We start from the raw sequence: 51,918 nt of genomic DNA, 5'->3' as shown, positions 1-51,918 counted from the left end.
CGCGTGGCTCCCAAAGAGCCGTGCTGCGCAAGCGCGAGGAGCAGTGACGTCACACGGCGCATAGCTGGCTCGCCGGAACCGCCGCCGCCGCGCGCGCCTGGCCGGTCTGCGCATTTCAGAAGAGTGATGTCATAGCCGCGGCAGACGCACTGGAGCCGTCGCGTGCCCAGCTGTGCGCCCCCGTTGCGCAGTAGCCAAGTCTGACGCTGCACCGGAGCCGCTTGATAGCGCCTCTCATTTTGTGCGCATAAGCTCACGCTACGTATATCCTGGCATGGTCGAGCTAAGCCACCGTGATTTTTTTCTTATGTTGTTGGCCATTTTTCTTATGTTGTTGGCATTCGTGGCGGAGGGTATTCTGTCGGACCACTGAATGAGACCACTGAACGACGACCAAAACAATAAAAACAAAATGGATCCATGATTTCTGCAACGGACAGGTTATTGCCATTTTAGATTCGATTGTTCCCCTCTCCCCAGCATTGGCCTCTTCAAAGCCCGCTTAAGCTTGGTATCCCAGTAATACAGTCAGCAATGGCGGCTGTAATCTTGTGCGTGTTCAAAGCAGCAATGAATTCCAAAGCGAGTGACGCTTGCACAATCTCTTTCCCCGCCGTCCCTACTCTGCCGGTCACCTGACCTAAAATTCCGTGGAGAAATTCGGTTAAGTTTTTACTCCCTTTAAAGTTAACCGGTTTCGAGGAAACGGACCCTGAAGGTTGGGTGCTAGAGGGTTGAATCGTCCTGTATCTTGCCAATCATCCAGTTTGAGGCTGCAACGGCACCGACTATTATTTATGCCACTGGCATCCAATTAAAAGAAAGACTACAGAATGAACCTGGGAGGATTCGGGGTGGATGCGTTGCGGCTGTTTCCTTGGGTCATTTTTTGAAAGTCCCTCGATAAAATTCACGCTTACAATTACCGCCAACCATTGTTGGATAAACGAGCCACGAGCGGGTGCTCGGCCGCCATTCGCTTCCAAGGGCCGCTCACTTCAGTGCTGTGCAGCCATTTGCTTCCAAGAGCAGCTTGAGACATTTGCCTCGTGCACCGGCGCATTTGACGCTACTTGCAAGACCAAGGGGCTTCGCATTTTCAGCGCAAAGGCCGCACCTAGTGGTGGGCGTAGGAACTTCATTTAGAGGAATGGCGCGAGCTGATTGCGCGTCTTGCGCGGGTTCTAATGTGCCCGCTCAATGACCAGTTTTTTTTTTTTTCTTTTTTTTTTTTTTAAATTTATGTTTTAATGTTGTACAAAACTTACAGGAGGACGCTAAAGAAGCACTGACAGGTCAGAATTTTTTTTTTTTTTTTTTTTTTTCTATCCGAAACGATTGAAAACGATGCCTGAACATTACCCTCAAATTTCGAAACTTGGGGACTCGGTATTTGTGAAGTAAAAAAAAAAAAAAGAAAAACAATTTTTAAAAGCCTAATTTTAAGTTCCCGCGCGTTCCGCGCCAGTGCAGTGACGTCAACGATTGAGTCGTCCTGCAACTCGTGTTTCTCTCACGCCTCTGTGTCGTGTTCGCCCGTGTTACAGTGGACTAGAGGGTTCTAGTGGCGCGAGGGGACGCCTGGGGGAGGCCCTTCAAGTGTAGAAAACCTGCGGCGGCGCTGTAGTCGACCGCTCTTGAAACTTGAAAGCGTCTCTTCGCATCGTAGCCGTCGTAGCCCTGCTGGCTCTGCGTCCGTTCTCTCTTCGACTGGTGCTCATGTGCGCGGAATGTTTAATCACTGGTGCGTTGCTTTTACACTTCGTCTCAATTGAACATGGAGTAACTGGAAAGACTACAAAAGCGAGCGCTTAGCTTTGGAAGGTACTCGCCGGTTTAGAGTTTCAGTTTGAGCTGCGCACGAGTGCGGGATGAGCCGGTCGGGGTCGAAGTGTTGAAGGATTAAGGAATGACGATACCACCAGCTTCTAGGTTTGCAATAACGGCTCTAAATTTATTTTCGCGTATGGCGGGCCTGGTTCGCCGTTGCGCTGGCCTTTGCCGCCACTACCAAATGCTCCAAAACTGTGATTTTGGAAAATTGTGGATCGAGTGATACTACTAAAAAATAAGCAGTGTGCAGCTGTTTTTCTCCCATTTAGTTCGTAAAATCCTCCTCAAAATTTGTGCCAAACAGGTCGTGAAACTCTCAGAGGAGTCAGCGAGAGCGATTGCGTTCATTGCGCTTATAGATGTGGGAAAATACGTCATTACATTAACATATGTTGCTGCAACCAGAAATTATCACAAGGCATTGTTTGCACAAACCAGTAACATATTGGCTGGCACAGGTACTAACAAGTAATTGACAACTAGATATGTAAACATCGATTTCTTTTGAAATAACAATGAGATATGCAAAGCAGTTTAGATCAATCCAAATTTATAATTTAGTAGGTGCCCTTCCTTCAAATTTTAGCAGGCCTTGTTATCATGAAACGTGTGTGAAGAAAGGCGCATTTTATTCAAACAAATCGAATCACGGTCATTTGATACAACTTGTGAACTCTCACACACGACTCTGTTTTAAATGCTGTTTTGCCTTTCTTCGCGTGAAGTCGCGAGACCTGTTCAGTCCCTTGACATAAAAGTGCATCCTTGTCACAAGATAAAACCCAACCAAATTTGCAGTTAGGACCTTGCAGTGTTTGTCACAACCAATGCCACTCAAGTCTTTCCTGTTAACAACAGCCAACACATCCATGATGCTGTCGTGATGAAGCTTTGTGGTGCTGAAACAGCCCGTAAAGATATCTTCAATATCACTAACAAACTTAAACAGTCTCACTGAAGGGTAAAGGAGGCCACCGAAATCACAAGATTTGGTGAACACTGCGGCATTCAAGTTCATTCCTTCTGAAGCAGGGAGGAGGAGCTGGTCCATACAGATGCGGCACTTCGTTTTCAAGATGCACTTTCTTGCCGCATAGCCAGCCACATAGTAGGTTAGTCTTGCATCACTCCTTTGCATGTTGTAGGGATGCCCTGGAGTGGACGTACTGCCGCTGTCAAGAGCAGCTTGCGCTTCTCCGAAATCTCCCTTGTTGATAAGTTTGTCAACCAGGTGCTGCTGCTTGTAAGATCCTGCCGTCTGGTCCTTGACACTCAGCAGTGAACTGATCACATCCTCGTGGACATTTGACCCAGTGACACTCTTCGCGAGATTGTGGTAACTAAGGCAGTTAACTGTGGTAAGGAACTGCTGCGGGGTGGGATGCGCATTGCAGCCTGACGATTGTCTTACAATGCCAAAGAGATTCTCTATCTTGTCTTGGCTCAAGCGAGATGTCATTATATATGAATATCCCAACTCCGAATGAACGTAACTGAGGAGATCCAAAGTACTTGCAATCGTGACTCTCAACCCTTCTGCTGTTGAATCGCTCAAAAAGTGCTTCTTCTCTGCCTGGTTCTCCCATTTCGTCAAAAAGTCCAGGAAGTCCGCAAGCTCTTGCACTTGAGATGAGTCAGCCCTTAAAGCTTCAGCTGGGAAGCGTGACGTCATGAGAGTGATGAGGGAGTTCATCATCCTGCAGAGCAACAAGTGTAAACACTTTATCAATTGATAGAGCCGGCACGAATAGCAGAGCAACAGTTTTTAAGACAAGCATCTTCATCGGAACAAAACCTTCTATGTCCATAAACTGAAAGAGGGCACCTCACAACATGCATATTTTTTAATAGAAGCTTTAAGACAATATATAATGTCTCTGACTGAGAGGACTACAAAACTAACTGTGAGTTGCTGAATCCCTTTTGCCATTCCAGTGAGTGGAATACTTGTTATATATCATAAATACAAACCTAAAGAACTTCAGTGTTGCGTCGATGCTTCCGCAGCGTCGTTCAAGCTGTGGTTTATAGAAGTGAAGACCCCTCAAGGCCTCCGTGCCAAATAACTGGAAGGCGTAGGTGACTCGCATCTTTTCGAAGTTGTTCGGCTGAAGATGTGTGTTGGTCAGTCGGGGCATTGCCTTCATTGTGATGTTGTTCGCATCAAGCTTGAGAGCCTCTCGGAGGGGCTGCAGGGAAACCTGAAACGAGGGTAAAAAATTGAAAGGCGATGAATCTAACCAATGCAGAGAAAATGCGTTAGAATTACGCAGATCATGGTTAGGTGACCATTAAAAGAGCACTATTTCCAGTGTGGTCGTATCCTCCTCTGAAACCATGATCACATAACCCGATCTCACTATAATCATGTGACCTTCGCAAAGGTGACTCCCGCATTGTGGTCACATGAGCAAACTGGGGGTTCTAATGCTAACGTAAGAAATCATGGCAAAGATTGTGATTAAAGAGATATATTTCCTGTCTTCATATGAGCCATGCATTATAAAACTATATCGATAAAACACTATTTATCACAAGGCTGTGATGCATGTTATGGACACCTGGTTAGCAGCCAACTAGTTAACATACCACAACAGATATAAGAAAAGGTAACATTAAAATATATGAAATGTGCTCCAGGCTGTTACGCAACAACTGATTTACCTTTCCGTCTGGTGTGTCGAAGCTTGTTTGTAGGAGCCTGTTGCGAAGGTTTTTGACTAGATGAGGGAAGTCCGACAAGAAGTAGAGGAACCGCTTGCTGTCTGATGGGTGCAGCCTTTTTCCAACTACCTCTTTCGAAGTCGCCTTCACACCCATTATTCGCCACATTTTTCGGTTCCATGATGCCGCATCACAAGTGATATAGTCAACAAACAGTCCAGCTTTCTCAGCTAAGACTGTAGCCTCAAGGACTATCTTCGCAAGGAGCTCTCCTTTGACGTTCGTGCTGGTGGCAAACGTGCCTAAGACTTGAGTCCAGCTCCCCACTAGAGGTACGAACATGACTACAAGGCCGTGGTCAGACAGCAGGCGCTCCTCTTCTTGTGGTGTGTAAGGGCCCAAGTCTACAAAGCCGGCAACTTTTCCAGCTGTGTCGACGGAGAGGTGCTCGGAAAGTTTCATTTCGTCAATCACCAATCCCCCATGGCACTTGAACGGCTTCATCGCGGAAGTTTTCTTCTTCAAGGTTCGCAGCATTTGGTCATTAAATCCAAAACTTCCCTTGTAGTTCGACATGTACTTTCGAATCGTGCTTCTTCCTGGAAGTACTAGGATGCTCTGCCTTCGGATGTAGTCGTAAAGCTTGGGACTTCGCATTTTTAGTAGTATGCACTCAAGCATCCACTCTTTGTCGTAAGCCATACCCCGTGTGCTTTTTCTTTTTGCAGCTTCAAAACACTGCTTCACAGCCAGTTGCTGTTTTAAGGGCAGACATTGCAACTTCTCCTGTAGAATTTTATCTGCAGTGGCTGCTGTCGCCCTCTTCATGTTGGCGATAGTGTTACTCAACGCTTTCACCTTAGATACTAGTCTTCTAGCCTTTCGGTTTGAAGCACGGAGTCTACGGGCTGTGTTGCGGGTTGTCTTGGCAGGTCTTCTTTTGAGCCGGCACTTCCTTGTCTGCAGGGCCTTGCGGAGGTACTTGCAATTTACGCATGGGAGTCCTGCAAAAGAGAAAATATTCAACCGTTAAAATGCAAACGGAGGCACAACAAAGTGTTCTAAGCTTTGTATTCCAGAATATGATATATAAAGAAAACAACATATTGGAACCTACACGTTTTTTGCGTTATACCGAAACTATGTCTCAGAATCAAACCAATTGACTTTGAAGTGTGGCACTTTGTACTCTCTGCTTCCTTGGAAAGTCAAATAAATTTCGCATGAAATCTTGATATATGCTGTGATTTTAGTTCTAAATATCTACTTCAAAACGTCAGCTTTGTTAATATGACTGATGCATAATCTGTACTCAATGGAAAAAGTGTGAATCTTCATTTCAGTCTCACCTTCTCTTTGTGGCTTCCCCATGCAGTGGACGTTGAAGAAGACTCCTCTTTTTAATTGCATCTGTGTCTTCAGTCCTTCGGTAAGCTCAGATGACGACACTGACGATGGCTCCGCCGCTCCACAGCAAAGTGGAATTCTTGCAGCTCGTTTTAATAGGTCTGTCGCCTCTTGCACGGTCACCAAACGAGATGCTTCGACCAGCTTGTTCAGGAGAAACACTTTATACTCCACACTGTCTTCATTGGAGAGGTGAAAGAACACTGCTCTTCCAATTGCAAGTTCGCTTGTGCGAGAGTTCAGATCGCAGGCTACGTACGAAACACCGACGAAGTCCGGGAATTCATGCAGTGCCCAGGATTTTGAAGGAAGCGCGAGCTTACGAAGCTCTTCGAGCCCGGCGACTACGTCACTTGCTTCATCGACTCTCACCGCGGCACTTGTGGAAGGACTCTCCGGTGGAGATGGCGATCTTTCATCTGTTCTACGGCATTTTCTGTCGCTTTCTGCAGGAGTCACTGGCCGTCGCTTCCTTTGTGGCCTAGGGGCTGGAGTTCTCTTGCTCAGATGTGCAGGTAGATTCGGCAAGATCGTCGGCACCGCGTCAGGCGCAAGCGTCGGAGTTCCTCTTGACGTCCGAACTTCGGTTCCATTAATCACATGCACATAATCCCTTAAAATAAAGTGTGGTTCGAAATGCAGCTCGCACACGGCACAGTCAGCGTCCAGTGGTTTGTCGAGCCTATGAAGATTCCTTTGCCATGCCAGGCGTCGTTCTTCGTCGGCTGGGGCCTTAAACAAAGAAATCCTACGGTCCTGGTGAGTTCGGGCGTATCCTGTTTTGCACCCAGGAGCATAGCAGTGATTTAAACGCCGCTTTTTAGCCATCGGGCGCCAGCAAAAAGTTCAGCAACAAGCGACCGCCGACTGCAGCACTGGAGGAAGGAGTGGGAAGAAGCGAGCGCGCTTCAAGAGCGGGCGCCGCCAGCGCCGCCGCTGCTTTCTACGCGAGCGGGTACCGGCGTATGCAATAGGAGCGGCCTTCGCTCGCGCCACTAGAAACTTCTAGCCCACTGTACCCGTGTCCCGCCTCTAAGATCAACCGCTCCATGCGAGCTGCCTATCGGTGTGAGCAGACCGATGCTTCACTTTCGTGTTTGAAGTTCTAGTTGTTTTGACCGTTTGGCTAAAAAAGATAACTTCGTCCGGTTTACTGATCATCTTCCGTACTACATGCGTTGAGCGCCGCCATGTTTTCTGAGGGAGGATAAAAAGCCAGGAGGCGTCATGACGGCATCACTCCGGACTCCGATTTTTGGCATTTCAAAGGGCGCGTTAAGTCCGCGCTCCGGAGCGCGAGAGTTTGGCGCTCCTTTCACTAAACGGACAGGAGTGCCACCGGAGACTGACACTCGAGCGCGCTCTTCGTGCACCGAGAATTTTTCGGAGCGCGAGTGACTTCTTCGCGCTCCGTGACGTCACGTAAACAAACAAGATGGCTGCGCTGCTCTTGCGACCGGCGAGACGAAAAGGCGTAGGCGGACCGCTACCCCTTTTCAGTTGATTAGTGCTTAATCCAGCAGGTAAAAACGATTTGATTTGAAAGCCGAGACAGCAATTAGCGTTCCGCAAAAGGTTTGTTCGTTCATCTCGCCTGAAAAAGAAATTAATCTATCAAACGCTACCGTGCCGATAGCACTGCGACAGAAAAGTTGTCGAGATGAGAAGATATTCGGACCGCTCTGTCCCTTTTATAATACTTAGCGCAGTGAATAAAGATACTTCGATTTGAACGCCGAAACATCAGCGAGCGTCGATGAAAAGGTTTGTTCGTGCGTCTTGCCAGAAAACGAATTGATCTATCGAACGAGCGTGCCGATAGCTCGGCGACAGAAAAGTGATGAAAAGACAGACGGCTGCCCTGCTTAGAATGCTTAGCCCGGCCGCAGCGAATAAAGATACTTAGATTGGAAAGCCGAAACATCAGTTAGCGTTGCGGGAAAGGCTTGTTCATGCATACCGCCTAAAAACGATGTGCTAACGAACGACGGTGTGCCGGTATCGGCGTAGCTTCCGTCTCGCTGCGAGACGGAACCGACGGAACCAGAAAATCTTTGACAAATTTGAGGGTTTTCCTGTGTCGCCCCGAGCGGGTTCAAGAATATTGTCTTTAATTTAAATCGGAACAGCATGCATGGTCGATAAATAGATCAACCAAGGTAACCTTCCACATATGTGCACGAAGCTAGTCTTCAAACCTTTCAGGAATATTAAAACGTTCGTAGAAACTTCATAACGTTGCCGTCTCTTTTGCTTTAGACTCTGCCGCTCCACCCGGGCCTAATTATTTATCTTCGAAATATTTTCGGCTTCTGCCACCCACATCCACGGTTGGAAGGAGCTCGTGTGGGCCGTGGCCCGTCGATAGGGTCGATAGTTTCTGGCCGTGTTCCAAACTTACTCGATCTAGCTCTAAGGTAAAAGTGGTTATCGAAGACCTACCCGCGTCCAGCGTTTCTCTATTTTTGTTGTCACGTGACATAAAACGCCAGGGTAACTCGGATCCATTTGAGTAGGTTTGGAACGCAGCCTCGGTGTGTCGCGCTCCTGTACGATATGCGCCGTTTAGTTGCTGCGCTCGGAGTATGAAACTCGGAGCGTCGGAGCAGGAGTAAAGGAGCGCCGACTTAACGCGCCCAAAAAGAAGAGCCGTAGTGCGTTCGCAATTGCGTTAAAAAAACATGTTTTACGAATACTGTTATTAAATATTATAGAAATGTCGCTAACTAAGCTTCTAAATTTTATAATCGATTACTGTAAACGACTTAATTTTTGCGAGAACCTAGTTTTCGCGACTCGAAAAATAGGTCCCGCGAACAATTCCGGTAAAATGTAACCACATTGGAATATATATTGAGATCCGACCGCGTCGCCAAAAATGAGAACCTGCGAAATATTCCAGAACTTCAGCTTTGACCTAAATCACAAAATATTGAGCCCGCGAAAACGAAGTCGTTTACAGTATGTCACAAATAGAAGCGAGGAGGTCAGGAGGCGAGGAGAAAAACGGCAAAAATTAAAAGGCACGCGCGCGCGCAAGAATTTTTTTTTTTTTTTTTTTGCGTATTTGATTGCAATTTGCATCGTTTTTGACAAAAAGAACAAATAAACAAATACGACCTTTGGGGTGTTAGCTTCGAGTGAAGCCCGAAAGGCAAACACATCAATTCCCGCTCGTCTTCAAGCCATGCAAGTCCCTAGATGAGAGCTTCCTACAAGTAGCGACGTTCTTTGAAGCGCCGGCTGCATGACGGTGCAGGTTTTAGGAAGCGAATGGTGGCACACAGCAGAAGTGTGAACTGAATGTCGCCATTTTGTTTCAGCGGAATGTTCTTTGCCATTTGCGTTGGTTGTCGTTACTTGGAAAAGAAGCATCGAGGGGAAAAAAAATTGGGTTGTGTGTATGTTTATACAGCCTCGAACTTGGTCTGCCTCACAAGGGCGACGATCGAGTCTCCCAGCTGTAGATGAGCAATTTAGCCAGTGCAGTACAACCGCTAGCCTGGGGTCTTTAACGTGCACCACGGAGTAGTGATACACGACCGCACGAGGGACTTTAGTGCAATCGTGTCTGCGTGGTCTAGTCAGAGCGCGTCTGGCTCGCAACCGAAGGGTCGTTGGTGTGAATCATTTGAGACATTCCGCAACGTTTAATTCGCATTACTTTTAATCACTTTCTCATTCCACGCGCGACGTCACGTGAGCGTTGTGGGTTGTTTGACATTCCCGCGCGAGGTCGTGTGGTTGTGACGTCATGACCCTATCGACCAATCAGGATTTTCCAGTCACGCCACAGACGCCAGCATTCCTGCGACACGAGCTCCTAATGACTGTCGCGTTAATATCACGGTGGTTAATATACATTTGCTCTTCTAAACATCTATAACCGGAGCGATAAGCTACGAAATACCTTTAGAACAAATTTAACGTCCGGGATGGATGTGACATTGCAGACAGAGGATCGCCACTTCCCCACGAACAAGGCATCGTTCCCCACCCCTCCCCCCCCCTCCCCCCCCCCTCCCCCCCAAAAAAAGACGTTTCTTTCCTTTTTTTTCAGTGAATAAAAGGTCCACCTAGGAAATGAATAAAAGGTCGTGTCCCCCTTCAACGATTTTTCACAAAGGTGACATATTGAGCTTCCGGCTCAGCAACACTTCCTTTGATTTCCTTGCTCTCAAGACTCTGACTGACTGACAACGATTTTTCAATGTTTTCCTTCTTAGCCTTTCTCCTCAACTGACAAATCGCGCATTGTACCAAACCGTTCAAGAGGATGGAAAGGATGGACTCTCCTCTTTCTCGGACCCTCGTTTGTGTACCTGGACACCGCCATTCTCTTCCTAGAAGATTAGCCCGTCGCTCAAAACTCGGACAAGAGTTGCTTTCCCCACTTTGTTAACCCCGAAGCTGACAGTGCTGTGGACAGTGGCGTACCAACTTGTTTTTGAGTGGGGGGGCGAACCCGACCCTCTTCCCCCCCCCCCCCTTAATCGAAAATTCGGCGCAACTTTTGTCGAAGAATAATGATTCGGCAAAATTACAACGTTACCAGACTTAACATTGATATTTTGTTTTTTCTCACGAAAAAAATTTTGCTTCTTCTTTTTAAAATAAATACAACTTGTAGTGCCTATTGAAACAGTTATGATTAAATAAGGTGATATTCTACAAGATAATTGTATCGATGTCGCTTTTGTGTGTTTACTGGCAATTTTAGTGTTTGCTTGCAGAAAGTGGCGTGACAACGAGGTTGGGTAGTAGCCGGAGCAGTCACGAATCACACTACGAGAGTTTTGATTTTGAGGCTTCATCAGCGCACGCCTTCAAGTGTGTTTACATTGTTAAAACAAAGACAATCACTGCGTTCTTACTTTCTCTGGGAGTCACCGTTTCGTGCGCGAAAACGGATGCAACGGTTGTTTAGCCTTCACCAGAAGAGATAACAATACTGTAAATATGCATGTTTTTCGATTTGAGTCACTTGACGTCAGCTTTGCATGAAAGTGCGCGTTCCATATTCGCAACGTGCCGTTTTTAACCTTTAAAATTCCGGTTTCTGCTGTTAGGACACACACGGACGTTTAGGAAGATGGGGAGAATTAGGAATGTCGGATGTGCAACGTCGAGCATGATAGTTCTGTGTTTAACGAATACCTTTCATCAGTGCTTACTAACGAGTGCTTGGACTTCGTCCCCACTCTCCCTGAAGAGCTTTACGAGCGCATGCATCCTATTAACGTTAACTCCGCTGGTATTAAAACATTGATTGATAAACTAAAACTTACTTCGTCCGCTGGAACCGATAACATCAACCCTAAAATTTAAAAGAAACACCCGTGTTATTTCTAGTGAGTATTTGAAACTCATCTTCATTCAGTCCTCATCTCAAAGCTGCCTTCCATCTGACCAAAAGATGGGAAGGGTAATTCCCAGTCTTGAAACAGGGCAGCCGCTCTTCCGCATCTAATTATCGCCCTAATTCATTGACTTCAATTTCTTGCAAACTACTTGAGCATATCCTCTACTCCAATATCATGAGGCACCTATCATCCCATTTCTTTTCTTTAAACAGCAGCACGGTTTTCAAAAGGTACTTTCCTGCGAAACGCAACTCTGCGACTTCATCCATGACTTGCACACTAACCTTGAATGTCACGTCCAAACTGACGCAGTTTTTTTTTTTTTTTTTTTCCAAAGCGTTCGGCCGTGTCCTCCATCAACGCCTTCTTTCTAAGCTGTCATCTTTTTGCCTCGACCAATAACCGTTTGCATGGATTCGTGACTTTCTTTTTTCCCATGTACAGGTTACGTCCATGATGATCATGAATCTTCCTTAATAAATGTATCTTCTGGTGTTCCCCTGGGGTTCGTACTTGGGCCCTTACTCTTTTTAATATTTATTAATGACATTCCCATTGGGATTTCTTCAAAAAAACGCTTTTTCGCCGACGACTGCGTCATCCATAACCAAGTAACTTGTGTGCAAAATAATAACCAGCTTCAGGAAGATCTAGATAAAATTAACAATTGGTGCAAAGAGTGGATTATGTCACCAAACAAGTATAAACGCAAACTAATCCACTTCACCAAGAAAAAACCACTCTGTCATTTAATTACTTCTTGGACTCCGATCTGATTGAGACCGCTACTGTGTATAAATACCTTGGTGTAAGACTAACATCTGACCTTCCCTGGAATAACCACATTGAAGTCATTACCGCCGATTCATCTGGAACTCTTGGACTAAGCAGACGTAACTTAAAAAATCGCTCCACCCTTTGTCCCTAAGCTAACCTTTAACACGTACGTCAGACCAAAAATAGAATATGCTTCAACCATCTGGAATACCCATCGACTGTACCTCATCAATACGCTGTAGAGGCAGTTCAGAACAGAGCTGCTCGCTTCATTTCATCCACTTATGACTTTTCTCTCAGTGTCTCGGCGCTAAAAACTGAACTAACCATGTCCTCTTTGCAGCTTCGCAGGAAAGTCTCTCAGCTGTGCCTTATTCACAAAATCTACTACCACATTCCCGACCTCAAAACCACTTTGTTATTACCCCTCGACCGAACATCTTCTCGCCTCAACAACGTCTGCACCATCAAACACACTTCTGGCTCTACGAACGCTTTCAATTGGTCATTCCTTTCTCAAGCCATCAGCCACTGAAACAGTCCCCCATTCTCCATTGTCACCATCTTGGACCCTGCTGATTTCTCCTCTGCAGTAAAACTACACCTTTCTTGGCCCATGTGATGGTGTGCGGGGCTAGGCAGATCAGTGAAAACACTTACGCAGAGCGCTTGTCAGGCCAGACTTGTACGTAGTTCAACTACTTTACTCAAGTTACTGTAGTTTACCTACTTTTCTGGGTAGTTTAGTAACTTTTAATTACATTTCTATTCTAGTAATCAGTAGTTTACTTTAACTACTTTTCCGAGTGACTTCCACTCAAATTACAAATTACTTTCTAATTTTAGTGGTTGTTTTGCCTATCAACAGAGAACAGAGGTCGGAAGGTCAGCTGATATTTGCAGAGGGGGAAGCATGCGGAGTAGAAAAGGGGGGGACGGGAAGGAAGAAAGTGATTTAGATAGTCCAAAAAACCCCAAAATTTTAACCAGCCCCCCCACTGCAACAACACTGCTACGAGGCGCGGGGAGCGAACAGACACGACGCAAGAGAGGTCGAGTAACTGTGGGATTAGCTCCGAATAGTGGCGTTTCTTTGTATTCCGAAGCTCAAGGAGACTTGACGCATTTGAAGAAAGGGCTTGTCCCCGCTTCTCTCCAATGTAGGAATTCTTGCCCACTACAGGAGGTGCACACACTGCTCCTTTTACGGTGCAGGCGATAGAACCCCTAACAACGACGCTCACGCCGGATGGGCTGCTCGTGTATCACTCGAAGCGCGTTAACCCACCCCCGCGCCTGCGTTCACGCCGCTCGCGGTGACGGTGTGCGGCTGCTAATTACAAATCTATTAACCCACCTAGCCCCCCCACCCCCCGTACACGCCGCTTTGCGGCGTCCGGTCGGCAACCCAAGCCCCGCTGCCCCCCATGCACTTCCGTAAATAGAGTCGATACGATTTAGTTTAGCGATGTTTCGTCAACAACATTCGTTTTTTTTTTTTTGTGTTAATGGTAAAAAAGAAATGTAAATATCGCCAAATGCCTCGACAAAACAAAATGTTCGAGAAAAAAATAAAAAGAAGTAAGCCGGCCCACACCGTAAATAGAACCCGGGTCTGACACGTATGAGGCAGACATCTCACCACTAAGTTACGCTACCTCTTCGGAAACTCGCATTGCATCCGCTGCCTATGTTGACGGCGGCAGCGCCTATCTCCAAGCAAGCAAGCAAAACTTTATTTTGTGTAAGGGCCTACGTCCTGGTCTGGACGGCCCGTCCGGCCCATGTCTCGCGGATGGATTCCGTTAGGTTACCGTGTAGCCTTGTTCGTGGGGCAAGGCTCCACAAACCAGCCAATCCGGCGTGCGTGAGCACCGTTGCTAGGGTTTGTATCGCCTGCGCGTTAAAAATATGCCCGCGCGGGTCGGGGGGCAGTGCCCTTGGTATTCCTTGGGCGCCGCCGGCCTGTGTCTGCTCTGCCCAGTGGCGGCCGTTTCAGGGGGGGGGGGGGCAAAACGCATGCCTTGCCCCCCCACTCTGAGAACTGGGGGGGCAAGTGCCCCCCTTGCCCCCCCGGTTGGTACGCCCATGGCTGTGGAAGCTACGTGCTCATTGGGCCAGCCACACTTTCGCCACGCGATCACGCTCCCTCTCGCATACCCACCCGCAAAGAACGAGGTCAGGTGAGGATCGGGAGGCGGCTGATTGGTTCGGCAAGCCCATAGCCTCCACCGCACTGTCAGCTTAGGGATGAAGGGAATAAGTAAGTTCAGGTGTCGTGTGGACGTGCGTTCGGGCCAGGCGATGCGCCTTGGGTACCGCGGAAGTATCACTGTGAAAAGACAGAACGCTTTCAAAGAGAAGGAGGTACGATTAAATAGCCGGTATGTTTTCAAATTTTCGTACCTAAAATCAGGCTTTTGACATTCTACATTTCTTTCTTTTGCCCCACTAAACGGTATGCTATTAGTAAGGTCCCAATCTAAATTAATTTATCCCAACCCAAAATTCGTTTCATGGGCTTTTAAATCCACAACTGGAGCGGCTGCACTGCATGCCAGAGCAGTACCGCCTAGAAGACACGGTGTAAGATACACTCTTTAGGTGAGGACACGGCGGGGCTGAACGCGCGGCGCGAGGAATCAGATACTGTTCGTTCGACGGGCATCCGAAAGGCTGCATTATTCCGCGGCCACCGTGCCCGCGGCTGACGGTGTCGCCGGCGGCCAAACGGCGAAACTGTGTGAGAGCGAAACAAAAATTATCTCGTTGCCATGACACCCCGGTACACCGTAATCTTTCTGCACGAGCGACAACCTCGCTGGAGCTCTGCGCGTGTGGAGCATGAGGCGGCACGAGCCGTCTTTGCCGTGCCCACGGGTCGACGAGTCATCTTATGGCGCTGCTTGAAACCATAGTGAGAGAAAGAAAGAGAGAGAGTGAAAAGCGAACTTTATCTGCACTGCGCGAGGAGCGCGCTGTCCTCACCTGAAGAGTATTATCTTACACCGTGCTAGAGGACAAGCTCTGCACATATGACGCCATCGTTAGTGGTAAAGCCCCTTCATGTTTCAAAAGCAGCGCACAGTGCGTCGATGCACGAGGCACGAGCAACGTGCAGCCCTTGGGAAGATCATGGCGGCACAGCGCAGCCCGTTGGCGTAGCCCTGAGCTATTTCAAACGCCATGTTCTTCTCAGAAGTGGTGCGAGGCACGTGTCTCGAGCATTTCCACAACAATGAATGGCGGCACTTTTCCCAGGATAGAGGGGCTTTAGTTCGTGGATCCTGTAGTGGTTGGACTTTGTTGATAGATTGGGGACAAAGAAGAAGAGGAAATAAAGGTGGAGAACAGTGACGGTCGCCATTGCTTGGCTCCAGTCTCTGCCGCCTTTCTGATCATTATTGACCACTTCAACAACTCTACATTGGCGACGAGGCGACGTCTGCCGCTCGGGGCGCCGACGCGCCCCAAGCGGCGAACACGCTCAAGGTCGACGAGTGACGCCGCAAAGCGGCAGGCGCGTCCGTCTTGGCGTGGCCGCGTGCTAGCGTCGTACACGTTGTGAGACGTTGCTTGATGCGCGGGCGACGATGCTTACGCAAGCTAGGCGGTGCTGCTTCACTTCTCCAGAGATGACGTTTTGCAGTGATGGAAGTGGCATTCGACCTTTTGTAGCAGGCGAAATATGCGGACCACAAGTTCGTCTGCTTCTGGCGCAGTGGTTGCGATATGATGTCAGAGTGCCGACATCTTATTCGTTAATGAAAAAAAAAATAGTGGGTAGGCGTCAAGGCAGCTTGCTTTGAGGTCTACCCACTATCCTTTCAATCAGAGCTCGGCATCGTTTTGACGTCACCGCAACTCTTGCGCAAGAAACAGACGACTTGCTCTTGATGCTTTTCGAGCAGATACCAACGTCTTCTAAGTCACTTAAAAAAAAGTAACACCGAATTAGAGCGCAGCTCTTGAGGAGGAGAAGGGAAGGGTACTGGGGGGGGGGTCACGTGACTTGGGGGTCACGTGACGATGCCGATGATGTCATCAGTGACGATGACGATGCGGACTCCGATGACGTCATCAGCGATGATGACAATAACGATGCGGATGTCGGTGACGTCATCCGTGATGATTACGATGCGGATGCCGGTGACGTCATCAGTGATGATGACGATGACGATGCGGATGCCGGTGAGGTCATCAGTGACGTCACTGATCACGTCATCAGTGATGATGACGATGACGATGCGGATGCCGGTGGCGTCATCAGTGACGATGACGTCATCGGGGAGGTCACGTGACCTCGGCGGGGGGGTCACGTGACCCTCGGGGGTGGTCACGCGACCTCGGGGGGGTGTCACGTGACTTCGGGGGGGGGGGTCAAGGGACCTCGGAGGGGAGGGAGTCACGTGACCTCGGGGGGAGGGGTTCACGTGACCCTGAGGGGGGTCACGTGACCTCGGAGTGGTCACGTGACCTCGATGGGGGTCACGTGACCTCGGGGGGGGGGGGGCACGTGACTTTGGGTGTCACGTGACCTCGTGGGCCACGTGACCCTAGGGGAGGGGTCACGTGACCTTGGGGGTTACGTGACTTTGTGGTGATCTTGGGAGTCACGTGACCTTGGGGTCACGTGACCTTGGGGTGACCTTGGTTACGCCGATGCCGACGCCGCTCAAGCCGGGAACGGGCCCCTAAAAGCTGCGCTCTAAAAATGATTGTATTGATTGTTAAATGAGTTAATCTTTTATCATGATTGACAGCTGCTTTTTAATGCTGAAGCATATTAGCTATTATCGTTCGTAACAGAGGCGTAGACAGGAATCTTTTTTTTTTTTTTTTTTTTGGGGGGGGGGGGGGGGGGGGCGGCGTTTGCCCGAAACGTCGTGTACACTTTCCTGTCCACGTATTCTTTTGAGTAACACAACCATATATTTGCGATTTCGTGTTTAAACTCATTGTGCTCGGAAGCGCCCCCATTCTCTGGGATGTCCGGCCATGACTTGGGGTGCGGAGAGAGGGAGGGGGGTTCAAAATGCATGCTGGATTTCGGGGGGGGGGGGGGGGGGGGGCTGAAACCCCATACGCTCTCCCCATGTCTACGCCCCTGGTTTGTAATAAGAATGTATCAAACGAAAAAGAACACAAGGCCCTCTTTTTTTTTTTTTTTTAAATAATGCTCAGGTCAGAGTAGGTTTTATTTACAATGCAAAGGTTTAAAAAAAAAAAAAAAAACCTTAAAGATATGAAGCACGCCTCTCTCTCCCGCCCCCTTTTGAACTCGTTAGTTTACTTTGCTTGCACATTATAATTCCCGTAAATAGGCCAACATAGTGGCACTAGGCCAACAAAAACCAGCATATAGCTGCTAAAGTATGTCTGCCAATTACAATACGCCCCCCCCCCCCCCCCCCCCCCCCCGGCCACAGTTTTATGAAGCTAGCAAACTCAATATTCTAAGATAATAAACTGCAAAAAGATCCATCCACACACATATCATGAAAACCTACAGTCGTGTTTTAAAAGTGATATTTCGCTTTATCGGCGTTGGAACCAGAGTTGTGTCCAAGTTCGCTGCCCTTGACTGCTGCATGGATCTACCTTGACCGTTTGTTTATTTGCTTGTCTGATCTCCTTTCTCAACACAGCCGTTTTTATTTTTTTTAATTATAGTTCAAATCACAGTCAAGACCAAAGAAGGTCGACTTGTAACAGTACTCAGCAATGAGCATACGTTTTCCGATCCAATCACGCTAACCGGCTAGGCCAGGCGCTTCCCCATGTCAGCCGCTGCTCACAGTGGAAAGGGGGGGGGGGGGGAGAGAGGAGGAACAAGGGGTCGGTGACCGAGTGAGCTCGCGCACACTAAAGTCACTAGCCAGTGACTTTACGAGTACGTGGAGCGAGAGCTCGCGCTGCAGAACCCAGGGATCCTGGGCTCAATCTCCACCACCCCTGCCTGTTTCGATCTGGATGAGCATCGTACCGGCGTGCGGTCGTGTGGCACTGTGTAGTAATTAAAAGAAAATCCTCGTCGCCAAAATGTAGTAATTACTCGTCACCAAAAATGTAGCAATTAAAAGAAAATGCGGACACCCGAGAAAATAAAGAAGAGCAGTGCCTGCGTGGGCCTGCGGAAAAACGAGGAGTCTCACATGCCGAAGAGGTGACCGGCGGGACGGGCGCGCGGGAGCCCCGGACGGAGAGAGGGAGACGCCCGACGCGGTCGGTGGTTGAAGCGTAACTGTTTATTTAACGGTCAACAACGTGGGGTTGAGCGCCGCGGGGACGCAACCCTGATAACGCGGGCGCAATGGTGGAACAGTGGCGCCATCTAGGTAGTGTGGCGAGTGACTTAAATGAAAAAATTGAAATACTACACACTACACGTTAAAGACCCGAGGCCCGAGGCGGACTAACTTCCGGCTGTATAAACATACACACAACAATTCGCTTTGCTTTGCAAAGCGGTGGCCGGGGCTCCACGTGCGCGCGCTAGTGTGAGGCGGTGAAGGGACCGCAGTCTACATCACATCTATGTGGGCGATGTGTGGAGTGCACGTGCTCACACTTCATCTTTAGCCACATTCTCAAGCAAAAGGAACGCGCCAAACATCGTCATCTTTTTTTTTTCTTTTTTTATGTAGATTTTTTTTAATCATTCCAACGTTGGTCTCCCGGTGGCGGCTGCGGCGTTGATTGGCATGCTGTTCCAAAATTTGTATTGACTGCTAATTGTTCTGTTGGATCAAGGAATGTCTTTAAACACGGCACATTCTTCAGATGGACAAGGTGGAGTCATACTTTTTACGGGAGAATTGTGAGTATGGGTAGCTCTAGAACACGTCTCTGTTGTTGACACGTTGGACGCGCTCGGGGCCTGTGCAAAATGGGCTGTCATGTTGATATACAACCACGATTACGCCATGAGGCGTAATCTTGGTTGTTAATTCTTTTTCCAGCTACCGCGTGCACTTATATCTTGCTTCATGTACACCCTAAAAAAAAAAAAAAAAGTTCTTGAAATGTTTTTTGAGGCCCCAAGAACTCTCAGCACGTGAAGAACGTGTTCGCCCCAATCAATAGCTACTGCACTAGAAAGGCAACTGGGCGATGAAGAACTCTTTAGCATAAAAAAGAGCTGAAAAGAAAGGTGGACAAGCCAAAGAACCTCTATGAATTATTTTAGGATCAGATTATTTTTGTGTTGTTTGTAGTTATTTTTTTCTCTCTCTCTCTCCTGGAACAATATGTCACCATGCCACCAGAGGCCAGGCCATAAAAAGTGCCACTCTTTTGGCACAAGCGAATTCAGCTTCAAGGGGGTCGTCTGTCAAGAAGGTGGACATATCTTATACCGACCTCTAAGTGACCGGTATATCTAGAGTCAAAAAGTAAACTGTAAATATGTATGGTGCGCTCAAGGTAATTGTTTATTTCGTAGATGAAGGGACAGGGCGGCTATGTTGCACATTTTGGACTCCCAGGTGACTAGGGAGAAGGAAGTGACGTAGGTGTGAATGAACGTGTCTTAGCAGCAACGCGTCATCAGCGACTCCACCAATCAACATCCAAAGAACGTTGTTGACGTCACTTCCTTCTCCCTAGTCTCCATGGAGTCCAAAACGTGCAACATAGATCCCAGGGGTTCGCAGGTCACCTCATTTGAGAGTTCGGGATTTACGCACCTCTCTGTCTCGTCTTCTTCAATTCTTGCACGCAGCATCCTGATATTCTACGATGGAGTCACCGTCAAATTCGAGGGTTCCGATGCGCAGTCGTTTTATGGAACATGGAAGGGAAGAATTTACCTTACCACCCACAGGGTACGTCTACTTCTATACAGTCACCTGGCCCTGTGCTTCTTATTATACCGTTCCGCAGCCAATTATAGGTTACAATGTTAGCCGATAAAAGCGCCGAAAAACGATTTGCATGAGGCCAGAATTGTCAGTGACTATTGCGAAAAATGTTTGAATGTCATAATAGACCTTCCCAGGAATGACCATCATCTTAGAACTAATATTGCGTCGATATCACTTTTTCAGTCGAAGTTTCGGTTCACACACAAGCCGAACGCTGCTACGTCAGTGTTCGGCTGGAACTCGTATTCTCGCTGACGACACGATTGATACCGAACGCCGACGCAGCGCTCGTGTCCAATCGCGCCCCGCGTTGACCTCTCAAGGTGACTTCGAAAATCCAGCACTACGGCTTTGCTATCCAGGAGATGCTTGGTTGTAGCACAATATTTGGCTTTACACATGGCCTTTGCCCTGTTCATCGGTGACTCCCTTTCTCTCCCGGTGGGGCTTCCTTTTTTTTTTTTATACGGCGGAGGAGCTGCTAAGGGCTATAGTTTCCCCAGTATCGTGTCCGTCGACAAACAAATGATGACACGAAACTCTGGTCAGCTACCGACATCTATGAGAGACGGCGGCAATCAGCCGGTTGTCTGCTTGCCGCCGTCGCCCATAGATGGCGAAACCTTTCCAGACTTTCCATTTTAGCTTGCCAATTTGCAGCCGGCCATTACTTCATTCCCACCGTAGTACAGCTTCGCTGGTCTTCCTTCACAAAAGTAAAAAAGCTAAACGTTTTTTTTTCCAGACGAATTTAATTAAAACACATTTACGTTCAATCGTTGTGTTCGAGCGCTACTCAAAGTTCAAAGTCTTTCAACAAGCATGTAAGCCCATAGGGGACGCGGGCGCCCCAAAGAGAATCGCGACCAAGTGATCATCTGCCGGATACTTATCGCGCCAACTGAGCTAAGCTGCGCAGATGTTCGAAGAGGATCTGCGCGAAGAGCAGCTGTGTGGGAGAGCAAGCTTTACGTCCAATTCCGTGGAAAGTTGACGGGTAATTTTACGTCGCATCCCGCGGAAGTGTATTAAAGCAAGCAAGTGTTCTAAAACGCGTGTTTTGGCGCATAGAAATGCAAAGAGAGGCACGCCAATCAACGGCAACATAGAATGCGCGATGATGAGGAACAGACATACTTACGCCGTGTATACAGGTTTTTTTAAGCTTTTTCAGATTTAAAGAAATATATCCTTGAAAGCTACACTTATGCGGTTTGTGCAGGTGAGTTATGCGGCCAGGGGGACATAATATAGGGTGCCAATCGTAACGATCAGTCGGCTAATTAATTAAAATGTGTTAATTAACTTTTTTAATTATTGAAAATATGCATATGGTTCCAATTAGAAACTTGCTGAGCGTCATCGTAAACCACTAAATCAACACTTCTTACAAGCATGCAACGCGGAGGCAGCAATTTACGGCGTTCAATAGAAACGCCCCATTTGGACGCGTTTCTGTGTTTCGGTTTCTTATCGGAGCGCATCTCTGCGCCCGCGGTCCTGCTCCCCAGTGGCCGAGACGCGCAACACCCGTGCACCCTACTTCCCTCCATCCTACGAGGGAGGCGAGGAGGTAGCTTCGCGCTGCGACCACCGGGGAGCAGGACCGCGGGCGCAAAGATGCACCCCGATAAGAAACCGAAACCTGGAAACGCGTCCAAATGGAGCGGTTTTTTTTTTTTTTTTTGGAACATTGTAAAATGTTGTTTCTGTTTGATATCTTTCGATTGTGCGTAGCAAGTTTCCGATTAGAGCCATATGTCTATTTTCACTAATTAAAGCAACTAATTAACATTCTTTTATTTAGCCGACTGATTGTGACGATTGGCCGTATAATTCCCCTCCACAGACCGCGTAAGTGTAGCTTGCACGTTTTTTTTTTTAAACAAAATGTGTAATGTTTAATAAAAGACACCCTGCATATGGTTCACGCTGAACATATTCTGTACTCCTCAATTTTTGTCAGGGTAACCAAGCTTGTGTAATGTTTGCTGATCATCATGAACACACCATCATCATCATTATGTTCAGATGTTGTTTGTTAACGGGAGCCAAAAAGGCAAGCTGCAGTCCTTCAGCTTTCCCTTCGGCCAGATCAGCAACCTGGGACTGGAGCAGCCCATCTTTGGCGCCAACTACATCACGGGGAAAGTCCGGTCGGAGCCTCAAGGTGCGTGAAAACAATCGCCTACTGCTCTCACGACACCGCCACGTGTCGGATGGGAAAACTTAGCACGATATAAAGGCAGTGCACGTGTCATTCTGAACGTATACTCGAGGGACATTCATAAGTCAACCGTCTCGACACGGGCTGTCCTTCCTTTTTTGCTTCACCTACGAAAACACGCAATAGCGGCCCTTTAACTTTTCTTCTGCTGTGTAAGATAGTCGGTTAACATGAAAAGTGGCCGTGTTTATCATACCCTAAGTGAAACATTGACGCGGAGGAGGGAGAATCAACATCGACGCACACACCAAGTTGTCACGCCTTTTATCATACCCTTTCTGAAATCGCTGCTGACAACCCTAAGACACCATATTTGACAGCAAGAGGCGGCCTTGCTGCTTCGTTAGCTTTTTAACAGAACCCCTTAAACCAGATATTTGTTTGGCCGTCCGCTGGTCCGTCTGAACGTTTCCCAGCTAAATTTAGCGGGGAAGTTGACGTCACTTGACTTACACACTAATTTCGTTTCTTCGCTAAATTTAGCGGGTGAATTGACGTCACGCGACCTTAACGCCGATTGAGTTTCCCCGCTATATTTAGCGGGCTCAATTTCACCGCTATATTGAGCGAGGAAACTGACGTCACGTGACTCATTATACACGTTTGCGAGCACAGCCTCAGGGCGCCGCCATTTCGATCGCTTTGGGCGTGCTTGGGCGCGTCATGAATCCAATTATGGTCGTAACTGAATACATGCCGCGCCCAAGCCAGGGGTGGATCCATCAGAGGAGGTCCTAAAAAAAGGGGGGGGGGGGGGCCATGATTAAAAAAAAGAATGAACGCCGTTTACAACTCCCTGTAACACCGAATTAGAGCGCAGCTCTTGAGGAGGAGGGAAGGGTAAGGGTCACGTGACCTCGGGGGAAGGGGTCACGTGACCTTGGCGGGTCACGCGATCTCGGTGGGGGTCACGTGACCTTGGGGGGTCATGTGACCTGGGGGGGCACGTGACCTCACGGTTACGCCGACGCCGGTCAAGCCGGGAACGGGCGCCTAAGAGCTGCGCTCTAAAAAAAAGGAAAGGGGGTGCGGGGCGGGGCATACAGAGGGGAAGACTTAGCATGTTCATTTAGCCACGAAACCCCGTTGCACACATCACTGGGTGTTTGATCTTTGTTAGAACGCACGTATAAATAGTAAAGAGAGAGAGAGAGGTCTTTACCCCTCAGCGGCACGAAGGTTAATAATTCTAAACATGATTGCGGTACTCTCGGGCTTTGAAGCGAGAGATAACGGAATCATGATTTGACTCTGTGCCTACTTCGCACTACCTAAGACTAGGGTTTAATGTTTTCGGTAAATTCCAATAAACCAAAAAGATTAAACCCCGAGTAAGTTTTATAAAAATCGGGAGAAAAAAAAGCTCCTAATTAAAGGTGTCCCTGAATTAAAAAAAAAAAAAAAAAAACAATCTTTGCCGGGAAAAAATTTTCATCTATAGTTTAATTTTGACACAACACCGCCTCCAATGAACTGTACGCGAGGCTGGCTCTTGCTCTGGAACCCCGCATCCCGTTTCTTTTCTTTCTTTGATACAGTGGTGTATTGATTACTCGGGTCCATGGGTTTCCCCAGGAATTGAAATGAATGGGGGGGGGGGGGTCTAAATTTTAGGGGGGGGGGGGGGGACATTGAGAATAGAGGATGTGCCACTGGCCCAAGCACACCCCAAGCAAGCAAGATGGCGGTGCCCTGAGTCCGTACCTACAGACGTGTATAGAACAATTCAGTTTCCCCTTAATAACTTTAGCGGGAAAATTAATAAAGACAATTCCGAAACGACTGTTCAACGCCTTCCAAACAAATTTACAGGGTCTCTCCTTACAGATACTATACTGCATTCTATGCATTACAAAATTTTAAAAGAAAAGCGCGCTCCATTTCTTTTTTCCCCTGTGGCTTCATGCTTTCAGCTGTTGTACCGTCCATTTCGATCGGATCGGTAATGCAGCGACCTTTTCCTTGTTGCCCTCACAGGGAACTGGTATGGAGAGTGCAACTTCAGCCTCTCCTTTGGTAAAGGCGGAGCAGTCGAGTTCGGCAGAGCACTGATGGAAGCCAAGAAATTGGGTGAGCCAAACCCGCGTAAAATCGACTAAATAAAACATTATAAAAAAGCTGTGCACATGTTGATACAGCGGAAAGTCAGTAAGCCCTAACGAACTTCTTTCTGGTTGTCTCCGCCGTAGACGAGAAATTTAGCCAGTGCCATACCACTGCTAGCCTGTAGTGGTCCATAACCGCACGCCAGTACTATGATCTAGTGGATTTTGAAATGTATACACGATGTTTCCCGGAAAGGCCAAGCGAGTTCTCCCTGGGACGTGTAAATAAACCGCAGAGCGTTGAGTTCACACTCCGGTTACATGTAATGGAACATTATACATTTTAATACGAAAGGATTAAGCCTGCCGAAGGCGCGGGGATGGAAACCGTCTACCTACCCGTTACAAAGAGTGCGCACTGTAGTGCGCAATCTTTGTAACGATCTTAATCATATGGTTTTATGACGTGCGTAACGCGACTATGTCGTCTCGGCAATCAAAAAAAGCTATGACCTTAATGAGTCCATTAGAGTATAAGAGCAACCATCTCCATCTTGCATCTCCAAAAAGAGTCGGGGCCCCCCGTGTGCGCTCTGCTGTGGGTCGTTGTCCAGTGGGTTCAGCGCGGTAACCAGAGCGATCGGGAGTGCTCGCTGGCTGGGAGAAGTCTGCTTCCCTCTGTTGTCCCGATAGGCTCATGGTAGCCATATCCTTCGCACTTCGTCAAGTTACGTGGAAACGGATCATGGCCACGTACAAGAACTGTAGCGCGTGTGAGGTGCTTCATTGGGCGGTTGTCCCTGCATGTGCTCCTTCTGAACATGACGGTTGCAGACGATCAGGGCGTATGCGTGTCCATGAAGTGTTAACACATACACGCCTAAAGCCAAGCCTTTTTTGCTTGTGTGCATCAGCTCTAAAAGTGGCCATTGGGCAGGCCTCCGCCGTGCGGTGTCAGTGCAAAGTGTGATCTCTGCGCACGCCAAAACGCCGTTTACAAATAAGTCCGCGCTCGTCCACAACAGGTTTGAGCACTGCGCGTGTGCAGGAACTAGAGGTTCGCGGGAAGTGAATCGTTTTGCGCATGCGCAGTGCCGACAGCAGCGCCACCGCCTTAGGGTTGAGTTCTTGCCTATAGGGTGTACGTACCGCGTGCTGTGTGCAGCGGCACGGACTGCTGTCGATGGCAACATTGAGGCAGCTGTATTGGTGGGGATGCCCGGAATGCCTTACATGGTCCCGCCATCGACCGACTTGGGGTTTGCCCTGCCCCGTCAACAGTTCCCGAACGCTCCGCCAGGTGGGTCGCGCCACTCAGACGCCATTGGTTAACAGGCGGCCGCCGTAGGTAGCGTATGCTGTTTCTCTTTTACTCAGGTAAGCGTTTTTTGTGTTTGTTTTTTAATTTCGATAGACAAAATACACCATCTGCGGTCACCTCTGTATAAATTCTTAGCTCGATACGTTAACTTTTTCCTGGCCGCACTCATAGAGCGCCGATCACCCGTGATCGATGGTGCGCCTTAGAACTCCCGTATACTCGCTGCATGGGCCATCTCGTGGATAGTTTAAAGGGGTGCTTCGGCGATATTCTTATTGCTACCTCAAAATTACTAGTAACCAAAATAATAGTTAAAAATTTTTTTTTTCGCGGAGTTGGTGATTTTATTAATGTGGTCCTCACCGCGTTGTATTAAAACTGCGAGACTCTATATGCCAACTAAGAAAAGTGTAACTACAGAAGTTCAAGTTGTTTCTAATAGGTTAACAATGAATGTCGAAAAAACTCACTCACGCCGAAAAGAAAGAAAAAGAAAGCGCTACATACTGTGTTTTTGAGACAGCCTACTCATCGTACATCACCGCACCGGAAAGTGCGGGGAGATTCGAACGCTTGTTTTGTTTTCATATTCATTTGCCGTTTTCTAAATAGCTATTTTGAATTTAAAGATAATCATAGCATGCCGGGAAGAGTAATGCCTGGGTATTCCGAAGATGGGGTTAGTTTGGGTAGCTACCAATTTGTGCAGTTCCTTCAGAGGGCCAACAATCGCTTTGGTTCTCGTGGTAAAAGAGAGTTCGACCCGCGTTCTTCGGCATCGCAGCAGGCACCGTGTTCGTGGCAAACACGGCCGCGCCCTACCCCGGTCTTCCGATGGCCCAGCCCGCACCGGTTGCACCGCTGGGGCCTGGTTTCCAGCACGCAGCCACGGGAAGCCGGGGCTGGAACCTCAACCCGCCCGGTGGCACCTCCAGTGGGCCCTTTGGATCGCTATTCCCTGGTGAGGGGAACGATTAATATCCACGGACCATGTTCCTATACGAGTTACGGGCTCGCAGGGCCAAACAACCGGATTCCTTTGGTCACGTCACTCCCCCCGTACGAAAATGCCAGTTCCAGACTTGCGGACAGTTGAGATCCGCGCGGATCCGATCTGGTACCGCGTGGTTCCGAGTGTAACCAGTCGGATCCGGTGAGACGCAACGGACTGGAACCGCACGGTGATGGGTGGATCCGATTTATTCCCGTTGGTTCCAGTAGGGTCTGCTACCAGCCAGCGGGCGCGCACATGCGTTACTGGAGGAGGAGGAGGAAGGGGGGGGGGGGGTGTCGGCGGGGAACCCCGTTCTTTTCCCCGCGGTCTCTCGCAGGTCACGTGTTAGGGACAGGCGCATCAGCTATGCAGGCGCTGCGAGCGGTCGTTTTTTGCGCCCGCGCCTCGCTTTGCCTGTTCGGGGACCATAATCTGGACACTTGGTGGAAAAGTCGGCAAGAAATTCGGCGGCTATGATTGGCCGGCGCCAAGGTCAAGTGTGGCGTTGGCCAATCGCGGCCGCCAGATTTCTCGCCGACGTTTTCGCCAAGCGTCCAGCTTAGGGCCCCGGGAGTCTCGGTTCTTCACTCTCGTCGAACTGTCGGCCGGCGCTCGACCGGCGGCAACGTTCGCTCTGCGGGCGCACGGATACTGATGTGCCGATTGGTTCCCTGGATGGATACCCACTTACCTCGGCTTCGAATCTTCATATGAAGTTGCCGACCCCTGGCATTCTGGCTCGGCATCTGGATGCGCTTGGCGCTGGTGTGCTTGGTGACAATACTTGGACAACTGGATACCGCTTGCCCGCCGGAACTTCCTGATGCGCTCAACACTGGATACTGTGCTTGTGCGTGTGTGTGTTCTGTGCTCTGTGTTTGGTGACGACGCCTAGACGACCGTGTGCGCCGCCGGAATTCCCGCTGCGTTCCCCACTGGACTCTACAAAAGTATCTCGCGCGATGCCCTTAGCCATTACAAGCGAGAGATCGTCGCGATTTCAGACCCAGGCTGTTCCGCATGTGTCTGAAATCGCGACGACCTCACTTGTAACGGCTAAAAGCATCGCGCGAAATACTTTTGTGGAGTCCAGTGGTGAGCGCAGTGGGAACTCCGGCGGCGCACCACCTGGGTCTGAAATTGGGGCACCGGTTGGTACCGCGCAATACCAGTGGATCTGCAGAGCCCCTGGAACCAGCCGGTTCTGCCTAAACCTGAAATTGAAACACCAGTTTGTATCCCGTCTGAAACTGCGTGGTTCCAGGCGGGATACAAACTGGTGCCCTAATAGACCAATCTCCCTAAGTGTTCGGCGCATGCGTGTCGCCGCCATAACTTTAGTTCACAGGAGGCAGACGGCCGTGCATGCGAGGGCTCGTGCCCTCTCGTGCTCTACACACGCCGAGCTCCAGCAAGGTTGTCGCACGCGCAGAAAGAATAAAGTTACCTCGATGCATTGCGGCAGTGGTGTCATAGTCAAACAGGCTGGTGAGATCGGTCTATTTCAGATCCAGGCGGAACCGGCATTTTTCATTCTAGCCTATATCTGACATTTTAGTACGGGCCCTCTCCGCGTGGATATGGGCGAGAGCGTATGATCACGGGGCAAAGAGATAGAGGTATACGAGTGGTTCAAAGAGCCCGTAGCTCCCATCCAGAGCTAGTCTGGCCACAGTGGATGGAAAACGCTTTGTTTGGGTGCACGTCTGAAACCGTTGGTACGCCTCAGCTATGCTTGACTATCAGGCAATCTACCCACACCAGCAGCAATATGGCGGCGCCCAGAGGAGTCAGCGCTTGCCCACACCAGGTGTGAGCACTGTGCCTGCGCAGAGGCCACGATTCACGTACAGTAAAGCGTCTGCGCATGCGCCGCTCCGACTGCAGCGCCACCGCAGCGGCGTGGCGTCGGAGCCGCGCGTTGGTGTGGCTTGTTGTCTTGCATTGTCGTCACACCAGCAGCCATTGTGGTGGCAGCTGTACATGTACCCTTCTGCTGGATAAATTTTCAGGTAGGAATGACCAGCAGCATGGTGCGATGACGTCACACGCAAGCCACGTCTACGGAGAGAAACTGAGGGAGAGGATGAGATGAAGGAGCGGGGGGATGTCGGAGCACCGAGCTCTGATTGGAAGGACAGTGAGAAGAAAGCTAGCTGTCTTTGTTTCCACGTCGACTACCCACTGTTCGCACGTGAGACATTGCGCGAGGAGCGGACAACAATCGTGTTTGCTCTGATTGTAATTGGAGACCGTGGGTATAAACGAAAGCAGCTAGCCCTTTCGCCTACCCACTAATATCTTCCAAACAGAGCTGGGCGCTCGGAAGTTTCCGCGCGTTTTCTTATCTCCAACTCCCCATCAGTTTTTCTTCGCAAACACCAATCCAATCAGGGGCGAATGCAGGTGTTTTCAGTGGGAGAGTCCTCTTCCCCTCTCAATCCGTCACTGATTACAATGTTCACAAACCCAGAGACAGCCCAGTACTCGTGTGTTCGTCGCTTTGCAAAGCCTGTGAAAAGGCGGGCGTCCTTAGCACGGACACTGAAGGTTGCAACAACCAAAGGGCAGTTAATGGAACGGGGTGTAGGGCCATTAAATAAGCTACGGTTTGGAGTCTTCAGCCATCGTGGTGCTTTAAATCATAGTTCCCAGTTCAAAATTCCCATTAAGTTCCAATTGGAATTTTCTTATTGGTACCAATTGGTGACTTATTGGTACCAGTTGGGTTTTTGGACAACCAATTGGTCACTGCCAATGGGAACCAACGGGAACCAATGGGAACCATTGGGAACCCATTCAGGTTCCAACTGGAAAAATAATTCCAATTGGTGAGACCCATTGGCCAGTGTGGTTCCAGCTGGAACCCACTAAAACCAATTGGTTCCAGTTAAAACCAGTTGGAATTCCAATGGGATTTAATGGGAATTTTCAGCTGGGTTACCAGTTATCCGAAACTTGGTGCGAAATCGCAGGAAACGGTTTTCTGTCGTTCAAGAGATGTTCAAACAGTCCGCGACATACCAAGACGATATCGGCTCTGCTCCCTGATACCATTAAAACACCGACGTTTTTTTTTTTCTTTTTTTTTTCAATGCACCAAAAGATTATGCTACAAGCTGATTCATATAAGAGAACCACACTTTAAAATTGCGATCGGTGAAATGAGTGGTCTTACACTCTAGGGGATGTCCTTTCTTTCCAGGTTTTCGAAGGGGATGATAGACAGATCGGCGGTTCCACCATGCGCCTGCTATACTCCATCGCCGGCAGGTGACGGCAATGACGGCGTTCAAATATCGACCAATGACGTCACCTGGCAAAGCCCTCGTGGGACCAGAGCGACCGATGACACTTCCGATCGCCCGAACGTATTATTGTGTAGCCCGTTAGACGCCACGCCTCCTCGGTGCGTGTCTTCAAAAACGTAAAATCCAAAGCACGAATAATAAACTCAGTTAACTACGTCACGATCAGCATATGCTTCTCTGCGGCTTCGAACCGGCTTTCATCACTGCCCACCGGTATAGTTGTGGCAGACAGACTTTCTGTGTCTTGAACGCCGATTTGAGATATATGTACGAGCACCTTTTACTCCTGAAATGTCACAGAAATATTCACTACATACCAAGCGGTGGCGGGATAGGGTCAGTAGCACCCGAAACGCCCCCCCCCCCCCCTCCCCACACACACACACACACATCCCTTGTGACGCCACTGCTAGCAAGTCAACGTTTGCCCACACCAGCCGGTGGGCTATCTGGCCCCCACATTCAAATGAGTTTTAGACCCCTGATCTAAATGAATATACTTTGGCGGTATTCTTGAGCTACCAAAATTTACGACATGTTATCAATGCCGAACTTTATTCTTAACGGCACATTGCAACAACATCACATGTTAAAAAAAGAAAAAAAAAAAAAAAAGTACGTTGAGCAGGCATTTTGCGCATTGTTTTTGTGCTGCTGAGCAAGTGCTGGAGGAGTACGCTTCGACAGCATTCGGTGCCCACCCACTTTCGCCCGTTTTCGGTTTCGAGAGTTCCCTCGGCTGCCATTTTATATGGAACACTTCAGAACAATTCTTATTACTTTTAAACAAGATATCGGTTCGTGCTGAAACTTTGGCATCTGGTTCGGACCTCTAGCGCCAGACCTTCGGGCGGAGAATGAGCGTTCAGCGATGCCTAGTTTATAAACAGAACAAAGAGCGGATTGGTTAAAGGGATACCTAAACGAAATTTGAAATACACCCATCGTGTTCAAAAGCAGGTTGAATATCATCCAGAATATCCGTAAATGACAATCGCACGTTTCTATTTTGAGCCTTGTGGCTGTATCCCTCGTTATAAACGCCCACTCTGGCAAGCGCTCGGAGCACAGTCAGCGGGGACCACGTGACATCCAACGCAATCGTGACGTAGTTCGTCTGGGGACGAGCAAAGCTACGGCGAGGTTGACGTCGAGAGGATGGCCTAACTAGCCGGCGAAGCGGCTGCTTTTGTACGAATTTTGAGTAACGGGAGTTCCTCCCCCACTCCCCCTCTTCTCTCGTCGTGGCCGGAGGCCAGAAAGTTACCGTCACTAGCTGTCAAGGTTCCTAGACGGGCATTACAAAGGAGGCGTTAGCGACATCCACCACCACCAGGTGCTCTTTGTTAATCGTTTCATTCGTTTTAAAATTCCTTTTCGTGACTTTCTTAACAAGATATTGGTGTGTTCGATGTGATACTGCTCCTTTGAACACATATAGACCAAAAAATAAGCGCCGAAATTTCGTTGTAGTAAAATACGAGAATCAAAGAAAGAGTAAAAACATTTAGGGACAAGGACAGACAGCACAGCTTTCAGAATTGTCCTGTCTGTCCTTGCCCCTGAGTGTTTTGATTCTTTCTTTGATCCTTGGGTAATTTATTTTTGCAATAAAAGAAAAACTTTTTTGTGTGTGTGTGTGTGTGTGTGTCCGGGGGGGGGGGGGGGGCATTTTGCTCGCTGCCCAAATGGCCCAAATATTAGACATGTATCACGCTTCACGTCACTTAAAAAGTGACGAAGAGAAAAAATAAACATTTTATAACTTCGGAGAAAGAAATAACATTGATATTATTTGCGTTGCTAGTTCAGTGGATGCTACTGGAGCATTAAAATGAATTTGAGGAAAGTAAGCGACCACAGATCGGGCTCGTGTCATTTCTGTGCAAGTGCATTTAGAAATAATAATAAAAAAAAAAATACTTAGCTGTAACCACAAATGTATTTGAGCATGCAAAGTACACTATAACTAGGGTGTATACTTTCCGATGTTTATTTATGACGAAATCGGCGGATGTTTATCGGTGTTTATTTATTTCTAGAATACCGGTGCTTTTCGCTGAACCCCCTCGTGCAGACGCGAAAAACGGCGATTATCGGGGTAACATATGGAAACGACCACTCAAGACTAGAAACAGTTGATATTGCATTTACATCTCTTAGTTAATCTCTTTCACATTTGATTATTGTAGTATATGCACGCATACATTCCTATGCTTGTGTCTGTTACTCCTTCCTGTTGACGACGCGCAAATTCGAGAATGCCCGCTCAACATTTGCGCTGGACACGGGAAGACCCAAAACGTCCAACCTGGCTCGGGGCAGTACTGGCCAGTTGTGACTGGCCTCTCTGACCACTGATAGTGATCTTCAAGGTAGGTGGCTTAGGAGGACTGCTGACCTTGGACAACAGTGGAACGAAGCTACTGTCCTTCAAGAGTTCAAGACGTGTTCAAGACCACGTAGGTATCCCAAAAGAAAGACAAAGTGCAGGATTCTGGGTAAGATAATGTGTTTGACGGAAGTTTGCATAGAACGTTTTCAGTGAAAAAAAAAAAAAAAAAAGACAACACATTGCTAGGATAAAATATTTAGAAACAGGTGTTTTTTCGCTTCTAATGACTTTTATTTCCGTCACCGACGGATGTTTATCGGTGTTTTTCAGTTAAAACTGGGAAGTTTTAACCGAACTTTTTCGTTGAAAGAACCAGTGCCTGCTCGAAAATATGAAAAAAAGCGGTGTTTTTCGGTTTCAAACGATCTTTATTTTCGACACCGGCGGAGTTTTATTGGTGTCTTTCAATTAAAACCAAAAAATATAGAGCCTGCCTTAAAAACTCGATGATAAGACGCACTCGAACTGTATTTGTGCTGCCACACGCATAGTTTCGGTTCTTTTATTTTCGGTTTCGGTACGAAAGGGGGCGTTGTCGGCGATCAGACTGGTGGCCATTTTTTCCCTGGTCCGATGCTGCAAGTTGCGAGATTGGCGATTGGATACGTTGTACCGTCTCTGGAAGCGCAGTTTTGGTAAAGCCAAAGAAATCAACGGCCACGTACTGATCGAGGGACCCTGAAAATGTCGTTAAACACCGCCCATGCACCGGGCGGGGTCCTCATCTTCAATGGAGAAATGTAAGTGTATGACAGCGCATAACCTTTCTCCCCTACGGTCCTGTGTTACGTCATTTCAAAACCATACCAATTATTTGAGCGTCATTAACTAAAGAAAGGTTCCGGGTACTGTTTGTTGGTATTGAACTTATCCTTATTACTTGAGAAGCTCGAAAAATCTTGTGAATTCACCAGCTAGATCGTTATCCTCAGCTATGCCACACAGGACATTACTGATCGAGCAATATTGTACTTCCGTTTCTTTTTTTTTTGTTGTTTTGTCTTTTTCTTTCGTCGCACACTTGTATTGGCAGATTGTTTAGTCAAATACGTGTCGTTAGAGGCCTGGGTATTTGATTTGCGCATATTGAGCGAAAAAACGAGAGTTTGAAACTACGGCAACGTCGAAGCGACATGAACGATCATGAGAATGCAACAAGACCACAAGACCTCCAGTTGTCATCACGGCGTCTGTAGCTTTCAGCGGTCAGTTGTCGATTGAGGGAAATACACCGCTATCTGCGATGCAGTAGGGCGTCAGGAAGTTACATGATATTGGGCAATGCTCTTGACATATGACTGCCCCGGCGTGAGAATTTGCTTTATCGCTTCGTGCTCCGCGTAAGATCACAGGCTACTGTGATATAAACAACCTCCTCCTCCTCCCCTCCCTTCCCATATTTTTTTCCCATATCTATATGTGTATATTTTTACCACTTAGTTTGTCGTTTGATTAATAGTTGGTCTACCTGAACACATCTGTTATGAACACGAAGGACAACAATTATTATTGGTGTTATTTGACACAGATGTCGCTTTTGTAACTGGTCTAAGTGTCAGCAGGACTAAACATTTTCTTGTATTTTGTTAATGCGGAGGGCAAGTCGTCTGCTTTTTGCGCAGGAGTGGCGCTGACGTCAAAACGACGCCAAACTCCCATTGGCTTTGATTGAAAGGATTGTGGGTGTAGACCTCAATGCTGGGTGCCTTGAGGTATACCCACTATTTTCCTTGATTAGCCATTATGAGCCTATGGCATTCTGACATCATTGCAACCCCTGTGTAAAAAACAAACTTGCACTCCACAAAAAAAAATAAATAAGGAAGGAGCTTTTTACAAATTTTTATGTTGCAGAGATTCCGTAACATATACAGAAACTACATTTTGGGAGACTCGTGTGCAGGTTCTTCAGTTTTATTCAATTGATCAGATTTGGCTACTTGAGAGGAGATGAATTCCGCTTTTCCCCACTTTGCAGCTGCAAATGGGCCTCCTTAAAGAAAAGCCTGTCTCCATGAAATGCGATCCTACAGGTGTTGTTCTTGAATACAAACATTTAAATAATCGCAAAGAGATTTAAATAGATTTCCTTGCGAGCTCTCATTAGGGAGAGGAGGACAAGCTATATATCTTAATGTAGAGTATGATGATAACGCTTAATCGTTTCGTTTTGATAGAGAGTGACTCAGACCTTGACTGCTACTTTTCTTTAATGATGCTATCGTTTCAGGGCCATTTCAATTAGTTCTTTAAGGCCGCTGCTGCTCATCTGTTAAAGGACAAGGCCATTGGTTTGTTCGCTTATTAGGTTTTGGTATTTTAAGCTGGCCCTTTTTTAGCAGTGTATTCCGCAGGCACCTTGTGCCCGCTTCCCTACGCAATCGTTTTGGCTGCTGGAATAAAAATGTTTTGAGGTTTGCCCGCAATTATGGTTTCCACTATTTTGCTTCGTTTGCTTCACATAACTTTGCAATACCTTCATAATTCTGTTCTGTTTCCATATGCCTGACAGCCTTAAGAACTGGATTCACATTGCTAATACATAATACAAAAGATAGTCTCCACACACTGTCGGCAGCATGTTCCTTCCTCACATGACTGTCCTCTCACAATGATCGTACAGAAACTGTCTGCACACATGTTTGAAGCACACACATCGGCGAAGCGAATGCGCTCGAAGACGCCCGAGGCATCCACAGCTACTTCTGTCCTCTTGTCTGCGGGACTTTGGCATAAAGCCGAACGGGGTGAGACACACATGGGAGCCAAATTACTGCCGAGGTTTTCCCACAAACATTTTGGAGTGCGAGGCATGGCATATTTTCCATTTCCCTTATCTTTGAAGCACCTGTATGCCACATATCGTCACTTGTTGTCTTGAACCCCGTTCAAGCCCGACGAGCAGCCAGAAAGGAGTAAACTCTCGCCCGATATTTTTCCTTTCCGATTGAGAGGCCGCATTATACTTTACAAAGGCCTTACGAGTCTTTATTTTTTTTTCCCCCTCCGAGTCCCAGCAGCATTGAGCATTGTGCGCTTCCGTTGTTTTCAGCATTCTCCTCTACGTCGATGGCGTTGACCTCACTTTCGAAGGGCAAGACGCACGCGGCTTTGCGGGCACCAAGAAAGGACGACTCTATCTCACCACTCACAGGGTGAGCATTTTGGGCCCGTCGTGAAATGTCGCCGGCGTTCTAAAAAGACTTTCGGCGGCGGCGCTAATGCGAGATGCTCATCTACCACGCAGGTTCTCAAACTGGGCTCCTTAGAACCCAGGGATAGCCAGAGTTCCTCCAGCTCCAAAATTTCCTCGACCATCCCTGGCCCTTGACTAACGTGCGCTTCCAGTTTAAAAGGGCTCTAAACCACCTTCAGAGATAGTCTATCTATGACCCTAACTCAACCTGTGGGCTCTAACCATCCTAAGAAACTGAACATTACACTCGTACGTGGTTGATCTCTCTATTAAGATCGGTATAAATGACTGATTACTTTGGAACCATTGCAGACACCAGGGGACGTCGTTGCATGGGGAAAGGCGGGGCTGTGCCCTTTTTCTTCCGATGGCACCATCTGGTGTTGATCTTTTGATACCAATTTTAATGGAGGAATTGGCCACAGGTGAATGTAATGTTTTGTTTCTTAGGGTGATAGAGACCCTAGATGGTGTTATTACCATACATAAACTATCGCAGAAAGTGGCTTAGTGCCCTTTTAGCACAGTTTTAGAAGATCAGACAGACCCCGGCCATTATCTTCATTTTTGCTTAGAGTATCTGTGAACTTCTGCTCTATTTTTTACTGCTTTAAAGACAGATCACGCTTGCAAAATGAGAACTCATCTGTATGAACTGATGCTTTCAAATACTTGTTTTCGTTTTTTCGGCATATGGCTGAAGAACAGAATTGGCTACCGTAAAATACTGAGCATGCGCCCCCCTCGTGTAAGCGCCCCCTCTCATTTTATGAAAATTAAATATTTTTGTGGCCGCCATCTTTAATGTTACTCCTGAATTGAGTAAGGGCCCCCTCCCTATTTTGATTGGATAATCTCTAAATTTGGAGGGGCGCTTGCTCGTTATTTTACGGTACCCGTTAATATTTTGGTGTTTTCGAATGCCCTACGTTTTTCTATATTTGTTAAACGAAAGTGATTAATGCTTTTTTTCTTACGTTGTGATTTTGTTTCTTTTATAGTAAAGTTTCTTAATGCTTGGCTATTTGTATGTGTAATTTTGTATATTTGTGCCTTTATTACTTTTCTGCAATAATATCCTGTGGGCTCCACAATTTTAAAATTAAATAAATAAATAAAATGCTGAGATTGGGCCAGGTTCCCTGGTCGCCATCTAAGGAATATGAGGGTGTAGAGTGACCATACTCCCCATAGTTCAAAACGGGACATCTCAGGGAAGGGTAGGGTGAGGAAAAAAATACAAAGTGGGGTACAATAAATCGTGACAAACTGAAGAAAAAAAATAAAAAAATTCCGCTACCTTTTAGTTTACCGTGAAAACGCACACTTTTCTGGGGCTATTCATTAAGTAGTTGACTACACAAGCACCTTTCTTACCCATTCTGAAAAATCTAAACATGCGAAATATAGTAATATAGAAAAGTGCCCTATACACACAGTTCTGTGCAAACAAAACTTATTGGCAAGTGGAATCATAAAAAAAAGCAAAAAATCATACTTTTTTTGGTATAAAATTCTTATACTTTTTATTGTAATACACTGTCATGAGCAGTCATTTTTTGTTTTCTTCTACTCGCCTGGTACTAATTTCGTATGCAAGTTCCCACGAAAACGGGACATTTGGCTGTATTCAGACAAACATCCCGTTCTCGTGGGAACTTGCTTGCGGAAACAGCACCAGGTAAGTGACGGGACATTTGGCTATTCAGACGAAATGACGGGACGGTAGAAATGGTCCTCCAAGGTGAGACCGTCCCGGCCAAGACGGGATGTCTGGTCGCTCTATGGGGGCGAGATAAATAAGTTCTAAAACCCCCGTTCCACCGATCGATTGGTTGCAGATGGTCTTCACAAACAAGAACACCAAGGACGCACTGCTGTCCTTCAGCTTCCCTTTCTTCACCGTCTCCAACTTGGAGCTGGAGCAGCCCATTTTCGGGGCTAACTTCATCAAGGGAAAGGTGAAGGCGGAAGTGAATGGTGAGCAGTCTTGCACAACATCACTCGAATAAAGAAATTGATTACAATTACTCTTGGTTAAAAAGCATTCAATGAGAATACTCAATTACTCCAGATGAAAAGTAATTGGTTGTTACTAGGGCTGGGCACTTGATAGATTACCCTACCTATTAATCAATGAATGCTTCGATCGCGAACAGTTGTTTTAATCGATTAAATACAAGTAAACATTTAACGCTTTTGCCAAGCAGACATGAATGAGTACACCTGTATGAAGGCAAACTTGTGTGAAATTTTGACCCTAAAGTAAACTGTAGGGGTGAGATTTGCAACTCCAAACAAGGTGGGGAAGATTATACGTGCTCCAGCCTCTTTAATGCTGTGCGACTGACTGTTTAGCACAGCAGAGACCATTGGGAACAGTCAAAGGAGTTTGTTATTGCCGGAGAATATCAGCAAACCTCTTCCGTGGCTGAAGTAATCATTTGCGAGTGTGTGTCTCTTTTGACTGTTATCGACTACACATCGAGGTTGATTTAAAATCCGCAATTCTACATTTTGCCGTTTATCACATATTCAGCAAATGCAAAAAATGTAACTCACTTTTCTCAAAATTATTAAGCGTGGGAATGAATGAAGCTGAATAATCAATTAATTAATCAGTTAGGGGTGGGGAGTAATTGGGTAAAACTTTTAATCGATGCCCAGCCCTAGTTGTCGCTTGGAAAAGTGTCCGTTGCTTCTCCGATTAATTAAGATTTTTGAAACAACGAGAGTTTTTTGCCAGTTGTTCTGTTCTTTTGTTCTGTTCATTATTGGATTAGAATCACCAAATTATGAACCTGCAGTTATCATCTTAAACCACAAATTTTTGTAAATCATCATCCTCCTGTTGTCGAAGAATCTCGCTCAAGGATTCCTCGGTGAGAAACTTGTACGAACAAAAGGTGTCATTAGAAACTGGAGGGAAAAAAAAAGTAACGGTAACAAGTAATTTGAGTACTTCCGAAAGTAATCGGATTACTGTTGTTATTACTTCCTAATTAATGTCATCAGAACATTATGAAATCACTCTGAAAAGTAACAGACTACAAATGATTTACTTGTCATGAGCACCATACAAGTCGGACGGTGAGCGAAGTGGCATCACCCGATTGCGGGGTCGCAAACCGTCCTGTCGGAACTCTGAGACTGCGCTTTGGGTCGGTCGTAGGGGATTGCCTTGAACCGGAGTGCTTTTAGAGCCTTTTCCCGAGTTCTAGAGACTCTTGTTTCGGTGCCTTCTCCCACATCCTTTGTTTTGAAGCGATACCCTTATACGGGGACACTCCGCAGACCTTGCTTGCAGGTGTTGGTCGTACTCTAGGAAAGCCACAGGAGAGACTTGCAGCAACGGACGTTGGTTCGATGTTGTGGTTGCTGCCACGTGAAGCAAAGTTTCACGCGAACGTGAGCTTTCAATGTCACGCGGTGTCGTGCGACGTCACCGTGTCGCACGATGCCACAGTGTCGCACGATGCCACAGTGTCGCGCGACCTGGCGTCACAATTTCTTGGCTAAATTTAGCGGGGAAATGTCTTCACTAAATTTTAAAGGGCTGCTCGTTAGATGCCCCGTCGAGTGCTGCCGCATATTCGTTGTACTCAATGGAATGTCTGAGCCGGGCAATCTTTTTTCTCGTTGGAGTAGTGGTCCCCAAAATCGCCAAGGAAGCCCCCCTCATAAGGTTTGGATTTTTAGAAATGGAAGGATGGCCATCTGTCCTGACATTTGGGACGGAACGCCGACTGTTTTTTTTCTCCCCCGCAGGAAACTGGACCGGGCAGTGCACGTTCAAACTGAAATTCATGAAGGGCGGTGCCATCGAGTTTGGTCAGGCCATGATCGAGGCCGGCAAGTGCGGTGAGTTTCTGTCTGCCCGCTCACATGCATAGAGAAGGTTGTCTCATGCACATGAATATAATTTTCAAGATCTGACTAGAACTGCCACTTGTACATCTAGCATCGTTGTGTACTAGCTGATGTTTATATTGTGTATCTTCCTTCTACCGTCTTTCAGCATAAAAAGGACTAAAATGTGTTCTCGACTTTCGCTTTTGACCCTGCCGAGTTTGATCATTCGGATTTCGAGAATTCGAGTCTGAGACCCAGCTAGACCTGCGTGTAAGATTTCAGCGGCCGATTTCAAAACGCCAGTTTATGGCATCCACTTGGTCGGGAAAAAAAAAATAAAAAAGGGACACCCTGAATTTAAAAAAAATTTATATGGCCTTTTAGGTTTTTTGTTTTCCTAGTCTAGTCTAGATTTGTCTTTAATAATTATACGTTCAAAGCAAGCGTCACAGCTATGAAAGAACAGTTACACTGGCGACTGCTCTCATGCAGACAGAAAAATTCAAGATTAAAACTTTTTTATTGTCTATATAATGGTGAAACTTGCATCGATAAAGAAAATTACATCCAATGTTCTTTCTACATGTCAGAAAGAGTTGACCATCAATACAAAGTTGCAGCTATAAACTCTTGTTGTAGATCATTTTTTATTTGAACTGCATCAGAATGGAACATGCTAAATGAAAATGTGTTTCTCTCTGTATTTTCATTGGAAATGTTTTTTGATAACCTCTCCCTGCAATAATGCATCAAAGGCAATGCAGATAACGTCAATAAGTAAACGTAAATAAATAGTACCTTGCAGATATTTTTAGCATTTTTTTGTATTGAGTTGTTAAGAAGGCCTTGTTTTTTTTGAGCACAGAATGTGTTTTACGGCTTGCTTCTAAGCATAGAGCCTCACGAAGCTGTAACAAAGGTATGTTAACATGACCGATACATCCTTTTCAAAGCCCGATCCGGCAACATTGGTGGTTGCCATTTCTTAGGCGCTGAGCATGCGATTGGATCCGACTCCTCACCGAACGCAGACGCAGTCTTGAAGTACAATACATGCTCAGATTGTGGGCCCAGCCAATGGTGGGCTCGGATGATTGGAGCAACAGTCACTAGATGGCGCACTCTTTTGGAAAGTGTCTATTGTCTTTACCGAAGAGTGCGTCCCTTGGGCCACCGTCCTCTCGCTCAGTAACCAGAAATCCTCTCCGCTGCACAACCGAGGTGCTTTTTGCCAGCACTGTTGTAGCTTGTACACACGTACTTGCGTTGCCGCAAAAACTTTGTCGCCCCAATGGTGGGAGGTGCTCATAACACACTGCACATTCTATGTTCTACGACTTTATTCATGAGAGTTTAAGAAGCATATACATATCTTCCCGGCACCTCCTTGGTTACTGCGTAAAAGGACAGTTTTATCTCATTGTCGTCTTCTTTGTCCGTGATGTATAATTTTCGTTGTTTTTTTTTGCTCACGGCAGCCTCCAGGTTCATGACGACGGACCCCCCTCCGTACTGCGCACCGACGGGTCCGTACACGTCGCCCCCTCCGCCGGCGTACATGCCTCCGCACAACGCCCAGTACGGCTTCAACGTGCCCTACAACGTGTTCCCGGATGCACCACCAGGTGGGGTTGTCCTCCTTGACGTTTGCTTTTGCTAGGTGGTGCAAGCCGGCGCTTGATTCAAAGGGTTTAGCCGTATCCATACATCCATCCGTCGACCAACCATGGTCACTATCAACAGTATTAGGTCAACTCAGTTGGGGAACTCCCGCGGAGGGGGGTGCACTCCCCGTCATGCCCGCCACCTGTCGTTGGAAGCGCCATCTGGAGGCTGCATTTCAAAAGTGTGTTCTTCGGATATGCTACGGTGAAGTGCCACCTAGACACCGAGTTTCAAAATTTGTGTAACTGTAGTTACCATAGGAGCAATGCCCTCCAAAAACGGCTCATTGAAGGACGGGAGGCGGACCTTGAGGGGAGAAGGGGGTTCTGCTTGTGGAAGTGGCGTCTATGGGCAGTTCTGTTACTGAGTTGATCTAACAACGTTGGTCACTACTGGTAAGGCTGGTTAGCACATTTGCCTCGTGAGCATGCTTGAGTGCACTGCATTTTATTGTGACCGCTTACCATACTGCTGCTATCTATCAACAGCCTCGGAACTCTTCCGTTTTGCGTATGACTAGACTGAAGGTTTTGCAGTATTTGAGAGATCAAATCTATGCACCATCTATGAGAACCGGTCGCCTGGGAGTGTAACTCCAGAAAACAACAGCGGCATAAGCTGCCAGAGTGAGCCGGTAGATGATACGTGCAGTCTCTTCAGCCACATTATATTTAACAGTTGAGTACACTGTACTTCCGGTTGTGTTTTAGGGTAGGCTGCACTCGTAAAATAACACGGCTGTGTGCACAGAGTGCAGCTGGTGCAGGAGGCACAGGTAAATCAAACGAGCCTACTGCGTCGTGCGCAATTGCGCGAGGCCGCGATTGACCGGCTCCCGATCGGGTTCGCCGTTTTTCCGACACGTCGTACGACCGGTCGGACGGTTGTGCATGGGTACGGCCCGACCGAGCCCCCAGTAGCCATCACCCGTCGGGTGGCACACAAACACTCCCTCGAGCACGCCATTCCGTGGTCGTCGATACGCTCGAACCGGCTGTCCGAGCGTGGATGCGAGGCTCATCCAAAGAGTGATTCCGCCGGGGCATTGAGAGGCTGCCCCGCATGTGGTGCAAGAACGTTCGGCTATGAAGGCAGTCGATTGAGAAGGTAGACATATGTACAAACCTTCGAACGACCGGTATCGGCAAGAGAAAAATAAATTGTAATCGGTATGAGACGTCCCTCGTAACGTTGTTCGAATAATCTTGAGTGCACAATGAAAAAATGATTCGCAAAAAAAATTGGTAAAAATGTATATGCAGGCTGGAAGTTTTTGCAGAGCTGTCATAAGCGGCTTCAAGGGAATTCAGCACACTCGAGCACATTAAAGCGTCCGAGGTGTAGCTTGTTTAGTGACCCAATAGTCGACGACGACTGAAAAACTCGAGAGAAGCTTTACCTCTAGCGTGTGCTCGTGGCCTTCTGCCGGGCTTTAGCTAATTGTGCAACAAACTTTTATCAAAGGCAGAAAGCTAGCACTCAAGGCAGAGCATTTTACTGAGGTAAGACTTTGCTTAATAAAAAACAAAAAAACTTATTTTTCAATTTTGCTCGTTCTTAATGGCCTGTTTTAGTGTCATGGATTTCTTGTATATAGTATGTTTGTCACTTGCTAGGGGTTTCTTTGTAGCCAGTGTCGGTGGCAATGTTTTGATGATTTGTTTCTTTTCGTTGACTCCACGTAGATTTTGTTTGAGCACATGATTTTTGTCTTTCATGTCCCCGTTTTTTTTTACAGCTATGCGGTCTACTTCAATCAAATCTTTTGCGCTATTGTGCGCATGCCTTCGGCTTGAATAGAACTAAAATCAACTGTTCATCTGGTTTTCCTAACTCTTTCGAAAAATATGAAGTGTTAGAAGGCGATAACTTTATTTTACTGAACACACAAAAAAAATTCTCTTATAAATTTTTTTATGAAAGGTCTCAGTTTTAGTTCTAGGCACGCAGGAATACGGGACCTCTCTGCCTTCCAAATTTAAAAATTGTGCGAGAGTAGCCTTTTTTAAAAAAGGTACAAATGCAAAATATGCCAACAAATAAAGAATAAGGAGCTGAAATAATATTTGTGCAAATTTTTATTTGTTTATGCATCTACTTATTCTTGATAACATTTCTATTAAATCAATATTAGTCGTGTGCGAATAGTAGTTGTTTTTGAACTCAAAGCGAATTCAAAGTGAATAGGTTTTCGGCCATATATTTTCTAATAGAATATTGAATAGGTAGCTTCCTTGAGCCCTTTGCTACTGTTGCACCATGCTTAAATGAAAACCCAGCTAAACTCGTGAAGGTTGTTCCTAAGCATCCACTTATCCATTTATACGCTAACTTTAATCCAACTATATTTACGGACTGACCTCGGAAATTTTGATGGCTTGGGATATAGCAAGTGAACAACAAATTTGACATTATGTTAAACTTTAGAGATGCCCAGCTATACCTAATTGAGTGGATTTACAAACCTTGTTATATGCAAATATTGTTACTTCAGTCTTGAAAATAAATAAAAAAGAAAAACAAGAAAAAAACATGACAAATGATGAATGCAGGTTGTCAGGACATCCCTGCCTAAAACATACTTTTGCGTAGCAGCCACAGTTTAATTTTTAAAAAACTTACTGCAATGTGGATATCAACATTCACAACATTTCCGTTTCTTTTTAAATACTCCAGGCGCGCGCATGCACCGTTCCGCTTTAAAAGTGTGCTCTTCTCGCAAGTACACATTAGACCGACCTCGCCAAGCGTTCGGCGCATGCGTGAGTCCGCCATGACTTTGGTTCGCAGGAGGTGAGTGGTAGTGCTCGAGATGATTTGTGCAGTCTCGTACAGTGTGCGTGCAGAGCTCCAGTGAGGTTGTCGCACGTGCAGAAAGACTACAGTTCCCTCGATGCATTGCGGCGGCAGTGGCGTAGGTGAACTGGCTGGCGAGATCGATCTATTGCGATATTCATACTTTCTCAAGTGTTGATTGTGGAGCGCTTTTCACCGAGCAACACTGCGCTGCAGAGAGGCAACACCCGCGGAGCTCGCTTCCCGCGGGTGTCGTTTCTCTGCAGCACACCCAGCTCGGCAAAAAGCACGCTCGACGGGGCTGTCCTGTCACGGTCGACACTTTGAAAAACACGAACGTCGCAGTTCATCTCAAATCAAATACTGAATAGCATATCGTTCGAAACGACTATTTCAAACTTCAACTATTCGCGCAACGCTATTAAAAAAACTTTAGTTACAAACATTTTAGAACCCACTTGATCAGTTTTCTCTTTCGAGCTCTTGCCCCACCTTAACCTTTCGGGACTGTCGCTGACTAGGGCTCCACTACAGTGCCCTGGAACGTGTTTTCGACTGGTGCGCTTAGCGTCCTGTCCCGCCCGCGACTCGAAAGTGGTCCCAAAGCGGCAACAAACGGCGTCACAAAAGCCAGTGTCCCTTTGTCGGATGTCATCACTTGAAAGTCGTTGCAATCACTCAATCAAGGAATTACTTTTTCGTACGCAGTAAACGGACCAGTCGGAGACGGGTTCCACGCACCATAGTTCTGCCATGCCGAGGCAGCCGGAACGCGTGGGAAGAGGACAAATTTCTTTCTCTAGATTTAACGTAGTAAACTTTGTTCGTACCACAGCCAACACGGTCTTCATGTCGGACATGCCGCCACCGTACCCCGGCGTCAACAGTCCCGCGCAGTATCCTGGCGCCGGCGGCTATCCGAATCCTCAGTCGCAGCCGGGAGCGGCCCCGATGGGAGGTCAGAATCCGTACAACGGCGCGGCGCCCGCTCCGGGCTTCTATGCCGGAGTGGCTCCCCCCGGCTACCCGGGTGGCCAGCAGCAGCCCGCCATGGCTCCCGGCTATCCGGCTCCGGCCGGCTATCCCAGTGAGTGATGCCGCCTTTCGAGCGTCCATTGTTGTTTGGAACGATCTAGCCGATTCTTGATTTGGATACGCAGGGTTTGATAAAGAAAATTAAACTCAGTTTTTTTTGGTCGACAAAAATAAGGTATGCGTCGCAGAAAGCTGAAACTCCCATGTTAATGAGACGCTAGTGGTGGTAAATAGAATGCAAAAGTCTGGGAACGTGATGTCTCCTGGATCGGAAGATAAAGCAGAAAAACAAAACTCCTTCAGGAGCCGATGTCCACTTAGGCCTATCGTTTGTCGAACCAAGCAGTATGGGCACGTGTGGAATTTGCCTATTTCAATGAAAAAAAACCTTGTGTGTATTTATAATCTTGTTTGCTCTCTTGCTGACACATTTGTTTTTCTTCCCCTAAAAATACCACGGGCACTGGCACATCATTTTTGGTTTAACGAATATTGGGCCTAGGTGAATGTTGGTTTACAAAGAAAGTTTTATTTTATGTTACCGTATTTACACGAATATAACCAGAGTGTTTTTTTTTAAAATTACGTGCTCCAAAATGCATTACGCATTATATTCGGAATCGAGTTCAGCCACAAGGTGCACGAGTCAGGAGAAAGAAATCCCTCCTACCATGAGATCAGGCGGGAAAAGGAGGGGGGGGGGGGGTGGGAGGCAATTTATTAGCTATTGAACCGCATGAAGGGGGCCATAGAAAGCATAAAAAGCAGTTTTATCGCTTGTGCGTTTGTACAACGCACGTGGAAAGCATGCCACGTGGGAATGCGGGCACTGGTCAATTTAAGTCAAGCCTGACCAAGCCAAGTCAACACAAGCCAAACCAAGACCACCGACCGTGCTTACGCAGTCATGCAACACGAGGTGTTTGTTTATGCGGAGGGACCAAAACAAGAACGAGTCTGATCGTGTATTAGGTCCAGCAGTCTTTTTTGTGCCTGCACATTTTTTTAGTTTCTGCTCCTTAGTGGTCTGGTGTTTGTGTGTTAGTGCTTCTGCTTCCTGCCTTGCTTTGCTTGTGGGCTGTAATGCCGATCACGCGGAAGCAAAAGGAACTACCAGACAAGCAGCGCCATGCTGCTGCATATCTACAAAGTTGCCAAGTGGATGGCAGACGGAAGGACCTGAGCAGTTAGAATGAGTGCAGTCAAAACATAAACTGACATTTCTTCGATTTCCATTGCCGTTTCACTCCTGCTACGCCCCTGAGTGCGGTAAATTTACACGGCCTCAACTCGCATTAAAATAGTAATAATATTTTTTCTTTTCTTTTTGCGGGCATCAAAACCTGCCCTCGCATTATATTCGTGCTTGCATTATATTCATGCAAATACGGTATATCTTTTTATGAGCAGGTAACGTCATGTTCTCAAACTTTTCCATTTTGTTATTACCGCTAGTGTTATATTTACATGTATGTTTCAGCTTCCTGCATTGTGTAACGTATCTATGAGGGCTGAAAAAAAAGGGCTTAATTTTCTGGATTGCAGGCTGTACACTAAGGTACGGCTTGTGAGAATAGTGCATGTTCTATCGCCGTGTTTTTTCTTTTGCTGCATTTTATGTTAGTAACTAGCTTAGTGCACTACCAATCTCAGCCTCCGGCTTCTGGTAGGCATTTTAAATAAAGAATTAAGTGAACATTTGTTGTTAAGCAGATGCATGCTAAATAAAATCAACTGTAAACTCATTGTACTAGGTGTGTTTCCACAGCAAAGAGTAGTTATTATATTAAAATGCTGTTTAATGGAACTGCTCTAGCGGGCGGTTTGGCATTTACGGCACAATTGCTGACCTCGAGATTTTTTGTGCTGTATTTATTACTCGCATGCTCGTCTATACCAGCACCGCCAAGAGTGGGAATTAGAGCTCATGAGCTCTAAATATGTGATGAAACCATCCAAAGGGAATTTGGCAAATGACGAGACAAAGTTTATGTAGACCTTGAAAAAACAGTCTGCACTGTGGCTATGATAATGGTGAAACGTCATGTTCGGTGCCACTGCGCAGTCTGTATTCGTCGGCCCAAGTGTATTATCAGCGGCGTCGTTTGCCGAGCTCCCTGTGCAGATTGCGGCGATGGGCTCACCCAAGTGCTTTTGCACTTAGGGGAGCCAATGCACTTTAAGAAATCAGGATGCCCCCAATTTCTTACGAGTACTTACATCACAATCTGTGAAGTGTAGTCGTGAAGATACGGTATACATTCCATTTGCATTTTTGTTTTTCCTTACGCTCATGTTCTGCATTTCGATACTGCAGGCCTCGCAGATGCCAAGGCTGCCGAGGCTGCGCAGAGCGCCTACTACAATCCGGCAAACCCCAACTTTGCCTACACGCCGTCGGCTCCGCCCGGCGCTTTCTACCAGGCGGGAGATCCGGCTGCTGTGAGTTGGGACTGCGTTCCGCCACATTGCTTAGCTTTTGCGGCAACCATGTGCTGTTCGGTAATGCACGGGGTGTTTGTACGAATTTATTTTAAAAAGGTCGTCAAAGCTATACCAGTGTGGTGTGTGCGGGCGAGTTATACAGCAAGGGGGACATAATATGGGGGGCCAATTGTCACGATAAGTCAAATAGTTAACTAAACGTTTTTAAGCAGTGGAGATAAACATGTTCTGATTAGAAACTTGCCGGGCGTTGTCGAAAGCCACTCAGTCGGTCAATTTGAGAAATTTTTGCAACGCACGGGAAGCACGGTGATGCACTAAGGTTATCACTTGTTCAACGGGTGTAATGCTGGCAGTGGAAAAACACAGATGATAGGAGACAAAAAACTGCACGGGTACTTTTTCGCACCACTAGTTTTGCGCCTGTTGCATGAGCGGTGACTCAGGTTTGTGACACTCGGAAGGTTTATGATTGGAGCCATATCCTTTGTCTTCAATAACTAAAAATTAACTGATACATTTTGGTTAATTTAACGAATGAATGGGACAATTGTCCCTTGTATTGTGTCCTCCTGGCCGTATGACTCACCTGCACAGACTGCATTAGTGTAGCTTTCACGGCTTAAAACCAGCAACTTCCGTGGTATTGCTATCGGTAATTGCTACGTTCAATTTACCTGCATCTTCTGCACGGGCTGAATTCGGTACACACGGCTATACTCGGTTTAAGAGTGTTGTCTGCATTAACACAGAACTGGAAGTGCACTTCCCTGCACTTCTCTTCACAGCACTACTCTTTTTTGCATTGGTGTAGGCTAGTGCAAGTAAATTGAACAATTTCAGTGGTGTGTTTGTCGGATGTTCACTTGCTGCAGGGTATCTAAGGGTCTGCAACAAGTGCCTATATATATTTTTTTTTTTTGTATGTGTCTTGTGCCCTCCCATTTTTCTCCCTCCCCCTTTCACAAGTCTGGAGTGTCGTGAAAAGGATATATGAATGGCTAGGTAGACAGTGAAATAAGGCAATTTATAAGTAAATCAATATATAACTTTAGTCTTGGATACTTTCTGCATAAAACCCCGAGTTCTGACTGTGATTGGATGTGTTTTGTTTACTATAGTCGTCGCATCAAGAAAAAAAGGTAGTTTTGCACATTATTGATGCGCTGCACAATCTAGTTCTTACAAGATTTAGTTGTCAAAGGAAAAAACAATGCTTTTGGCATTTCAAACGTGTATGTCTTTACAAAATAATGCGAATAGTGGTTGTGGCTGAATATTTTCGAATTGAATATTGAATATTTTGTCTAAGCCTCTCACTACTGTTCCACTATGCTTGAACATAAAACAAGCTTATCTCGTGATGGTTTTTACAAACTTCCATTTGTTCATTTATAAACTAATTTTATTTTCATTTATTTTTATGGACCATGAACTCTAAAAGTCTTGGGATGGCAAGTAAACGACAGATGGGACATAGAATTAAACCTATAGAGATACCTAGTTATACCGAATTAAGTGAATTTACAAACTTTTTTATATTCAAATATTTTTCTTCTATCTCGAAATTGAAAAAAAAAAAAAAAAAAATAAGCATGACTAATGAACAAAGGCATCTCTGCCTATCATATGCCCTTGCATAACAGCCACAGCTTTTTGTTTTACAATTTTATTGCAACGTAGACATCAAGGTTCACAAAGTTTTCACTTATTTTGTGCAACATCCTACTTTGAAAGTGTGCTTTTCTCCCAATCACGCAATTGCGATTTCATTCTTTTGCAAGTGTTGATTGCGTTGAGTGCGCTTCTTACCGAACATCGGTGTACTGTGGAGAAGCAACGCCCGCAGAAGCAAGCTCCGTGGGTGTCACTTCTCGGCGGTGCACCGGTGCTCTGTAAGAAGCACATCTAACGGGGTAACGCGCTGTGGTCAACACTTCGATAAATACTAATATTATCTCAAACTGAGTATCAAATAGCGTATTATTCGAAACTACTATTAGAAATTTTGAATATTCACACAACACTAGTATATCTTAATACAACAGATGAAAGGGGAAATAGGCAACATTCTGCAAGAGGCCGGACTTTTTCATACTGGGGCTCTTGATGTGAATACCCTACAAGTATCCTGACTACACTAAATATTAATGTGTGCTAGCTGGTTAAGCTTATTACACATTAATAGTGGAAAAGGCTGACAAGGACCCAGAGGTTGGGACTAAAGTACTTACATTTTGTGTTTTTCTTTTGTTTTTTCGTTTGCAGCCTCAGGGTCCACCACCTCCCTATGCTGAACATTCCAAGAAGAACAACTGAAGGCATAACAGAGGGTGTCACATTTCTCCTCCTCCATATGGACAAACCAGATATAACAGGAGGAGATACAAGTCATGCATGCTTCAGGACAACAAAGTTGACGGGAAAGAGAGGACGTCTGAGTAGCATGGAGAAGCTTGCTTCACGTGAACCAGCCTGGCTGCAGTGTTAATATATCTCTCTTGAAAGCACCGTTGGTCGTAACTTTTCTGTGTATCGTAGCAGTCGGTAGTGCCTGTTTTGAGATTTACTGCACTCGTTGTTGGAAATAAAGGCGTCTATTGTAGTTGAATATCGTGTTCCTGGCGTGTTATGTTTTGCACTGATGCGATTTCCGGTGGCTCATCTTTATTTGAAAATGCAGCGTACAATCAGACTGCTTAATTCTGAGGGATTGGGAGATGTTTTAAAATGACCACTCTATAAGAGGCTTGTTGTTCGATTTACTTGCACCTCCTGCACCGGTGCAGAAAAGTTTAGGGCGGTGTAGTTCCGGTTGTACCTCAATACAGATACCGGAAGTACACCGCCCTACACTTATTTGCAAGGGTGCAGGAGACGAAAGTAAATCGATTAAGCCTAAGGTTTATCCACATCCAACCATACAATAATGTTCCGGGTCATATTTTTTATATATATGCAAAAAATATATTTGAAAGCCATATTCCTGAGCTATATGTAAACGTTGAAGCTAATTTTCTTCCGGAGATATAAAATTTCGAAGCTCGACGCGTGGAGATTGCCAAGGCTTCACTGTGGCACACTTCTCAAAGAAATGAAATGGACCGGCAAAGTGCGTGGCCTCGCGTACCTGTGGTGCCATCTGCCAGGTGAGTCAATCTATCTGGTGTCCCAAGTTGCACGTGCGCGCAGCTGCGCCAAGCACTGGGCGGCTGTTCATGCTTGGTGCACAACCCCCAATGGCTGGTCAACGCTGGCCACGAGTTTGCATCATGGCAGCGTTTTTAGTGCGAAAGCATTGACTGTCCCATGGAGCGAACCGACGTCGTCAGCTCTGGAGCCACGCCAAACGGCCCCTTCCCCTGTCCCAATGTCTGTCGCAGAAATCTGATGGATAGGCTCCCATTGGCTGGCGTGCGTCATCTAAGAACGATGCTCCCATTGGCTTTCGTGCGGCGTAGTTCCAAATAACGCCACCAAAGAAGCCCTTTCCATGGCGGCGCAGCGTATGCAGCGGCCCGGTCGCCGGTTAGAGGTGTGGCCAAGGAGGTTAGAAGTACTAGGAGGGGGCACGTTGCAATATTGGTGAAGCCTAGTCATAAAAAGTTTAAACGATATTGTGCCCAACGTGACCGCAGATCTCTCTGGCGATTGGTGCGCGTGACATGTCACGTGTGAGATGGATGGTTGATTGTAGAAGGACTCCTTGCAGGCTTGCGCGCGCTCCGTCCGGTAGGTTTTATCAGATCGAAGTCTAGACTGTGGTGTATTCTAGTACCCCATAGCAAGACGAAGGCTAGCTACGGTCACGTGATGTGGTCACGTTGGCATGGTAGGTGAGGAGAGTAAGGAGGAAAATGAGAAAGAGGCGAGGCGTCAAGGGAGCATGGCTTGTGAAGGCTACACGGCCGACGTCATGCCCTCTCCTACCCTTCTATTCTCCATGGGTGTGGCGGTGCGGGCAGTGCGGGCCTGGCGGTGCAGAGCCCGCTCGGGCAAACTCCGTAGAGGGTGCGTGGCCGAGCTCAGCGGGGCGCGGCCACTTCACGAGAGCCGTGTAGTGTTGAACACCAAGAAGCACATCGCCGCCGCATGACACCTTCCAAGCATCTGAAGCACTCTTTCGTTCGTATAAAATGGTGCACTGCCTGCCGACGTCCCATTTTGCTAAAACTACACTGGCGCCACACAGCGGCATCCGCTTCCAAGGCCTCGCGGTTACCGCTCATTCACACTGGAAGCGGATCCGCGTTTGCAAAGCGGTGGCGAACGCGGTTGTATAAAGATCCAGTACAATTGCACGCGCACTTGATGTCATCGAGTGCGCGTGCAATTGTACTGGATCTTTATACAACCGCGTTCGCAACCGCTTTGCGAACGCGGATCCGCCTCCAGTGTGAATGAGCGGTAGAGAGCCGCTTTTGCTGCTACACCCCTTCTAGAACACAGCCGTTAGTTTCACACCAAAGCACGTACGTAACAGAATAAAAATATATATAAAATAAAAGAGTCGGAAGACACCTAAGCCCTTCTTATGAGTTGTGAGTACGAAAGCATGAATGTCCAATGGAACGCCGGGGCGGGCCACCGCCCCGCCCCGGCTGCCATCTTTGTGTGCTGGGTTGTGGAAGGCCTTCTGAGCACGCGCTGTTGCTCTGCTGTGTGGTACATCAGACACTGCGCAGGCGTCCACAGCTCAGTGACTCAGTGTTTTTCGCTCGGGTGAT

The 51,918-nt window shown here is 47.0% G+C and overlaps 2 protein-coding genes across 2 annotated transcripts; both read left to right on the top strand.

Moving 5' to 3' along the window:
* The first annotated feature begins 18,799 nt into the window (after positions 1-18,799).
* On the top strand, positions 18,800-29,966 carry LOC115311112 (WW domain-binding protein 2). Its single transcript, XM_029969745.2, has 7 exons — positions 18,800-18,864; positions 19,768-19,870; positions 21,941-22,079; positions 24,114-24,206; positions 25,347-25,481; positions 26,287-26,463; positions 29,702-29,966. The coding sequence occupies exons 1-7, from the start codon at positions 18,800-18,802 to the stop codon at positions 29,716-29,718; spliced, it is 729 nt and encodes a 242-aa protein (XP_029825605.2). The 3' UTR covers positions 29,719-29,966.
* Positions 29,967-32,706: 2,740 nt separating this feature from the next.
* LOC8029799 (WW domain-binding protein 2) lies at positions 32,707-49,802 on the top strand. Its single transcript, XM_029969703.3, has 8 exons — positions 32,707-32,942; positions 35,255-35,357; positions 37,240-37,378; positions 39,167-39,259; positions 40,729-40,875; positions 44,547-44,798; positions 47,064-47,188; positions 49,460-49,802. Exons 1-8 carry the CDS (start codon positions 32,887-32,889, stop codon positions 49,508-49,510), a joined length of 966 nt encoding a protein of 321 aa, XP_029825563.2. The 5' UTR covers positions 32,707-32,886; the 3' UTR covers positions 49,511-49,802.
* The last annotated feature ends 2,116 nt before the right edge of the window (positions 49,803-51,918 follow it).

This window comes from Ixodes scapularis, unplaced genomic scaffold (genome assembly GCF_016920785.2).
Source record: "Ixodes scapularis isolate PalLabHiFi unplaced genomic scaffold, ASM1692078v2 PGA_scaffold6__148_contigs__length_123643588, whole genome shotgun sequence".
NCBI lineage: Eukaryota > Metazoa > Arthropoda > Arachnida > Ixodida > Ixodidae > Ixodes > Ixodes scapularis.
This window is presented reverse-complemented; position numbering and strand designations above follow the sequence as displayed.

What these genes read in the sequence shown, in the direction of transcription:
- LOC115311112 (XM_029969745.2), top strand. Translation starts at nt 18,800, where the DNA reads ATGTCTTTAAACACGGCACATTCTTCAGATGGACAAGGTGGAGTCATA. An exon ending in ATACTTTTTACGGGAGAATT is followed by an intron (nt 18,865 to 19,767) that starts GTGAGTATGGGT and finishes TCTTGCACGCAG; the next exon opens with CATCCTGATATTCTACGATG. An exon ending in GATGGAAGCCAAGAAATTGG is followed by an intron (nt 24,207 to 25,346) that starts GTGAGCCAAACC and finishes TGCTGTGTGCAG; the next exon opens with CGGCACGGACTGCTGTCGAT.
- LOC8029799 (XM_029969703.3), top strand. Translation starts at nt 32,887, where the DNA reads ATGTCGTTAAACACCGCCCATGCACCGGGCGGGGTCCTCATCTTCAAT. An exon ending in GTTCCCGGATGCACCACCAG is followed by an intron (nt 40,876 to 44,546) that starts GTGGGGTTGTCC and finishes TTCGTACCACAG; the next exon opens with CCAACACGGTCTTCATGTCG. An exon ending in AGGCGGGAGATCCGGCTGCT is followed by an intron (nt 47,189 to 49,459) that starts GTGAGTTGGGAC and finishes TTTCGTTTGCAG; the next exon opens with CCTCAGGGTCCACCACCTCC.